This window comes from Mytilus edulis, unplaced genomic scaffold (assembly GCF_963676685.1).
Source record: "Mytilus edulis unplaced genomic scaffold, xbMytEdul2.2 SCAFFOLD_236, whole genome shotgun sequence".
NCBI lineage: Eukaryota > Metazoa > Mollusca > Bivalvia > Mytilida > Mytilidae > Mytilus > Mytilus edulis.
Genome location: NW_027268693.1, coordinates 1 through 55,860, shown reverse-complemented (window position 1 = coordinate 55,860; position 55,860 = coordinate 1). Strand labels below are relative to the sequence as shown.

Below are 55,860 nucleotides of genomic sequence, written 5' to 3'. Positions count from 1 at the left end.
TGTCTCGTTGGCTTCCCACATCTCCTTACAATTTTGATTAGGGCTAATTTCATAATGCTTGTAAAGTAAAGCTTTGTTCGGCTCGCTTGCTTTGTTTGTATAAACTTCTAGCCAAGCTTTGTAAAAAGATTATCTTAATACAATATACATCTATTATATAAAATGACTGAATAAATAGTCAACGATCAATCTTACAGGGCGATGGATCATGTAATATGATTCTGTACACTACAAAATATAATATATAACAAGTCAAAAAGGGTACAACATCACCATTAAATAACTATAAAATGAACAAATATTAGATATTTCGGATAACAGATATCTTCTTCAATAATAGCACGATGTCAAATGAATCATGTCAATATATTCAAACTGAGAAACTTGATCTGAATCTTGAAATTTATACAATTTAAGCGAACACCACAGACGCTGATACACAATTCTAAAATTTCCAAACACGGCGCAAAGATTACAAAGATATGCCAAATGAAAATAGTTATTTTCGATGTGAACTGGCACAACTCTAAATTGCCAAAGGTTGTGACAGTTTAGATGTTATAACTGCATTGAGGGCAGTCCTCAAACAAAAAAATCAAAAATGTCCTAACCGATCAAAGTTGGTATAATGTTTCAAATTTGACAACGGTAGGGCAATTGCAACACAAACTACATATTTAAGCCTCCCAAACGAATAGCAGTCTAATAATGGTTAGAAAAATAAGTATTATCTAATGAGGTAAAATAATTGAACGTGGCTACGTACTTATACATCCATCCCGAATGAATGGAGCCCTGTAATTTAAACTGGTATTTTAAAAAAAATTCGAACTGTCAAGCCAGTACTAAAGCCGGAGTTACTGGAAACAAGTGATGACAGGAAAATGAGGGACTCATTCTATGTTTTTTTTCATTTATGCCCTCTGGGAAAACTGTCCGTAACTTTCTTATCCAAAATCTTTCCCGAGCGACTTTTATATAATATATAGTTAAACAGTTAATGCATAGCTCACCGGTCATATGCAGAGTCTGGGGTTAAATGTAAATCAATAAACGGTAAAATGTGATTCTATAAGTATTGTGTAATTAAAAAGTAATTCAAATGTTATGAATTATACACGAATTACGCAAACCAATATAAATTGCATTTATGCATTACAATGTTTTTCATGTGTCTTGTGCTGTTAAGCTGGCGGCCGCTTTTCCCTTTCTTTTTCTTATTTAAACGACTTTATATACTATTTAAAAAAAAAATTATTTTCTTCAAACAATATTAATATGTTAAGTCCTTCAATGAGAAATCTCATAACGCACAACAAAACAATGGTAAAATTGCGAGAACAACATATGTATGAAAAGTTTAATAATTAAATGTCAAAAATCAGTATTGTCCTATTGGCAAGGAACTGAAAAATGTACTAGGGATGACACAGATGGATTCAGTTTTATCTTACTATGATAGCTTTACTTTGTCGCTCAAAACCACCGGCAAATGTATACGCGATATCATAAAAAGCACCAGCACTTGTATCAGACGTCAAATTGTAAATTCATTGACCGTAGACAACTTCAAAGAAGATATATCAGATACAAAGAAATGCGAAGAGATGCGATTTGCAGCACTGTCGTTGTCTTTCCTGTAAATATTGTGCAGAGTGTTAAAAAAATCCGTGTTCTTGTCAAGAAAGGAGCAAATTTAGTGTTGAAGAGTTTCTACAAACACCGAGAGATTAAAATTACATTCTTTCTTGAACTGTCTTCTCTAACAACTTGCTATTATTCTTTGTAACAACTAGAATTTTGCAATACAAATATTGCCTCGCCAGGTATTATTTATTTCTATCTATACATACAAGAAAACGTTTGGTGAATGAGAATTGGCTCGCTCACCCCCGTTGTATGAACTCGTATTTTGAAAGATATGTATCCACTCATCCACTCTCACAACTAGAACTTCATTACTGCTGATGCTTAAAAATTTGGACAAGAGAACTTTTGGTGAATGAGAATTGGCTCGCTCACTTTTGTATGAACTCGTATTTTGAAGGATCATCGCCTCGCCCGCTCTCACAACTCGCAATTGATTTATGTTCATTCTTAAAAGCTTGGACAAGATAACTGACTTGCTCACTCCGTTGTATGAACTCATATTTTGAAGGACATGTATCGCCCGCTCACAACTGGAAATTAATATCTTGTTATGCTGTAACAACTTACAAAAGAACATTTGGTGAATGAGAATAGCTCACCTCTGTTTTATAAACCTGTACTTGGAAATCATGAATTGCCACGCTCGCTCTCACATTGATGCACTCTCATGGAACATTACAACTTTATTACCCTTTCATGAATGTGACCTACCGAAATAGACTATTTACCGGATTTGTAATAACATAAGCAAAACGACGGGTGCCACATGTGGAGCAGGAGACTATTTACCGGATTTGTTATAACATAAGCAACACGACGGGTGCCACATGTGGAGCAGGATCTGCTTACCCTTCCGGAGCACCTGAGATCACCACTAGTTTTTGGTGGGGTTCGTGTTGCTTATTCTTTAGTTTTCTATGTTGTGCCATATGTTCTATGGTTTGTCTGTTTGTCTTCTTTCATTTTTAGCCAGGCGTTGTCAGTTTTATTTTCGATTTATGAGTTAAATCAGTTTGACTGTTCCTCTGGTATATTTGGTCCCTCTTTCATACCTTTAGCAGCTAGCAGATTTCATGAACGTTCGAACTGACTAGTGAACATTCATTTGGTGAATTTGGCTCGCACGCCCCCGTTACATGAACTCATATTTCCAAAAACATTTATAACTTCGCCTGCTCTTAGAACTCGCTCATGATTTCTGTTGATGCTCAATTAACACTTTGGAGTAGAGAACTTTTTGTGAAGGATAATTAGTTTGTCCCCCGCCCCGCCCGTTATGTGAACTCGCGAAATCGCATTTGAAAATCAAAATTTGACAGTACTGTTATGGAAGTGTAACGACATGCTAGATTTCACCGAATATCGATTGACTAGCCCACAAGAATTATTGGGTAGGAACTGACTCGCTTAATGAATAAGTTATACTTATAATTTATGTTTAACATATTTTTATATTTTTAATAATCTGTTGATACATTATAACTGTATTTTGGACATTGTTCTTTTCAACCGTAAACAATATACACATACCGTTTGTTTTCTGGGAGGTGGGGGGGGGGGGGGGGGGGGGGTGCATATCATCAAATTAAAAAAAAAATAGAACCCATATTTTTCTATTCTTTATGTTTTTTGCCTATTGTTCTCTATTCTGCAAACATGTAAACCCCATTCGTATTTTTCGTATAATACTGATTATAAATATTATCGTCAAATTCGTTTCGTTCACTCAATCCTTAAAATAAAGAATCGGCACATATATTTGAAATAAAATGGCGTGAAAAAATTGTTTGTCAACTGACGATAAAAGTGATGGATTAGGAACATTATTTTAAACTATTAATGCAGTAAGAAGTTACTTTCATTCATATTTAGGTTGTTCCTAATTGTTTTATTTGTTTTGGCAGTGGAGTATTAATTTAATTTTTTGCTACGAGAAAATGGATGGTTGTTATACGACGTTGCGGTTCAACATTGATAGGGAAAAAAATATCCGATAAAAAACTTTGAATGTAAATGCTATGAACCTGCAGCGTCTTATATTATAGGAATAGTATTATGATTATATATTATATCTTGAAAAAAATCAGAACTTCTAAGTTGTAATGTTCACTCATGATATTTCACATAATTTTATAGTCCGAGATTACTCTTACGTCCAACGGCTGTTTTGCCAGACAAGCTGGGGCCGTGGGACGTCAGAGCTCGTCCCATATCAAAAAGTGGATATTTGCCCACCCAAAATAGATGCGCTGCTTCGTCGCTTCTAGTGCCGATTGAGGGCCTTGGGATTATATAAATCGGGCATCAATCTGTTCATTTTTCATTTATCTGGAAAACAGCCGTTGGACGTCAGAGTAATCTCGGACTAATAATTTTATAATCCATTATCACCAAGTAAACTGAACCTTTAATTTGAATGTGAAAAAGCTTAACAATTTTTCGTTTCTTGTATCATTTTTTTGGTAAATTTCAAACATGCCTCATGTCAAAAGTGTGCTCAACTTTCGCAATCTTTGAATGAACACATGTTTGAGTTGAATGTTGTCTATTTAGACTCAATACATAGTCGTGTTTAACAAAATATTAATTTCTCATTTGACGTTGTATACTTAAAATAGTGTATTCCATAAAAGTTTCCGGAAAACACATCAGACACTATACAAATTGCTGAAAAATACATAAAGAACACATTATATCCGCTTGATTAGCACGACAAATAAAATGGAACATTCCTGTGAAGCTTCAAACGTATCAAACAGCCAATGAAAAAACCGCTTCAGAAATGGAATGCTCCTCCAACGTATCCGATGTATCAATAAAGTTAACTGTTTACCACAACCAATCAAATTGTGTGCATAGCACACGGAGTAAAATTGGAATATTCCAAGAACGTATTTGACGTATAATTAAATCTTTAAATTGTGTGTAGCAGTTTGATAGTATCAATACATTTTATACCGCTTTGAATAGGACGCTGAATTTATTTTTGTTACATGAAAAAAACAATCACAAATCTATCACGTGTCATAAAAAACAATGATTGAATATACATGTATTGGTTGATCCAGAAATTTTCGTAAAGGGGTTTGGGGGGGGGGGGGGGGGGGGGGTGGCACCGACTGCCAAAGATTGGCGCGCCCCACTCATTTTTCAGTGATTCCCTATATAATCAATAAGATGTTTCCCACAAAAGAGGGCCGGGCACCCTGAGATACCACTGAACCGCCTCTGTACATATGAATCAGATAGAGTACATCGAAGCCGATCAAGGTCCGCTTGATTAGCATGACAAATAAAATGGAACCTTCTTGTGAATATTCTGTACGTATCGTACAGCCAATGAAATAACAGCATCATGAATGGAATGTTCCCCCAACGTATCTGATGTATCAAAAAGGTTTACTTTTGAGCTCAACCAATCAAACTTTGCAATTAGCACGTTAGGTAAATTAAAATACTGCCAGAACCTTTTTGACGTGTGATAAAATCTTCGAAGTTTTTGTAGAAGGGGAGCTGTTTAAATTAATATGAACCACTTTGATGGGAGTGCGATATTCAAATAGACATGTATACATATAAAAAAAAACAATACAATAGCTAGATCTTGAAAGGTAAGGGGATGGGATAAAAATATTGTTTTACTTTTGAATTGTAGAGTTCAAAATAAAATCTCTTGACGCCTTGAAATAAAACGATTGGCAATATTCGGTTTTGCCTTGTAAAATACATGCAAAAATGTCATGGGAAAAGTATGTTACATTGGGATGGTGGCTTGCGTATTTCATCTACATTTCTAAAATACTAGTAAATGAAACAACAGTAGAGACTCTCAGATCAGTACTTTGTTTCTTTTTTTAATTTCTAAGTACCTAGCCACCTCTACTCTGTGCCATGGAGGATACAAAAATGTTCATTAGAGGGGGCCGTTTCAGTCATGCTTTAGTGAATCCCCATATAATCAATCAAATTTTTCCCTCAAAAAGGGGAGTGGGGCCTCTCCCTTAATCTACCTCTGCCCTGTTTTGTTAACTCGAGGGTTTGTATATAACTATACTATACAAATCCTTGGAAAGGGAGCTACCATTTGATTTTAACGGAAAAGGGGGGGGGTCTAGGATGAAAAGATTTTGTCCTGCATTTTTTTAGTTGTAATCTCTGTCCTATATGTTTTATTTTTCACTCTAATCGGATCTGCCTTTTTTATAAGTTTATCCTGACTTTGACATAAATTTTTATCCTGTCTTTGTGTTTTATGTTGGTTTTTTTGGCAAAAAGTGACTTTTTTTCAAAGTTCATCATAGCCTCCCTATTAGTATACTAGTAGTTTAAAAGAAATAAACTATCTGCATAAAAAAATAAATAATTGGTCAAAAAGATTAAATTCATAACGAGTGAGAAGTTCAACAATTTAGCCAAAGGTTATTTCTATAACCAAACACGCATATGAATACTTTGATACGTATACGTATCTAAATACTTCAGTTCTACAACACCTCGCGTTTTAAGTTTGCCTGCATAATGTTAGAAAATCATTAGAGAAACAGATTCTACCACCAAATCTCGTGTAATACGATATTTATCCACTCTCGGCAGTTAAATTTTAAATATTTAAAACGCTCGGCGAGCCTCGCGTTTTAAATTTGAAAATTTAACTGTCTCGAGTGGATAAATATCGTATCACACTCGATGCAGTGGTAGAATATATATATATATATATATATGTAAAAAAAAAGATAATAAAAAAAGATGTGGTATGATTGCCAATGAGACAACACTCCACAAGAGACCAAAATGACACAGAAATTAACAGCTGCAAGTCACCGTAAGGCATTCAACAACGAGCAAAACCCATACCGCATAGTCAGCGATAAAAGGCCCCGAAATGACAATTGCAAACAATTCAAACGAGAAAACTAACGGCCTTACCTTATTTATATACGAAAACTCGAAAAAAAAAAAAAAAAAAAAAAAAAAAAAAAAGTAACACATAAACAAACGACAACCACTGAATTACAGGCTCATGACTTGGGACAGGCACATACATATTGAATGTGGCGGGGTTAAACATGTTAGAGGTATCCCAACCCTCCCACTAACCTGGGACAGTGGTATAACAGTACAACATAAGAACGAACTATAAAAATCAGTTGAAAAAGGCTTAAATAGTAATCGAGAAAAGGGAAAAGAGAGGGGGAAAGGAAAGGGCAATTTTTTATCTATTTCATTTTTAATATATAAATTGTTCTTTTATGATATTGAATAATTGTTTAATTTATGTATTATTTGTGCTTACATACTTGCTTCTTATATTTATTGTCCTAAAAGTGATGTTTCTACTATATTTACAGTTCCTATAATACAATTATGAAAACATTGCACGGACGACATCAGAAGCGTACATTTACACACATTTAACAATCAGGTGCAGTCAGGATTCTACTTCGTCAAAATTATCTCTCCATTACGCCATTTAATTTTCACAATCGAAAAAACAGAAGCCATTGTATGGATGACGCGCTGCCAATTTGTGCTCTTGAAAACCGATAAATTTATTAGCATAGTATTATTACGATCCTTATATGTCAGTTGTATTTTAAAAGACAAATGTATCTTCTAGCTAATGAGCATCAGTTAATGATCTTGTCTGCATTGATTCAACTTAAAACTATTGTCTAATCGGTTGTCAGGTGGAATTTTTGAAAAATCATAAACATTTAAAAAAATTCTAATTAAATATTTTGTGGAAGGGCAGACTAGATTTTTTTAATGGTTGAAGACCTTTAGTTATCACACACATAACACATGTACTAAGATGTTAAACAGTTCTATTACAACTGAGGAGGTGGTTATTGCAGCAAAATCTTTAAAGAATAATAAAGCAAGTGGTTCAGATTGTATTACAAATGAAATGTTACAAATATCTTGTTATATGAATATTGATGTTTATGTAAAATTGTTTAATCTTATACTTAAGTCTGGTATCTACCCAACTTTATGGAGAAAAAAATTTATTAAGCCCATTTTCAAGGGTGGGTGTTTTAATGATCCATCTAATTACCGAGGTATAGCCCTTTCAAGTTGTTTATGAAAATTTTTTCTAAAAGTTTTATATAACAGATTAGAAAAGTATCTTGAAGGAAATGAACTTATTTGTCGTGAGCAAATTGGATTCAGAAAGGGAAGTCGAACAAGTGATCATATTTTAACTCTAAAAACTATAATTGATAAAGCATTTAAATCATCAAAAAAGATACATGCCTGTTTCATTGATTTCAGGAAGGCATTTGATACTATAACAGAGATGCCCTCTTTTACAAATTGTCTTATTACAACATAGATGGTCCCTTTTTTAGTATAATGAAAGATATGCATAAAAAGGTTTTGTACTCGGTAAAGATCTCGGAAGGTATCACTGATTTTTTTAATTCCTCAGTTGGGGTAAAACAAGGGTGTATTTTAAGCCCTACATTATTTTCTTTATATATTAATGATTTACCATCTATTTTTGACTCAACATGTGAACCACCCAAGTTAAATGATAATGATATATCATGTCTGTTATACGCTGATGATTTAGTCCTTATTTCTGAATCGGCTAATGGCTTACAAAAATGCCTTGACAAGCTTAGTTTATATTGCACTAGTTGGGATTTAACAGTAAATCTTGACAAAACCAAAGTTATGATTTTTAACAAATCAGGTAAAAAACTTACAAAAGACAAGTTTGTTTTTAGTGATAATATTTTGGAACACTGTACAGAATATAAATATTTGGGTATACTGTTTAAACCATCTGGTAGTTTTACAGAAGCAGTGAGACTTCTTTGTAAAAAAGCCTCAAAAGCTATATTTTGTATTAGAAAACTGTTATTTTCTGAAGATATCAATGTATTACCTCACTTAAAGCTTTTTGATGCTTGTGTTAAACCTATACTTCTTTACTGTAGTGAAGTTTGGTCTCTCTATATGATAAAAGATATTACAAATCTAGAGTCAAAATATTGGTCATTGGCTACCATCAAAGTCCAAATTAAATTTGCAAAAACTTTAATTGGAGTAAATAAATCAGCTGTCAATTTAGCAGTACTAGCTGAACTTGGTATGTATCCAGTTTTCATAGAAGCTTTAAAACTGTCAATTGGCTTCTGGTTGCATGTGATCAAATCTGATAACAATTGTTTACTAAAAGATGTATATTGTTCCAACCTGCAATTAACCAATGGATTTGCTAAAAAGATTGAACAGTTACTTGCTACATTAAATTTTTCACATGTTTGGAAAAATCATGATACTATTTCAAAAAGGCGTTTATTATATGCAATTCATACCAAACTTAATGATAGATATCTTAATTATTGGAAAGAAAATATATTTTGTGATAATAAAGCAGTACATGGTAATAAGCTGAGAACATATAGACAGCTTAAAGAAAATTATAAATTGGAAAACTATTTATTGTTAAATATAGACAGAAAAGTAATAGGGCATTTTGCTAAAATTCGTATTAGTAATAGTGTTCTTAGAATTGAACAAGGGCGTCACACTAAAACCCCTGTAGAAGAAAGAATTTGTCCTTTGTGCCTCTTAGAAGTTGAAGATGAATTTCATTTCACTTTAAAATGTACAAAACTAAATATAATTAGAGACCAACTGTTTTCCAAAATTAGTGAAATAGTTCCCTCTTTTTTAAATATGACTAATGAAGCAAGATTTAAATTTTTATATACGTGTGTTGAGACTGATATAATTCTTTATTGTTAAATTTATAAGCGACATGTACATTTCTAGAAATGCTTTATTAAGCACTAAATAACTCTGTGGTACCACCTTTTCATATAATGTTTATGAAATTGGTATGATATATATATGTTTGTATGTTTGTGTATAACAAATTTGTATTGTCTTGGTATCAATCCTGTAAATTTGGATTTTAAACCAATAAAAATTACTTACTTACTTACTTACTCACACACAAAAATCTTTTTTGTTCGAAGATATGCATTTTCATCATCCAACTTGAAAGACTGTCGTCAAGTACTTTTAGTGAAAAATAGATATTCTAACACACCTACTCTGTTTTTATGATTCATTGGATAGGTATTTCACTTGACCCATATATTTCGTCTTTTAGTACTGTGATTTTTTTATGTTATAAAGTCAACCTGTAGGTTTAATATATAAAAATGATAGAATCTGAAGCGATTTGATGTATCAAATATTCTTGCTTTGTACGTTTTCAAGACAAAATATTCAACTCAAACACGCCCTAACATAAAAAGGTGCACTCGATTTTCTCTTTTCGGTACAATTGTTACCAATTTTTTAGAATGTTTTCTTGAGTCACATAATCACTGTGTCTAAACCACACCGGCAAAATTTGTTCGGACTCAATGGTATCTAACATCCGTTACAATGACGGAACATTAATAGACAGAAGAAAGCTAGGTTTCTCCTTATTTTCTTATTTTTTTATGATATCGAAGAATATATATACATATACAACTATTTTCTATTGTGATATGCAATATTTTCTACAACCGTTCTATATTAACGGAGAAATAAGTAAAAATGCATGTCAAAATGACGAATTGAGTGAACCTTGCCTCGAAATTGCTTAATTTCTCGTTAACTTGTTCACATTGTACGGAAAGAATGGTACGAGAAGATAGATACTGACACGGAGATTGCAAAACTTGTCTTTATGAACATCTCACTACTAGTATTTCTGAGTATGGAACGAAAGAAATGGGTCATGTCAAAATGGAACTGGCCGGTTTCGTCAATGTGTACCACCCGGTTTGGTCTTAGATTTCACAATGCATAACCCGGTTTGGTCAAATAAAAAAAAAATCATAATCGCATTGCATTATAATTGATAATTTAACTTCAGTGATAAAAAGGAGTTTTGTGACCGGGTAGTTGGAAAACAAGTTCTTTCACAGGACAACGGCTTATTATATATATGATTAGTCTCAGATTCAAATAAAAAATAAGCAAACACTAGAATTCCTACTCTTATAGAATACAAATAATTTTAATTTTATTTTGCATTCAAAAATTTTTAACAGCAGAATATATATAAATGAAGGTTATAACGCAAATTGAGGTTAAAACTCTCAAATATGCGTTTTCTATATGAATTATGGAAAATATGATAAGACAAATGTATATATGCATGCATAATCGACATGGAAAATGAATGTTTATAGGAAGAAAAGGATTACAACTACCATGCATCAAAGGTGGGATCGAGGGGAGGGGGTGCAATATATACGTCTTCTAGATTCGCCACTTATATTATAAAGTGTATACCGAATTAAAATATTGTAAGAAATAAGAAAACAGGGACACCCGCGAAATCGGATTATGTGAGTCTGATTATGTTTATTATAAACATTCTCATTGATATTTTTAAACAAGCGACACTAATTGATTCGAATTCATAACGTTTTGAACTACATGTATTTGTATAAAGCTGCATATGTCAAAAGTAAGAAGGTTTGACTGTAACATATACAAGTACGAAACACAGATCTAACGATTTTTTCCCTATTTGTCGTATGTCCATTGCACTTGCCCTTGACCTCATTTTTATATTATTTTTCCTTCGGCCACAGACCTTCACCATAAATTGAATTGCGACCATTTAAGCATTTGTGACATGTCAGTGCGTACACTTAAAAATAAATAATATGTCTTATTTGTTTTATTGAAAAAAATGCCAGTGAAGCTATGTCCGATCCGGTTCGAGAAATTTGAAATTTTCAGTTGTTACACATTTTTTTAAAATTCAAGAACGGTGTAATTTGGTTTGGAATTCTTTAATTTAATTTTTTTCAATAATAAAATAATAGATAGAAATTATTATTTTCAAAAGTCATTTAGCAAAAACGACTTAGGAAGTCAAGAAGATATACAAATAAATCGACTTGGTCGATATCCTAATAAAACTTTTGACCTTTAATTAAGAGGTTTTTTTTTCATTTCATTGCGTTTTTACACGCCCGTCAAAATTTTGACAGGGCGTATTATTGTATACATCCGTCCGTCCGTCTGTTCTTCCTTCCATCCGTCAGTTCCTCCATCTATCAGTTAATTGTCCGTCCGTCCGTCCGTCTATCTTTCCGTCCAGCGTAAACATGTCGCACCGTAACTTGAGAACAGCTTATCTAGTTTTCATGAAACTTAACAAAGTTATTTCTTGAAATGGTCAAACGATCTATAAACCTTTTAGTGAAATGAAATCTTATTGAGTTACAGAACTTTGTAAGTAAAACAGGAGTGTGTTTTTTTTAACATGTCGCGCCATATCTCAAAACTATTTATCATTATTGCATCAAACTTTACACACTTCTTAGTAATATAAATCTTAACTTCTGCATACTTTTTGGTGATGTTTTAAATTTTGTTTATTAAGCGTTATTTAGGGGGGGGGGGTTGTAAAAAAAAGGGGGGGGTCACATATTGCGATGTATCTCAAAATCTATATAATAAATATCATAATGTTAATGTTAAAAAAATAATTAGATATCAGCTGAGACTAGACTACTATAACACATGTTATAGTAGTCTCAGATATCAGTGTTTGCTAATGAATATTTATATTCCATTTAAAATTAGTTTGAAGATCAGTGAAATAACGGATACGTCTTTCATTAGGAAAATGTGTAGTACTATAATTACCTATGTAAATAAATGTAAACACGCCAAGTTTACTTTATAATAAATATATATATAAATTCTTTCGTAAGACAATGTTCAGATCCGTGTTAACGTTGCTTTTCATAAATATTTGGTTTTAAAAAAATATAAAAAACCGGGTGATATATATAGACGAAACCGGGTGATTGTAAGTAAACAACAATGACGAAACCGGTGTATTTTGATTTGACATGACCCATTTCTTTCGTTCCATACACAGAAATACAAGTATTGAGATGGTCATAATGACTAGTTTTGCAATCTCCGTGTCAGTATCTATCTTCCCGTATCTTTCTTTCCGTACAATGTGAACAATTTAACGAGAAATTAAACAATTTCGAGGCAAGGTTCACTCAATTCGTCATTTTGACATGCATTTTTACTTATTTCTTTCGTTAATATAGAACGGTTGTAGAAAATATTGCATATCACAATAGAAAATAGTCCACTGTCTATTGATGTTCCGTCATTGTGCCGGATGTTAGATACCATCGAGTCCGATCAAATTTTGCCGGTGTGGTTTAGACACAGTGATAACACGGCTGGTAATCTACACACGCAGAACATTTGGTTCTGCAATGAAAACCGTGAGAGAATTTTCCGGTTGTGCTTGAGTGGAGTAATTGTCACCGCTTCAAAAGGTATGTACATTTCTAAATCTCAATTTTCTTATTCAACTGATCGAAATATTGAAAATCAGAGAATGCTATGCTGTGGTGAATACTTTAACGAAGATATACATGTATCATTCACTGTTGTACGTAGAGTTGAACTCTTACAAAATCAGTTGCCCCACGAGAAATTGCCAAAAAAGTGACATTTCAATTTTGAAACGGTTCTATTTACAGACCTACAAGTTCACATTTAGTTTTTTTTCTCGGGCAATGGGTATGAATGTTGTTTTTGGCGGCGTGTACGCTGTCCGGTGTTGATAGACGTCTTAATAATTCCAAAAACTACATTTTTTCATTAAGTCATGGGTGAGGGGATCGGTTCTGATTGAGGACATCGTGAATGCGTGAGGGGAAGGACACACATTTTTTTAATCTTTGGCTTTGTGACTTTTGTTGACCCAATAAATGTGATCAATGCTGATTAAAAAGCACAGATTTATCCTTATACTTTAATAGATGTAAACTGACCACTGATTCAATGAAATCAAACTATTAATTGTTTGTTCAATTTCAGAAAATGCCATTGTTCAAAGGAAAAAGGAAAAGAGGACTAAAAATGACTCTCTACAAATAGCCATGGAGATACAAGTTATCCCCACCCTCGAAGCGAACTAAACCCTCTGGGAGTAGTCCTGTCGTCAAATATACGTCACAGAGATCACCAAATATATTTAAGAAAAGTATATCGCCGATCAAAACTTCAACACCTATATATATTAGACGTAATCTGTTCACCCAAAATCACGAAATTTTCGAGAAAAAAAAGGCAGATATACAGAATTAATTAATCTCGAACATCGATGAAAGCCAAGATAATCTCAAGGAAGACCATAATGAAGAGCATGTATTAGACAACGAAGAAGTCATAGAAGAAGACCACGTAGTAGACCACGAGATAGACCACATGGAAGACCTTGAGGAAGAATATAAAGTTTTTTAAAGAGCTTTAGATAAACTCTCAGACGTAGGGAAAAGGGAAAGATTTTTGATTTTTTTTTTCATTAGTACAGAGTGCATGGACGTTTTTCTTTAAACAACATTGCATTCGACCTGTTTTTGGACATTGTTGAGTGGTTTGAAAAGGACGAATCAAGACGAATGAGATACTCCCCAACATCTCTGCAGTATTTTTGGTTATCGTTGACAACATTTTTTGTTTTTATTCTTCGGGAAACATATTATTAAATCTAGGTTCCCACAATTTATTTCATAATTCAATCTCATAAATTTTTCTAAGCACACATAATAATTACACATAATAATTATTATGTTTACACATAATAGTTTTTAATGAACAATGTAGCCTAATTTAGTTAAGTTTCAACGGCTCATGTCTTGAATATAAAGATATAATTTGAACTTCCCCTCACGCATTCACGATGTCCTCAATCAGAACCGATCCCCTCTCGCATGACTTAATGAAAAAATGTAGTTTTTGGAATTATTAAGACGTCTATCAACACCGGACAGCGTTCACGTCGCCAAAAACAACATTCATACCCATTGCCCTAAAAAAAACTAAATTTGAACTTGTAGGTCTGTAAATAGAACCGTTTCAAAATGGAAATGTCACTTTTTTAGGCAATTTCTCGTGGGGCAACTGATTTCGTAGGAGTTCAACTCTACGTACAACAATAAATGATACATGTATCTCTTCGTTTAAGTATTCACCACAGCATAGCATTCTCTGATTTTCAATGTTTTGATCAGATGAATAAGAAAATTGAGATTTAGAAATGTACATACCTTTTGAAGCGGTGACAATTACTCCACTCAAGCACAACCGGAAAATCCTCTCACGGTTTTCATTGCAGAACCAAATGTTCTGCGTGTGTAGATTACCAGCCGTGGATAATGGAAGGGCAGACACGAAAATTTCTGAACTAATAGATTGATATGTTCTCCGTCCGTGGTAATTTTTTCAAAAAAATCGGAAGTTATGCATTTTCTACATCCAACTTGATAGATACCCATGTCGTCGACTTGATATCTAATTGTTCTGCTTAACTATGTAATAGATAAATTGAAACCTTATGCAAATGATGTTTTTATAATAGAACACTTCGTAATTGAGAAGAAAATCGTCATTTTATTTGTTTCTATCAGTTGCGGATCCAGAAATTTACATAAGTGGGGGCCCACTGACTGACCTAAGAGGGGGCCCGCTCCAGTCACGCTTCAATGATTCCCTATATAAGCAACCAAATTTTTTTCCCAAAAAGGGGGGGGCCCGGACCCCATGCCCCCCCCTAAATCCGCCTCTGTCTATTAACTTTTAATTTTTTTGTTACTATAGTAAACATTGATCAACATTACAGTAAGCATTTATCGCCTTCTCTAACAAAGAGCTTCGATTCTTTTGTTCTATTTCAACCGGGTTCCGCCTGGGTGATGTTCTGTTCAATTGAAAATAGACAGAGGTAATTTGTCCCTTTAATTTTCTTTACGTCCATAAGCTTCATTATGCACCAAAGTAGAGTCCTACACAATTATTTAAACACACATTTCCTACTCTATTATCTATACAGGTAAACTATGTGCTATTAAAGGAGTGTAATAATATATATCCATATACATTGATATTTCAAAATTGGTATGGAATAAGTTTGTATGGAGCAAAAACAAGGTTAGTAAATAATCATAGTATTTGACCCTTTCAAAAGATCTATATTCACTGATTAAAAAACCTTTTAAGTTATCTTATAATGTTTAGAATAATTTTGAATTCTCACTAAAGGTGAATGTATTAACGTTTTCTTACATACAAAACAGTTTGCTCGTGTAAACATTATTTGATATACAATGATGAAAACATGCAAGTTTTCGATCGTTCAATTGATATTTTCATCACTAGATACTATACGTATTGAACTGTATATAATAGATATTTTCATTCATTCAGTGTGCAATATCTACAACATTTCGTTTATTTTCATTTATTTTGGAACTTCTAAAGCAATACTTTAATGGCCTCAATATATTATTGAAATTCTAATCTAATGTGTTAGATGAATTTTCCACCCTAATTGTATACACTCAACATTTATGTGACATTTTTGGCAGTGAATAAACAATTTGATCATTGGGTTTCTTAAATAAATATGTGTAACAGGAGGGTCGGGTGGCTATGCGTCACCGTTCCCTCTTGTCTGTTAATGGTTCGTTTCGCTGCGACTGAGCTCTGGCAAATGAGACCAAATACAGATGTTCAGATACTTTATTTAAATACACATCTTTAACATGTGAACAATGAAATCAAAACATAAATCTGAATGAGTAAAAGCATATATTCAATGGTCGGATTAATTATAAATCCATGTTGTAAATTATGTTAAGCGGATTAAAGATAAATTTAAGTGGTCAATTTGAGACCCAGTACAAAATATTTCTTTAACAAGTCTATACTTTTCACAGGTCCATATAAGAAGGTATAATTCCTCCATGAGAATGGCAAAATCTTCTCTTAAATATCCAGTAAGTTGGATGAAACGTCTACCAAATCATTACCATATAATTTATCTAAATATACACTTTGTTATTCCTTTCTCTGACAGTGACAAAGTTCATTTTGCGTCATCCCGTGTTTAGCAAGGGGAGATTATAACACAGCTGCGCAACTCCGTTACATATGTAATGGACAAGCCTATCCATTCATAGAGAGGAAAGTACAGTTAATGACCCCACCATCCATTCAACTGACGCAGTAGCATCCCGGCTTGACCAATATAATATCCATCTTAAAATAAAAGAATATCGTCACGGTAGATTATCATTCCGACCTATTAGTATGACCTATTATGGACAACTCTTTAATTACATAAGCAAAAATCAATTGCCGGTTTGTGTACTACATAGGTAAATATACACAGCAAAATAAGAAATATAATTAAAATGTCCGATTCTTTGTTTAGTACATGCTGTTTTTAAAGTGTATAAAACTCAGTCAAACCGATATATAGAAATGGCGAGGTGCATGATTTAAAACGTGGTGTGTGGGGTTTGTGTGCGGGGGACAAACAATACCTATATTATGAATCACTGTACATATGGTCAAACTCAGTAAAGGTCCGTCTAAATTACATTTCATTAATAAAAGTAAAAACACTTACCGTTACCTAGATATGTATTTGCTTTATGTAATTAAGATTTGAAAGAACCATACATTTATATAATACAGACAGCAGTTAATTTTTCTAAATAAGGATATTTCAGTTTCACACAGGAAACTTTTTTTTTTATTATTTTTGTGATCGTTTTTTATATATATTATTTTTAGTTTTATGACCATTTGTAATTAACGTATTTTAAATTTCACTAAACGTTTCTAAATCTCTATCAATATATTAGAATTGTTATGTCCTATTTTCGGTCTTTTTTTTTTTTTTTTAAGAAATGCAATATTATTAAACCTCTCTCATGTGGTCATTGGTTTCAAATATTTAACCTGCATTATTATACTAGACGTGCTACGCAATGGTACAAAAGCGACGCTGAGGTTGACAAATTAGACTTAAAAAGCGTGTATCGTATCAAAACACTAGATTTAAAACACCTGTGTATCAGATGAATTTTTGGTTTAAACTGCATAACATCATAACGATATCTACGTATATTTGTTTTTCTTATAACAAACGTCCCTTTGAATCATATAAAATTTCATTATAAATATTCCTTATATTTGGTCAGAAATTTCGGATGGGTTATTATACACCATTCAGAACCGACTTATCATACAATATTATGAAATTCAGCTGTTAGGCTGATGAACTTACATGTTTAACACCGCCACATTATTTATGTATGTGCCTGTCCCAAGTCATGCAGGAGCCTGTAATTCAGTGGTTTTCGTTTGTTTATGTGTTACATATTTGTTTTTCGTTCATTTTTTTACACAAATAAGGCCGTTAGTTTTCTCGTTTGAATTGTTTTACGTTGTCTTATCGGGACCTATTATAGCTGACTATGCGGTATGGGCTTTGCTCATTGTTGAAGGCCGTACGGTGACCTATAGTTGTTAATCTCTGTGTCATTTTGGTCTTTTGTGGATAGTTGTCTCATTGGCAATCATACCACATCTTCTTTTTTATATTACAGGCGAGCGGGAGAAGAGTGTACCCATTTTGAGTAATAAACTCCCAACCTAGTCGCCTTTTATCTTTTGCACGATGTATGTATATACTTAGGAAATGTGCAACTCTTTATGGATTCATTCTAGATACAGTTTGCCGTTGTTTGTTGGTTTTTTGGAGATTGTAATTTCGTAATTTTTTGGCAGTTGAACATATGACCAACATGAAATTTCTAAAAGTGCCTCACTAGTCCTTATTAGATGTTGGGAATTATTTTACATAGAACAATCTGTTAATACATACTCCGGAAAAAAATAATTTCCCTTATATTATTTTCATTTACATGATTTAATTTGGTTGAGCAAATTTGTTTAATTCGTATGGCCTGGATATAGGGAATGCTCTTTGTGCATTGTTTAGGATTAAAAATTAAAGGAGGAGGAGACTGATGGTTGCCTGTAAGCTTGCATAACATTAATTACAGATCTGTAAATATGATTCCACACTTCACTTGCGTAGCAGTGTTAAGAAATGGGATCTTATAGTCAGAGATTTCATAAGAGAATTACATTGCGGGGTGGACATCGTCGAAATGTTGAATCAACACATTGAGTTCTTGTTCAGAGAGAGAACAAAAAGAGAGGTTTATTAAGATAATAATTGAGAATTTGAAGTTTTAATTTACTCGCATAACTATTGGCAGAAGACGGGGCCATCTTTGGTCCCATTTCTGTTCCATTAATCTAAAGAAAGTGTTCACCATTGAATGTGAACATCCCCAAGACGATAAAATTGAAGCCTGTAGGAAAGTCTGAAACTGTCGCAACACCTTACGCCCACCAACTGAATGTCTAGTCCAGCTTCTAACTTTGGAATTGAAATACAATAACTGCACATTCAATGGTGAACACTTTCTACAGATTAATTGATGAATTCGTCAATTCTTACCGTTATCTTGATGATTGTGTTCGTTAAATAATCATTCCTAAATATACTGCCTAAAAATTTGCATAAAGGAATCTTCATCAACTTTCCATAAAAAAAAATACGAAAAAGGAACCTTTTAAAGCTTTTAGGACCTACAACTTAGACTGTGAGTACAAAGATATACGGACATTGGTTAATGTCATATTTTCATGAAAGGATCTATTCGAGTTGTCATACAAATAACGTAGCGACAAATTACAGAATAACTATATCAATTATTTATAAATCGTAATTTTCCCAACAACGACTATTTCAAACTAAATACACGTGACCACGATAAGGTATTATATACATATAACTTTATACTTCAAAATAAATTCATTGCAAAATACTTCTAACAATGTCAAGACTTTTAAACGTTCATTGGGATCATTTATACGAAACAGTTCAACTGTTAAATTATCGTTCATTGGGATGATTTATACGAAACAGTTCAACTGTTTAAATTATCGTTCATTGAGATCATATATACGAAGCACTTCAACTGTTTAAATTATCCTTCATTGGGATCATTTATACGAAGCAGTTCAACTGTTTAAATTGTCGTTCATTGGGATCATTTATACGAAGCAGTTCAACTGTTTAAATTATCCTTCATTGGGATCATTTATACGAAGCAGTTCAACTGTTTAAATTATCGTTCATTGGGATCATTTATACGAAGCAGTTCAACTGTTTAAATTATCGTTCATTGGGATCATTTATACGAAGCAGTTCAACTGTTTAAATTATCGTTCATTGGGATCATTTATACGAAGCAGTTCAACTGTTTAAATTATCCTTCATTGGGATCATTTATACGAAGCAGTTCAACTGTTTAAATTATCGTTCATTGAGATCATTTATACGAAACAGTTCAACTGTTTAAATTATCGTTCATTGAGATTATTTATACGAAACAGTTGAACTGTTTAAATTATCGTTCATTGGGATCATTTATACGAAGCAGTTCAACTGTTTAAATTATCGTTCATTGAGATCATTTATACGAAGCAGTTCAACTGTTTAAATTATCGTTCATTGGGATCATTTATAATACGAAGCAGTTCAACTGTTTAAATTATCGTTCATTGAGATCATTTATACGAAGCAGTTCAACTGTTTAAATTATCGTTCATTGGGATCATTTATACGAAACAGTTCAACTGTTTAAATTATCGTTCATTGGGATAATTTATACGAAGCAGTTCAACTGTTTAAATTATCCTTCATTGGGATCATTTATACGAAGCAGTTCAACTGTTTAAATTATCGTTCATTGAGATCATTTATACGAAACAGTTCAACTGTTTAAAAAGTGTCGTTATTCTGCTCAAACAATTATTATTCATTAAATTAATTGATGTTTATATGTTTCAGATAAATAATTTACGATGTCTTTGGAATTCCTTTCACCTCTCGAGTCAGTATACAATGGCTTTCAAGATAGCAACTCATCACAAAGCGAGTATGTATATTACCATCATTATAAAATGAACAAATATTTAAGACTCTCCTTTGTGAGACATCTTGTTTTTTTAAATTTATATATTATAGTTTGCCGGTTGAATTCCCGAGAGAATCACCTGCTCATTCCTGGCATGAAAATATTGTTAGATTGGAGTTTGATATTATACAGTTTTTGAATTAATTTTAAATTTAGGAGATAACTGTATTGTATTTTAAGCTACGTCATCATCAATTGGCGAATTGATGGTCGCAAATTAATTTAACTGGCGACGCATTACCGGAGCCGGTAAAAGGGTAATTGCCACCATCAATTAATGTACCAAAAATTGAACGAAAAGCAAACATGTAACACAGCAACAAACTACACTGAATTACATGCTCCTGACTTAGGGCAGGCACACACATACAGAATGTGGCGATGCTAAAGTTTTGTTTTCTGTTGTATTATCTTCTTCTGGTTGCTTTATTTAAAGCTGTGAATTTTTGTCAGAATTTTAATTTAAGTGTTATATGATAAAAGTTTAACTATTTTGTTTTCAGTGCCGTTTGTACAGAAGTAATACCGTTTAAACAACTATACCAGTTTCTTCTGATACCAGCGGTAAGAAATTTAATTTAAAACTGAAGCAAGACACAAATATTCTACAAAAATACTAAAAGAGGCTTTGGAAAAACCTACTCCCTCGCACCAAACCTACAAAATGTATCCTCTCCTGTATTATTATCCATTGACACTGCAGTTTTATATATGCTCTCTATATCTGTCGAACTTTAAACGGGTAGTGATGGAAGTAATATTTCTGTTCTTATTTGGCTTTGAAGGATTGTTTATGCACGCCCATATAAATTGTCTAGTGTATTGAAAGACACCAGGAACGACATAGCAAATATCTAGAGAGCAATCCATTTGTTTCCATTTTTTAGGCATTCTCTCTAATGTAGAGGAATTTTCATGATGTAATGTTTATTAGTCGTTAAGGTTACTAATAAGTATGATCTTATTGTATCAATGCCTGGTTTACGCTAGATAAAGGGTTGGGCAAATTTAGACGTTTGGCGGGAAAGTCAGTGGTCGGGTCCAAGGGTATGGGGTGTTTGAGAGGCATTGTTGTGTTCGGTATCGGGAACATTTAGAGAACACCCCTATTCAAAAAATAGTATATTCGCCCTGGGGTATATAAGAGGATGAGGAACAGACTTCGGGTTCTGTCGATATTCTTACAGAGGAAGACCAGTGTACAAGAGTAGGCACGTTACATAGCTGTAAGTGATACTGTCAAGGACAACTTGTACTGAGGACAACTTCTACTGGGTACAAGTTGGTCTTACATAGGAAGTTGACAGATCAGACTGTCCCTTTCGGAGGACAGGCTGTACCAATACGAACTGTCTGGTAGTGACCGACTGTCCCACTCGGAGGACAGGCTGTACCAATACGAACTGTCTGGTAGTGACCGACTGTCCCATCTGGAGGACAGGTTGTATCAGCATACACTGTCTGATTAAGACAGACTGTACCAGCCATACTGTCTTTTAGTGACAGACCTTCCAATCTTGAGGACAGACTGTTTTATTGTATTATAGTTGTATATATAGTTGTCTGTTGTTACTTTATATCGGCAAAGAGCCCGTGCATATTTTAGTTCATTGTGTATAAAAAAGATAGTTGTAGTGTTTAGCATTACCGTATTGTTTGTGGATAACTGGATCCAAGTATTTACTGGAACGGACGTTTGTGATCTATAAACGCCTGGTTACACGTTACAGTGATTTATCACTGTGTTACCAAGTATAACATACGCGCGACCAGACTCCTCTTCACAGAAGGCATTTGAACATTGTTCTTGTTTTTATTTCTAGAACGATAAAAACAAATTACCATCAAGACGAACAGTAAATTAAAATTTTAGGATGTATTTTTTGTTACAAAACACCAGCTTAACATACATTATATGTATGAAGGTCAAAATCCAATATGCCAGACTTGGGACAGGCACATGCATACAGAATATGGCCGCGTTAAACATGATAGCGGTATCCCAACCCTCCCCTAACCTGGGACAGTGGTGTAACAGTACAACAAAAGAACGAACTACAAAAATCAGTTGAAAAAGGCTTTACTCATCAAATGGATACAAGTATACACCACTTTTAACGCGCGCAAAAGTCAACCAGTAGAAAAATGTACACTCCATACAATGTAGTCGATCAAAGTATCATGATCTTGGACAGAAAATAAGCAAAGGGAGTCGTATTTACAAGGACACATTTTAAAAGCAAGGTATATAACGATCATTGGTCACTGATAATGTAATTTTAGTAAGAATAAGACAAGCTATTTGACAAGCTATTAGTTCCTTGGAGATACGCGAATCTTTCCTTTATTCATTTACCATTAAATGATGACTTAGTCTTAGGTAGATTGATTCCCAAAGATATAACTCCTCACTAGATATCAAATGACGTAACACAAATACTAAGTAACCGTACAGCCTTCAATAATGAGCAAAGGCCATAGCGCATAGTAATATTTAAACTGCTAATGAATGACAAATTTAGAACAATGCAAACTTGAAAATTAACGGCCTGATTTATGCACCAAACAATAAACGAAATACAAATATAATAAACGGTAACATATACAACCACTTACCAGTTCCTGAAACATTACTCACAACGCCATTTTAGAAATTAAACTGTCATCCATGATTGTAAGAAATGTCTCTTTTCTCACTACACGACATGGTAAACGGTTAAAAGCTGTTTGTTGACCCCTCTGTGCCTTTTCCAGTTAACAAATAAACGAATGACTGCATAGTTAACGTTTACAACATATAAGTATGGACATAAGATAAATGAAATCTGTAATAGATTCTTCTAATTCTTTAGGTTGTGTTTACATTACTCCTGGCTTTTGCTGATAAGCGTGTACATAAGTGTCTGCAATGTCTGTCTGGGAGACCTGGTGTTGTATAGTAAGTAAGATTTATGTTATAACCCGTTATATATGAATTAAAAGTAATTTAGACGAGATGAATTAAATTTATTGAAATAAAAAAAAAAGGAATGCGGATTTATTGTAAAATCACAAAAAGCGAAAACCGATGAAGATTCAAAAAGGAAAGTCCCTAATAATCAAATTTGAAAACCAAAAGCTCAAACATCTAAAACAAATGGATAACAACTGTCACATTCCTGACTTTGTACAGGCTTTTCTTATGTAGATGATAGTGTGGTTTTATAGCTAGCTAAACCTCTCACTTGTATTACAGTCGCATACCATTCCATAATATTGACAACGATGTGGGAACAAAACAAACAGACATATCCCATTGTCTCATTATCACTCATACCACATGTTCTTATATCTACATGTATATAATAGGTAAAAATGTCTTTCAAAAGATAATTAGTACTCATACCACATGTTCTTATATCTATAAAATAGGTAAAATGTCTTTCAAAGGATATTAGTACTCATACAACATGTTCTTATATCTATATAATAGGTAAAAATGTCTTTCAAAAGATAATTAGTACTCATACCACATGTTCTTATATCTATATAATAGGTAAAAATGTCTTTCAAAAGATAATTAGAACTCATACCACATGTTCTTATATCTATATAATAGGTAAAAATATCTTTCAAGATATAATTAGAACTCATACCACATGTTCTTATATCTACATAATAGGTAAAAATATCTTTCAAAAGATAATTAGAACTCATACCACATGTTCTTATATCTATATAATAGGTAAAAATGTCTTTCAAAAGATAATTAGAACTCATACCACATGTTCTTATATCTACATAATAGATAAAATGTCTTTCAAAAGATAATTAGAACTCATACCACATGTTCTTATATATTTATAATAGGTAAAATGTCTTTCAAAAGATAATTAATACTCATACCACCTGTTCTTATATCTATATAATAAGTAAAATGTCTTTCAAAAGATAATTAGTACTCATACCACATGTTCTTATATCTATATAATAGTTAAAATGTCTTTCAAACGATAATTAGTACTCATACCACCTGTTTTTATATCTATATAACAGGTAAAATGTCTTTCAAACGATAATTAGTACTCATACCACCTGTTTTTATATCTATATAACAGGTAAAATGTCTTTCAAACGATAATTAGTACGCATACCACATGCTCTTATATCTATATTTCAAAAGATAATTAGCACTCATACCTCATGTTCTTATATCTATATAATAGGTAAAAATGTCTTTCAAAAGATGTTAGTAAGGACAGGTCATTGAAAACACGTTGCTGAGAAAAATGTATGATGGCCTCATGGTGTTTTTCAGATTTATTTAACTTGTTAGAATGTCTAACCCATATGTTTTTTTAGACTATCCTTGGTAAGGTCCAGTACATGTTTGTTTTTATGATATATTGATGTTTTACCCTGTTTTCAGTCCAATGGATATCATGGGTAGATCTAGTAGAGTGTCGTATGCAGCAGCGTTTGGGGCCACAGCGACTTTGTGTTCAAGTGTTATTTTCGAACAAAAATATGCAGTGGAGTTGGGTGGTGCTGCATATATTAAAGGTACTCAAAGAAAATGATTTAGACTTAATACTATTAGTCACATCTATAACTGACAACTTATATCAAAGAAATCATTGAATATACAGTAAAAGGTACATATACATAAAAATGTTACGTGGACAGTCGATGCACCAAATTAAAAAAAATCTTTAATACCCATTCAAAGCACCTTTGTACTTTAAATACATGCAACATTAGTATTCTGCTGTTCAAAAGACAGAAATCGATTAGGAGAAAACAAATCCAGGTTACAAAAACAAAAAACAAACGCACACATACATAGAAACGAACTATTGATAAAATCTGGCATACTCCTTGGTAGATGTCATTTTAAGTAAAAAATGGTGGGTTGAACTTAGTTTTATGGCTAGCCAAACCTCCCGTTTATATGGCAATGTTGCAAATACCACTAAACAATACGTGACAGGAATACAATACAATCGAAAGCAATCACGGTCAGATGGATCCCTACAGATATAGCAAATTTTTTTTCACCATTGAATTTTTCTTAAAATTTGCATACATATACTATGCAATGGCCTCTATGAAAATTTGAGTTAAAAATAGTATGTCACCAGACTCGTTTCCATGGTAACGGTCACCAAAGTTGGTACATCACGTGTATGCATAAATACATACCTGATGTAGAAACTCTGGATTTTTTTTAAGCCTTTGAAAGTATTTTGAAAGGTTTGTTCTTCATTTATTACAAAATTATTATTTAAAATGTAAATAAAACACAAATAATGGCAGTTTTATTCATTTTCATTGATTTCGGCTCTAATTTCATCAACACTGCTCCACAAAAAAAACACAGATTTTGTTAAAAATTTCTATTTTTCTTCAATTTCCAAAAAAATGGTCCAATGAATATTTTTTTAAATTTGACATAAGATGGTCATAACAATGAGCTTTAAAAAGAAATAATAAAAAATATGGGTCACCAGACTATTTTTTGCCCGAAAAACGTTTTTGTGACCCCTAACGAAACAGTGATCAACAGCAGTTTTTTGTATATCTTTCATCATCGGTGATCAAAGTGTGACATATGTTGTCATATCCTTTGTTAAACTAACACAGAATAATACAGTTTCACAAGGCAATCAAATGAGAACAATTTTTTGGTTTCTATGAACAACGGTTACCATGGCAACAGGACATGAAGTTGGAAAATTCAAGTTTTTGCATTGTTCTGATGTGCAAGATTAACAACCTAACAGACAATGGCAGATCAAATACCATGATTTCAGACCAACAACACATGGCTTCTGTGTAAATGTAAACAAATATTATGATACATTGTAATGCAGCTTATATTAGCATTACTGTGGTCTTAAATCAGCAAAATAAATTACTCAGAAGTTAGCGAAAATCACCAAATATATTTTTTTTTAAATTATCGATTCATAGGTAACAGTCATGCAAGTAAATGGATTAAAAATGACTTTGTCACCTTTTCCACAATTAATGATTTAAGTTTGATGAAGCATAATGATAATACATTATATATTTCAGTTGTCATAGTAACATAACCAAAAAATGATGAAATTATAACTTTTTCAAAGGTTTTTCAACTTTCTTTATTTTGAATGCCTCAATAATCAAGCAAACATATAACTGTTATATTTACAAATGTGTAAATAGTTTACTCCTCTGATTCAGTCAAGTACTTATTGATAGTCATAGCATTATTAGAGTTCACTGTGTTCTCAGTCAAAATTATCAATCCTTCCATATTGAATAGTACATGTTGCTCCCAGTCAGATATAGCATATTACTATTAGTGGCTATTCTTTTCTTTCAAAATCTTTGTTTTCTGGTTATCTGTTTGCCTCTCTAATTTCTTATTCATACTTTCCCAAATTTTCTACGTAAATTTTCCAGGGGAACATTCTGTTGCTGCATTTACCTGAAAGTTTAATTTATTTATTTGTAATGAAAAGGTGTAATATATACTAATAAACTACTAAATCTATATAATATTTTAGTGAGTGCAAAATTAATCCAATCATGCATTACAACATCAATTTAAAAAGATTATATTATATGTATACCTGACTAACAAAGGTACTCATTAAGAGTTTTATAATATGATATATGGCCAGGTTTTTGAAGTGATTGCAATAATTAGGTCAGCTGATGGGTATGCATTTTATATTGCTTTTGCATATGATGGCCATCCTTTTTAGTGGTTTTTGTTTTGTGAACAATGGCAATTAGGAATGCAATAATTGACAATATAAATGATATAGGGAGCATTATAGGGTCCAATGAAAATAAATTCAAGGTATACATGTATATTTAATAGGTGTGACCTTTACCATATATGTGTACCTTAAATCAAAACAGTTGAACTGTTCTTTTTGGTAAAAATTTACATATATACAGCATGTGACCAAGTTTGAAATAAACATAAGTTATCTACATCACATAGTTATCTTCATTGTCAGAATTGTGGCACATAAGAACCAGTGGCAGTCTTGATAATATACTTTGTATTTAAATTATAAAATAAAGTACAAATCAATAGTGTAAAATGTGGATCACTGTGACCTTCTTTTGCCTGGAAGCTGAGTTACTTACTGAGACTCTGAGAGTGTATATATAAGTTTGCATGATCTGACACCTTTTAGTTGCTGAGATATACATTTGTTGTATATGAAATTGGATGTTTAATGTAACCAAAGTCAGTGAAGTGGAAAATGTAGGTCAGTGACATCTGTGTACAAGTTTACATGATCCTACATTTTATAGTTGAGTCTACTAAATATATTGTCCAAAAAGAAATGTTATAAATGCCTGCAAAACACCATTATCAGATTAAAAAGTCTCAAATGGAACCTAAGTTTTTTTTCAAAGGTAACTACATGTAATTATCCTAAAATGTATGTATTTACCATTGACAGTCATCCTTCATTTTTCTACAAAACTGCTGCTAATAACCTGCTGTTAAATGATGACCATGAGACCTACAATTGATAACAAATATAACAAAAATTAAATAAGTAAATTATTATAATCAGATAATATAGGATTCATAAAAAGTGAGAGTTTTATATTACTTTTTATCAATGTTGGTTGTTCAATATCAAAATAGTGAAAATAATGATAAAAAAAGCCATATTCAATATAATAACAAGATCATTGCTAAGTATGGCATCCTCTCACCATAGAAGACTGTTGCTTTCACATGGGTGTTTAGAATCTACAATGTCCACTTTCACCTTGACATTTGGGAATATCTTTTCTATTAATAAAGTTAAAGTCTAAATTCTTTAAATTTACCTGTATTACTTTCATAGTTTCAACCAGTACCAAACATTTGCAATTCTGCAACATAACTAGCTTCAACCTAATGAAAAAAAGTGATAACAAACATATATAAATGAAAGTGCATGCAGTGTTCAAATACTATAGCTAAAACATATTACATTTAAAATTAACTGGAAACTCAGGCTGTTAACAATGAAATTTGTAATAATAATATGTATAAAGGCTTTCAAAACCAAATAGGTTTCATTAAATTTGTTGAAATTATACATTAATATAGATTTCATTTAATAAATTATACATATGTAACTAATTCTAGTTCAATATTTTTGTTGAAACAAATTCTGTCATGTTCTATACATGAAAGTCTTCAAGTATATATAACAATGCTTTACCACAAAATTGATTTGAAATATTGACCCTAAACTTGAAATTATTACCAAGATCTGTTAATTCATTTTTATGACTGCTTAAGTGCAAATATGAGTATAATTATGGTCCTCATTATACTTTATATCTACTTAGGAAAATTTATGAATTATATGACTAAAGGTTTAATTACCTTCCAATTATTCATTAAATTAACCATGTTTAAAACTGTTTCTTCTTTTGAATTTATTTACAGGATTCTTTTGCAACTGCAAATATTTTCTTTCCAGTTTAATTCTCCTTTTTCTTTAAGTATGGCTGATGAATTCACAGACAGTACATTCAATCCATTAAGGAAATTGTTGAAATGTGTGGCACAAATTCCTGCATGTATCATTCCTGAAAAATATGATATGAAATGTCAGTCTGCACATGTATTGGTTAATTAAATGTAGATAAACTATAAACTATTAAGACTTGAGTTCATAATTTTATTTGGAATATACAATTGATTTTTTCAATTTATATTTATATAATATGATTGTGAATTCATGTTTACCTTTATTCTTATAGATCACAGACTCACATTTATTTCTAATAATGTGGAATGAGGGTGGGTGCCCCCCTTCTTAATTTTCTTTTTTGCCTTCATGCATTATCCTGCATTCTACACATCATTCTAAATGACTAAATATGTAAGGTTTCCGACCACTTGGTCTCTGATCACATGCAAAAGATGACTTAATATGAAAATTCTGATTATAAAATAAAGAAAACTAATATTTTGAGTTTGTAAAACATTATTTTTGTGAATGAATCATTGTGACTGCAATTGTTTACTTTTTCAATTCTAATTTTATTTATGGTTATATAATTGCTACCAAATAAGTATTTACAAAATAATCCTCTCCTTTTGGATGCAAAACTAAAAAGCCCCTTATGTATAGATGTCTTTGTGTACATTGCAAAAATGATAAATAACTTCCAGGGGCAAAATTCCAGAAAAATTACTAAGTCCAGCTTCATAAAAAATTTGGGCAGCACTTCCCCTCAAAATAAAGCTTTTTACCCTCAAACCACATAAACCCAGACCATAATAGAGGGGAATTAAAGAAAGAAAAAGAGAGGTGTGGGGCAGGTTCATTTATTCAAGACATGAAACCATACACCTTCTCCAACCAGTAAAATGTGTAAAGTCTAAAGAGAATATATAATAAAGAGAAAATTGAACTCTCTTACCATGTCCAGCTTTTGAATTGATAACAAATCCACCAGTCCCATTTCCCCCCTCGTTTCTACACTGTCACACATGATATGCAGGTTGCATGCACTGCAGCTACAACGATATGGTATGGACAAAATGCTCCACGGCCTCCACCTCTTGGTCCAAGCTTTGAAGGTCGTATTTCCGTTCACAGACAGTATCCGCAGGGGACAGTTTTGCATCTTAACGACCATATTCTGCGCTAGGTGATCATCAGAGCTAGCCGTCGACCTTCTTTCCAGGTTCCGTCAAACGAAACATCACTGTCTGTGATCGGACGCCGAATTTCTCCAACTCTCAAAAACTTATATCATATGATATTATAAGTTGAGAATCATTTAAGACAGTGTGAACTTTCAGGCTGAAGCTATTCATATTCTTTATTTTTAAAGAACGCATGCATTTATCCTTTATGATAAACCTTCCTTTCTTCTGAGCGATGAGCTGTAACTTGGAAGTTGTTTACACACGTTGACAACAGACGACATCGGAACTGTTACCGTGACCTAGATATACAGGCGATATATCCAAAATTTTTAAACGGGAACCAGTTTTACATCAGTAAAATGTTGTTATCTCCCTTAGTATCGGAAGTCACCTTAAAACCATGTATCTTGCAAACAGCTTTTTACCATAAAAATACTGGATTGTACAACAGGTGTTATAGAAACGCCATTTCAAGTCAAAGTATCCAATATTGTTTTTTAATTAACGTGTAATCGAGTAATTTGTACTGCTTTATTTACATGATGCTCAATTTGCTTCAGCTTAAAAATTCAATAAAATTACATACATGTAAATCAGTTTTTTTTTTAAATTCGTATACAGTACTGTCATGCACATTTTCGCCAAATCACGATGCTTTCACTGTAAAGGCCAATTTCTTGTTTTGAATTGTAACAAATTTCGTTTTGCAAATTTATTGATTTTTGATGAAACTAACCTAGGTACATTGGTTACTTTCCCCATCATATTTTTCCCTGAAAATTGAGAAACGTGTCACGACAATTTTGAACTCTTTAATTTTGAATTATATAGAAATATCAGAGTCAACAAATAAGGTATGTTGATTTTTACTTTTATTCTATGCATTTTGTGATAATATGAAAGTAAATTTAACTATTTCAATGCCGTTAATGTGAACTTGAGACAATGATAAATATTGCCAATCTGATAATTGTTTATTTTCGAAAATACGAATTTTATTCATTACTTGTGTAATTCCTAGATGTTACAATGACTGTTTACTATATTTTCACACCTATGTTTATATTTTGTGAATGTTTTGAACATTGTTTTTGGTACAAAATCTTATGATGATTGCATTTTCTTTGTAGTCAATCTCATCTTACTGTTTATACTTTGGATCCAGTCACTTCACTGTAACTTGGAATATTTTGGAATAAACTTGAGGTGTGAATTGTGTTTAAATTCATTACGACTGATATTAGTGGGAAATATTCATTGACTTATTTGACGAATATGAGCACGTCACAGAAGGAAGAACCCAGTCTATTAATAGAATTTGAAAGTGTGGACACAGATAAGGTTGGCAGCAAAATAGATCAAAATATAATTTTGAAAAGTGTGGACACAGAGTTAGGAGATTTTGTACAAACAGAATCAAATATGGATAAGAACTTTGAAACAAATAAAACGGATGAACAGGAAGCACAGAAGACCTCAGAGGCGACAGGCGGAGCTAGGCCAAGAAAGTATACCGATAAAGGTAAAGAATTTAGTGAAGAACAAATAACCAAATCCTATGATGGATTGAAAAGATTAAGTGAAAAAATAATAAGACTGATTTCTGATAACGAAACATTCGAGACAATAAGATTGCGCTATGGTAATTGGATGCAGGAATATGAGCAATTTCATATCCAACATAGAATTCATTTTGATAAACTTAATGCCCTTGAGCAGGAAGATTATATGAAAATTCATACTACAAGAGATACTTTTCTAATGAACAGTCAATTCAAGATACAAGAATATCTCAAAGCTAATCCAGTGAAAGTGCAGGCAAGTGTTCATGGGAGGTCAGTAAGAAGCGCGGGCAGCTCGTCAGTATCTTCAAAACGACTAGAAGTTGAAGAAAAGAGGATTGAGCTTGAGGCTAAAAGACAAGCAATGAAACGTAAGCGAGAACTTGAAATGGCAAAAACGGCATTACAGTTAGATGAGGATGAACTTCAAATGCAAACTGAAATAGCTGTAGCTAATGCAAAAGCTAAGATATACGACAAGTTTGAAAAGGGTGAAATTGACCATGTGGAAACTCCGAAAGTAAAACTTGAAAATGTTGAATTGAAATCAAAACCCTTGCAAAGTACAGTACAGCCAGCTATCGAAACAGCAATTTTAGATCCGATGGCAAAAGTATTTCAACCAGTTAAAAAGAAATCAGATATTTTGAAGGACACAAGTAAGTTAGATTTCGTGAATCTACCGTCCGTCAACATGATCAAAAACAATATTAAACTTCCGAAAGAGAATGTTCATGAATCATACGGACCAACTCAAAGTGACGATATAACATCTGCGCCAATTCAAAATTCGGCTATAAATACTAACAATAGTGTAGAAACAGCCTTTCAAAGTATGGTGCAGCATTTGAGAAAACCGACACCGGAAATAAGGAAATTTAGTGGAAACCCATTGGAATATAGGAAGTTTTTAAGACAATTTGAATCAAAGGTTGTTTTAAACTGTGAACAAGATGACGAGAAGATGAATTACCTCGAGCAGCTGACATTTGGAGAAGCGCATAAGGTAGTATCTAGTTACAGTCATCTGCCAGGCGATAGAGCATATAAGGCATCAATGCGTCATCTTGAAGAGCGATATGGTGATACAGACGTGATGGCCTCAGCCTTTATTAAAAAAGCATTGGATTGGCCAAATATTAAATCAGGAGATATTCAATCTTTGGACGAATTTGCATTGTTTTTGGTTGAATGTCAGTATGGCACTGAGAGTATGGAAGCCGGAAGTGTTTTAGAGTATTCTGAAAATATCAAACGTCTGATGTCAAAATTGCCCTTCCATATGCATGATCGCTGGAGAAATGTTGTTTTTCGTGTAAAGGATTCACATAGAACAGTTAAGTTTAATGACTTTGTGAACTTTGTAAAAGCAGAAGCCAAGAAAGCTACAGATCCGACATATGGCAACATTGCCATGAATTATTCAAATTCTAGAAATACGAATCAACAGCGACAACATGGACAAAAGGTTTCAAATGTATGTGATGTGGCAAAAAAGGCACCTAGTACTGAGATGCGCTGTTCCTATTGTGAAGGTACACATGCTTTAGACAAATGTAAACGACTTACAGCTCGTCCACGCGAAGACCGAATCGCTTACTTGAAATCTAAGGGATATTGTTTTGGTTGTCTTAAGAAAGGCCATATGAGTAATAAATGCAATAGGAGACTCAAATGCTCAATATGTGCGCGGCTTCATCCAACTATACTTCATATTGACAATCAAATTAACAAACAATCATCGTCACAGCAAGAGCCATCTGTTAAAAAGGATGATCTTCAAATACCCACAAATCATGAAGGCACACAGCCAGTTGTAGTTAGCTCCATTAGTAGTGATAAAGGGGCTGGTGATGTGAATTGTGCTATGGCAATAATCCCTGTGCGAGTTAAATTGAACAATAGATCCCAGAGTGTCGAGACTTATGCTTTCTTCGACTCAGGCAGTAGCATAACATTTTGTAGCCAGAAGTTAATGCAACAACTTGGAGCTAATGGAAAGAAAACTCAGATAACTATAAGTACAATGGGAAACACACAAACTATTAATACATGTGCAATTAATGGCCTTCAAGTGTCTAGTCTGTCAATGGAACACATGGTGGATTTGCCTAAAGTATATACTAAGGAAAACCTGCCCGTATCAAAGGAGCATATTCCTACTCAAAGAGAAATCAAGAAATGGACTCATTTGGAATCAGTGGATATCCCAGAGATTGATGCGGACATAGGAATTATGATCGGTAACAACGTACCTGATGCTTATACACCGTTTAACGTATGCACGGGACCGAGCGGCTCCCCACATGCCACAAAAACGAGACTTGGGTGGATACTATGGAACGTTATTAGAGACAGTTCAAGCTTTGAAGTGAATAGAGTTCATATGCAAAATGAAGGATGTGATGAAACACAGTTGAACTTATTAATGCAGAGCATTAATTTAGACTTCCCAGAACGAATGAACGAAGACAAAAGAGAGAATTCTATTGATGATAAAACATTCATGCAGCAAGTTGAGAGCTCTATACATTTAGAAAATCAGCACTACTGCATAGCACTTCCGTTTCGAGACCAGCATGTTGTTTTTCCGAATAATTCAGTACAAGGCATAAAAAGGCTAAATGGACTCCGACACAAGTTTGCCAAGAACGATAACTTCAAACAACAATACTGTGATTTCATGTCAAAGATAATTGAGAAAGGCTATGCAGAACCTGTACCTACTGAAGATGTAGATAGAAATGATGGCAAAGTTTGGTACCTACCGCACCATGGAGTTTACCATGCGAAAAAACAGGACAAAATACGAGTTGTTTTCGATTGTTCTGTCAAATACATGGGCATTTCTTTGAACAGTCAGCTATTACAGGGTCCAAACCTTGCTAACAATCTTTTAGGCGTACTGATCAGATTCCGACAGGATAAAATAGCAGTCTTAGGTGACATCGAATCAATGTTTTACCAGGTGAAGGTTCCAGTTGAGGACAGAGACTTTTTACGTTTCTACTGGTGGGAAAACGGAAATGTTGATACTGAACCTAAAGAATACAGGATGACAGTACATTTGTTTGGGGCTACTTCTTCACCGAGTTGTAGTAATTACGCTCTACAAAATACGGCAAAAGAAAACAAGGATAAATTTGATTCTTTAGTGATTGATACACTGACGAAGAACATGTATGTAGATGATTGTTTGAGTTCTACCGATACAGAAGAAAGTGCTATATCGCTTATTAAGAATGTAACTGAATTGTGCAAAGAAGGCGGATTCAATATGACTAAATGGACAAGTAACAGTCAAAATGTTGTGCAATCCATACCTGAAAAAGATTGCGCAAGAAATATAGAGGAATGGAATTGTGGAGATGATAGTCTCACCGACCGTGCACTTGGAGTGTATTGGTATATAAAAGATGACAAACTTGGATTTCACATAAACATTAAAGAAAAACCGTCAACAAGACGCGGAATTCTCAGCATAGTCAGCTCAATCTATGACCCTATTGGTATTGTTTCTCCGTTTGTATTGACAGCCAAATCAATACTACAAGGATTATGCAAGAAAGAAATTGGATGGGATGAAGAAATTCCCAACACAGAACTTTCGTCATGGAACAAATGGCTCAGTCAGCTTAAAGGATTGGAAAACATTAAAATAGACAGATGCTACAAGCCTCAACACTTCAAGGCTATTGTTTCATACCAACTACATTGTTTTGCAGACGCAAGTGACAAAGGTTATGGTTGTGTATTTTACATACGGTTAGTCGATGAAGAAGGTAGTATACAGTGTTCCTTTTTGTTAGGAAAATCGAGAGTAGCACCGCTTAAATCGATGACTATTCCGAGGATGGAACTGACAGCTGCTACTAGTGCCGTTAGGCTTGGAAACATGATTATAAGAGAGATAGAATACTCATTTGATGACATTTATTACTATTCAGACAGTATGTCAGTACTTCGATATATAGCAAACTCAAAGACACGTTTTCACACTTTTGTAGCCAATCGTTTGGCTGTTATTCATGAATCAACTAAAGTAAATCAATGGCACTACATAGGCACAAAAGAGAACCCGGCTGATTTAGCTTCCAGAGGAGCGACTATTGAACAATATAACAGAAATCCACAATGGCTTCGTGGGCCAGATTTCTTATGGGATAAAGACATTAAATTCCCACAGTGTACCGAGGACACTAGTTTTATCGGCAATGATCCAGAAGTTAAGAAACCAGTGGCTGTTTGCACTGTACAATCATTTGAAGGAATGGAACGTCTTATTTCTTACTTTTCGAATTGGGAACGCTTAGTCACCATAGCAGCACGGTTCGTTATTGCAGCCAATCACTTTAGAAATGCTAAAGACAGTATTAAAATCGACGGAAACGGAAAAATGAGTATGAAGATGTCAGATACACTTACAACAAGTATAGTTGAGTGTGCAGAGAGGTCATTGATTAGTTATGTGCAACATAAACACTTAAATGAGGATATACAGACTCTTGAAAAGAAGTGTCCTCTCAAGATTTCTTCAAAACTAAGCAAACTGGATCCATTCGTCGACAAAGATGGATTGCTTAGAGTTGGTGGACGATTGGAGCGATCGGATATTTCGTACGAATCAAAACACCCTATCATCTTGCCTAAGGACTCACCGATATCAAGACTTATTATTGAGAACATTCATCGTTCAATTGGACATTTAGGAAAGAATTCAATCTTAGCCGTTCTTAGACAAAAATACTGGATATTAGGAGCTAATTCTATTATTAAAGGCTTAGTGTCTAGATGCGTCAGATGTAAGAAATATCAAGGAACATGCGCAAAACAGAAAATGGCAAATCTTCCGAAAGAAAGACTTCAGGCTGATGATCCGCCTTTCACAAGAATTGGAATAGATTTCTTTGGACCCTTTGAGGTAAAGCAAGGAAGGGGTGTAGTTAAAAGATATGGTGTGATTTTCACATGCCTGACTATTAGGGCAATACACCTCGAATTGGCATATTCATTAGACACTGACTCTTGCATAAATGCTATAAGGAGATTTATTTCGAGAAGAGGAGTGCCAGTCTTTATAAGGACAGACAATGGAACAAACTTTGTTGGTTCAGAAAGGGAATTAGGAGAAGAAATAAAAAGATGGAACTTTAATCAAATACAGGAATTCATGATTCAGAAACGCATTCAGTGGGAGTTTAATCCGCCGTCTGCGTCACACTTTGGAGGAGTATGGGAACGCCTTATTAGATCAGTGCGTAAGGTATTCTATTCAGTCATGCATGAACAGAACATTCGCCTAACTGATGAAGGACTTATGACTCTATTCTGTGAAGTAGAAAGTATTCTTAATGGACGTCCGATCACAGAAGCGTCAGATAGTATTACAGACTTAAATGTATTGACTCCGAATCACTTGATACTTCAACGTCCGGGTGAAAGCTTTCCACCTGGTGTGTTCTCTAAGACCGACAGCTATGTTAGAAGGCGATGGAGACAAATTCAGTATCTCGCTGATCTATTTTGGACTAGATGGCGAAAGGAATACTTACCTCTATTGCAGCGCAGAACAAAATGGACAAAACCGACAAGAAATATGCAAGTAGGAGACATAGTTCTCATTTCCGACAATGCACCGAGAAATTCGTGGAACATGGCTCGTGTGATTGAACTAATCAAAGACAAGGACAATGTTGTTAGAATTGTCAAAGTGAAAACCGCAAATTCTGTGTTAATGAGACCAATTGCGAAATTGTGTCTTCTTGTAGAAAGTGACTAAAAACCCACAGCTGCCACCAAACTCGTGTTGATATGATAGACATTTATTGAACATTATGATATAATTGTCCTTTTGATTTATTTTTGATAATTGCGTTCTAGTTAAGAACCCAATTTAGGGGCTGGTATGTAAAGGCCAATTTCTTGTTTTGAATTGTAACAAATTTCGTTTTGCAAATTTATTGATTTTTGATGAAACTAACCTAGGTACATTGGTTACTTTCCCCATCATATTTTTCCCTGAAAATTGAGAAACGTGTCACGACAATTTTGAACTCTTTAATTTTGAATTATATAGAAATATCAGAGTCAACAAATAAGGTATGTTGATTTTTACTTTTATTCTATGCATTTTGTGATAATATGAAAGTAAATTTAACTATTTCAATGCCGTTAATGTGAACTTGAGACAATGATAAATATTGCCAATCTGATAATTGTTTATTTTCGAAAATACGAATTTTATTCATTACTTGTGTAATTCCTAGATGTTACAATGACTGTTTACTATATTTTCACACCTATGTTTATATTTTGTGAATGTTTTGAACATTGTTTTTGGTACAAAATCTTATGATGATTGCATTTTCTTTGTAGTCAATCTCATCTTACTGTTTATACTTTGGATCCAGTCACTTCACTGTAACTTGGAATATTTTGGAATAAACTTGAGGTGTGAATTGTGTTTAAATTCATTACGACTGATATTAGTGGGAAATATTCACTATATAATATATATATATAAAGCTTTGTATTTATTCCATGATTGTTTTATTTACGAGGTATTTGTAAATAAACATAAACCGAATTAAGGAATGAAGAGAGAGCATGCAAAACCACATTTTCTATTTAAGTGTGTGGGTTTTTTTGTTGTTTTTCTTTTTTCTTTTCTTGATCATTTGATTTTTCAATTTAGTTTTATTCTTAAGATGTAGGGCATACCCTAATTTTGTTCACTTACAAGAACAAAATCGAAAAGTGTTAAGACCTACCCATGGCAGAGGTGGATTTCTTTCTTCTTTCATAAGGGGGAGCATGAACCTAAATAAGGTAAAGATTGTAGGACTTTTGATTTTGTATATGGATTTCTCGAGAAAAAAATCTACCCTCCCCCTTTTTTGTTGTAAAAGGGAAGTGATAAAAATGATAATTTCACAATAAAATAGATTTTTTTTAAACCATAAGCAAAAGTAAGCAAGGGGTCTGGAAAGGGAGATGGCAGCGCCCAATAAGCTTAACGACTATTAAACATTTTATTGAAAAAAAATGTTTTGTAAAATTATTTGTTAGCACATTCTTGAAATGCTTCACTCAGTATTGTGCTACGCAACTGCAATCTTGATCATGTTTTGTAAGAGTTTAAAACATAGTGTTGTCTCCAGAAAATATTACGTCAATGAAAGATAATTCAAGATCAAGTAGAGGAAAGTTTTGGATTACCGAAATATTTTTCTTCCAATGCTCATCCGTCAAAACATCAACCTTTAAAAAGCGTTGTCTTATATGCGCCAATTGTTCATCGTTTTTCTTTGTTACGTTCTATTGAATTGTTGTACATACCAATGTCAATTTAACCCCAGCTCTTTAAAATAAAAGCATACATTGATCAATAAATTTAAATAATCATAACACACTTTCACACGAATAAGTACATGTGATGAGCTAATATGTCATACGGTAGCTATCTAGAGAAAGGTTCCAATTTAAGTATTCCTTAGTTAAGTGAAGACAAAGCTAAGTTTATGCATACCACTTAAGAATTTTAATTAAACTAAGGAAATTCTTAGTGAAATCTAAGTTTAAGGAATACTTAAGTTAAGATGTTTTATGCATACGGCCCCTGTATGTATCGAGCAGCCAATGAAATAATAGCAGAACTTGAGAATGGAATGTTCCTCCGACGTATCGTCCTATTATGTGTGACAAGCATGTATTATAATTAGTCCTATAATATAAGACGCTGCAGGTTCATATCATTTACATTCAACGTTTTTTATCGGATATTTTCTTTTTTTACTATCAATGTTGAACCGCAACGTCTTATAACAACCATCCATTTTCTCGTAGCGGATTCCCAACGAATTTTTGTGGGAACTTTGAACGACAATTTGACAATGTTTTCGACAGTTTTAAGTTTACTTATGTCATTATCCTTACAAATGAACATCTCAAATAATAAATAAAATGTCTTACCTTATCATATGATGGATTTATTTCATTTTTTGAACCACTTTTCAAACTGTCCCCCCTCATTTCAAATTGTCAAGCGAGTCAATTACGAGAAGTTCCGCAGGTCTTTCCGAATGTTTAATCAGTTGTACATATTTCAGAATATTCCTTGGAGAACGAATTTTGTTTGACTTTCAGATGATAATAAATGATGAAATGATGTAAATTAATTATAATTTCCTCATCAATAGAAAAGGAAGCGTATCATCAAATGTTTCTTAACTCTTAAGAGGCGACCATTTAGTATTCCTAAAAAGGTAAATGATGATTGTATAAATGAATATTATGTCCCAATAATAACAGGAATTATACACGGTGACAATTTCTCCAAAGAGTTATTAAAAATAACTTTGATGTGTCATGAAAATAATGGTGAAAGCTGGAAATGGTGACAATCATTACATACATGAACAAGGTAGTTGGCTTTCTCGATTTATTTGCTTTACAGATTTTTTTTTCCATGTTAGTGCTTTGCCATTACAGCGGGGTTTGTCATGATGGCAATAACGGCGGTTGTTTTTCCTCTCGCGGAAGGCCATGTGGTATAAACTGCTTACATCAACTTCATTTAAACTCTTGTTAATGTAACATTATTTTGTCTCGTTGGCTTCCCACATCTCCTTACAATTTTGATTAGGGCTAATTTCATAATGCTTGTAAAGTAAAGCTTTGTTCGGCTCGCTTGCTTTGTTTGTATAAACTTCTAGCCAAGCTTTGTAAAAAGATTATCTTAATACAATATACATCTATTATATAAAATGACTGAATAAATAGTCAACGATCAATCTTACAGGGCGATGGATCATGTAATATGATTCTGTACACTACAAAATATAATATATAACAAGTCAAAAAGGGTACAACATCACCATTAAATAACTATAAAATGAACAAATATTAGATATTTCGGATAACAGATATCTTCTTCAATAATAGCACGATGTCAAATGAATCATGTCAATATATTCAAACTGAGAAACTTGATCTGAATCTTGAAATTTATACAATTTAAGCGAACACCACAGACGCTGATACACAATTCTAAAATTTCCAAACACGGCGCAAAGATTACAAAGATATGCCAAATGAAAATAGTTATTTTCGATGTGAACTGGCACAACTCTAAATTGCCAAAGGTTGTGACAGTTTAGATGTTATAACTGCATTGAGGGCAGTCCTCAAACAAAAAAATCAAAAATGTCCTAACCGATCAAAGTTGGTATAATGTTTCAAATTTGACAACGGTAGGGCAATTGCAACACAAACTACATATTTAAGCCTCCCAAACGAATAGCAGTCTAATAATGGTTAGAAAAATAAGTATTATCTAATGAGGTAAAATAATTGAACGTGGCTACGTACTTATACATCCATCCCGAATGAATGGAGCCCTGTAATTTAAACTGGTATTTTAAAAAAAATTCGAACTGTCAAGCCAGTACTAAAGCCGGAGTTACTGGAAACAAGTGATGACAGGAAAATGAGGGACTCATTCTATGTTTTTTTTCATTTATGCCCTCTGGGAAAACTGTCCGTAACTTTCTTATCCAAAATCTTTCCCGAGCGACTTTTATATAATATATAGTTAAACAGTTAATGCATAGCTCACCGGTCATATGCAGAGTCTGGGGTTAAATGTAAATCAATAAACGGTAAAATGTGATTCTATAAGTATTGTGTAATTAAAAAGTAATTCAAATGTTATGAATTATACACGAATTACGCAAACCAATATAAATTGCATTTATGCATTACAATGTTTTTCATGTGTCTTGTGCTGTTAAGCTGGCGGCCGCTTTTCCCTTTCTTTTTCTTATTTAAACGACTTTATATACTATTTAAAAAAAAAATTATTTTCTTCAAACAATATTAATATGTTAAGTCCTTCAATGAGAAATCTCATAACGCACAACAAAACAATGGTAAAATTGCGAGAACAACATATGTATGAAAAGTTTAATAATTAAATGTCAAAAATCAGTATTGTCCTATTGGCAAGGAACTGAAAAATGTACTAGGGATGACACAGATGGATTCAGTTTTATCTTACTATGATAGCTTTACTTTGTCGCTCAAAACCACCGGCAAATGTATACGCGATATCATAAAAAGCACCAGCACTTGTATCAGACGTCAAATTGTAAATTCATTGACCGTAGACAACTTCAAAGAAGATATATCAGATACAAAGAAATGCGAAGAGATGCGATTTGCAGCACTGTCGTTGTCTTTCCTGTAAATATTGTGCAGAGTGTTAAAAAAATCCGTGTTCTTGTCAAGAAAGGAGCAAATTTAGTGTTGAAGAGTTTCTACAAACACCGAGAGATTAAAATTACATTCTTTCTTGAACTGTCTTCTCTAACAACTTGCTATTATTCTTTGTAACAACTAGAATTTTGCAATACAAATATTGCCTCGCCAGGTATTATTTATTTCTATCTATACATACAAGAAAACGTTTGGTGAATGAGAATTGGCTCGCTCACCCCCGTTGTATGAACTCGTATTTTGAAAGATATGTATCCACTCATCCACTCTCACAACTAGAACTTCATTACTGCTGATGCTTAAAAATTTGGACAAGAGAACTTTTGGTGAATGAGAATTGGCTCGCTCACTTTTGTATGAACTCGTATTTTGAAGGATCATCGCCTCGCCCGCTCTCACAACTCGCAATTGATTTATGTTCATTCTTAAAAGCTTGGACAAGATAACTGACTTGCTCACTCCGTTGTATGAACTCATATTTTGAAGGACATGTATCGCCCGCTCACAACTGGAAATTAATATCTTGTTATGCTGTAACAACTTACAAAAGAACATTTGGTGAATGAGAATAGCTCACCTCTGTTTTATAAACCTGTACTTGGAAATCATGAATTGCCACGCTCGCTCTCACATTGATGCACTCTCATGGAACATTACAACTTTATTACCCTTTCATGAATGTGACCTACCGAAATAGACTATTTACCGGATTTGTAATAACATAAGCAAAACGACGGGTGCCACATGTGGAGCAGGAGACTATTTACCGGATTTGTTATAACATAAGCAACACGACGGGTGCCACATGTGGAGCAGGATCTGCTTACCCTTCCGGAGCACCTGAGATCACCACTAGTTTTTGGTGGGGTTCGTGTTGCTTATTCTTTAGTTTTCTATGTTGTGCCATATGTTCTATGGTTTGTCTGTTTGTCTTCTTTCATTTTTAGCCAGGCGTTGTCAGTTTTATTTTCGATTTATGAGTTAAATCAGTTTGACTGTTCCTCTGGTATATTTGGTCCCTCTTTCATACCTTTAGCAGCTAGCAGATTTCATGAACGTTCGAACTGACTAGTGAACATTCATTTGGTGAATTTGGCTCGCACGCCCCCGTTACATGAACTCATATTTCCAAAAACATTTATAACTTCGCCTGCTCTTAGAACTCGCTCATGATTTCTGTTGATGCTCAATTAACACTTTGGAGTAGAGAACTTTTTGTGAAGGATAATTAGTTTGTCCCCCGCCCCGCCCGTTATGTGAACTCGCGAAATCGCATTTGAAAATCAAAATTTGACAGTACTGTTATGGAAGTGTAACGACATGCTAGATTTCACCGAATATCGATTGACTAGCCCACAAGAATTATTGGGTAGGAACTGACTCGCTTAATGAATAAGTTATACTTATAATTTATGTTTAACATATTTTTATATTTTTAATAATCTGTTGATACATTATAACTGTATTTTGGACATTGTTCTTTTCAACCGTAAACAATATACACATACCGTTTGTTTTCTGGGAGGTGGGGGGGGGGGGGGGGGGTGCATATCATCAAATTAAAAAAAAAATAGAACCCATATTTTTCTATTCTTTATGTTTTTTGCCTATTGTTCTCTATTCTGCAAACATGTAAACCCCATTCGTATTTTTCGTATAATACTGATTATAAATATTATCGTCAAATTCGTTTCGTTCACTCAATCCTTAAAATAAAGAATCGGCACATATATTTGAAATAAAATGGCGTGAAAAAATTGTTTGTCAACTGACGATAAAAGTGATGGATTAGGAACATTATTTTAAACTATTAATGCAGTAAGAAGTTACTTTCATTCATATTTAGGTTGTTCCTAATTGTTTTATTTGTTTTGGCAGTGGAGTATTAATTTAATTTTTTGCTACGAGAAAATGGATGGTTGTTATACGACGTTGCGGTTCAACATTGATAGGGAAAAAAATATCCGATAAAAAACTTTGAATGTAAATGCTATGAACCTGCAGCGTCTTATATTATAGGAATAGTATTATGATTATATATTATATCTTGAAAAAAATCAGAACTTCTAAGTTGTAATGTTCACTCATGATATTTCACATAATTTTATAGTCCGAGATTACTCTTACGTCCAACGGCTGTTTTGCCAGACAAGCTGGGGCCGTGGGACGTCAGAGCTCGTCCCATATCAAAAAGTGGATATTTGCCCACCCAAAATAGATGCGCTGCTTCGTCGCTTCTAGTGCCGATTGAGGGCCTTGGGATTATATAAATCGGGCATCAATCTGTTCATTTTTCATTTATCTGGAAAACAGCCGTTGGACGTCAGAGTAATCTCGGACTAATAATTTTATAATCCATTATCACCAAGTAAACTGAACCTTTAATTTGAATGTGAAAAAGCTTAACAATTTTTCGTTTCTTGTATCATTTTTTTGGTAAATTTCAAACATGCCTCATGTCAAAAGTGTGCTCAACTTTCGCAATCTTTGAATGAACACATGTTTGAGTTGAATGTTGTCTATTTAGACTCAATACATAGTCGTGTTTAACAAAATATTAATTTCTCATTTGACGTTGTATACTTAAAATAGTGTATTCCATAAAAGTTTCCGGAAAACACATCAGACACTATACAAATTGCTGAAAAATACATAAAGAACACATTATATCCGCTTGATTAGCACGACAAATAAAATGGAACATTCCTGTGAAGCTTCAAACGTATCAAACAGCCAATGAAAAAACCGCTTCAGAAATGGAATGCTCCTCCAACGTATCCGATGTATCAATAAAGTTAACTGTTTACCACAACCAATCAAATTGTGTGCATAGCACACGGAGTAAAATTGGAATATTCCAAGAACGTATTTGACGTATAATTAAATCTTTAAATTGTGTGTAGCAGTTTGATAGTATCAATACATTTTATACCGCTTTGAATAGGACGCTGAATTTATTTTTGTTACATGAAAAAAACAATCACAAATCTATCACGTGTCATAAAAAACAATGATTGAATATACATGTATTGGTTGATCCAGAAATTTTCGTAAAGGGGTTTGGGGGGGGGGGGGGGGGGGGTGGCACCGACTGCCAAAGATTGGCGCGCCCCACTCATTTTTCAGTGATTCCCTATATAATCAATAAGATGTTTCCCACAAAAGAGGGCCGGGCACCCTGAGATACCACTGAACCGCCTCTGTACATATGAATCAGATAGAGTACATCGAAGCCGATCAAGGTCCGCTTGATTAGCATGACAAATAAAATGGAACCTTCTTGTGAATATTCTGTACGTATCGTACAGCCAATGAAATAACAGCATCATGAATGGAATGTTCCCCCAACGTATCTGATGTATCAAAAAGGTTTACTTTTGAGCTCAACCAATCAAACTTTGCAATTAGCACGTTAGGTAAATTAAAATACTGCCAGAACCTTTTTGACGTGTGATAAAATCTTCGAAGTTTTTGTAGAAGGGGAGCTGTTTAAATTAATATGAACCACTTTGATGGGAGTGCGATATTCAAATAGACATGTATACATATAAAAAAAAACAATACAATAGCTAGATCTTGAAAGGTAAGGGGATGGGATAAAAATATTGTTTTACTTTTGAATTGTAGAGTTCAAAATAAAATCTCTTGACGCCTTGAAATAAAACGATTGGCAATATTCGGTTTTGCCTTGTAAAATACATGCAAAAATGTCATGGGAAAAGTATGTTACATTGGGATGGTGGCTTGCGTATTTCATCTACATTTCTAAAATACTAGTAAATGAAACAACAGTAGAGACTCTCAGATCAGTACTTTGTTTCTTTTTTTAATTTCTAAGTACCTAGCCACCTCTACTCTGTGCCATGGAGGATACAAAAATGTTCATTAGAGGGGGCCGTTTCAGTCATGCTTTAGTGAATCCCCATATAATCAATCAAATTTTTCCCTCAAAAAGGGGAGTGGGGCCTCTCCCTTAATCTACCTCTGCCCTGTTTTGTTAACTCGAGGGTTTGTATATAACTATACTATACAAATCCTTGGAAAGGGAGCTACCATTTGATTTTAACGGAAAAGGGGGGGGGTCTAGGATGAAAAGATTTTGTCCTGCATTTTTTTAGTTGTAATCTCTGTCCTATATGTTTTATTTTTCACTCTAATCGGATCTGCCTTTTTTATAAGTTTATCCTGACTTTGACATAAATTTTTATCCTGTCTTTGTGTTTTATGTTGGTTTTTTTGGCAAAAAGTGACTTTTTTTCAAAGTTCATCATAGCCTCCCTATTAGTATACTAGTAGTTTAAAAGAAATAAACTATCTGCATAAAAAAATAAATAATTGGTCAAAAAGATTAAATTCATAACGAGTGAGAAGTTCAACAATTTAGCCAAAGGTTATTTCTATAACCAAACACGCATATGAATACTTTGATACGTATACGTATCTAAATACTTCAGTTCTACAACACCTCGCGTTTTAAGTTTGCCTGCATAATGTTAGAAAATCATTAGAGAAACAGATTCTACCACCAAATCTCGTGTAATACGATATTTATCCACTCTCGGCAGTTAAATTTTAAATATTTAAAACGCTCGGCGAGCCTCGCGTTTTAAATTTGAAAATTTAACTGTCTCGAGTGGATAAATATCGTATCACACTCGATGCAGTGGTAGAATATATATATATATATATATATGTAAAAAAAAAGATAATAAAAAAAGATGTGGTATGATTGCCAATGAGACAACACTCCACAAGAGACCAAAATGACACAGAAATTAACAGCTGCAAGTCACCGTAAGGCATTCAACAACGAGCAAAACCCATACCGCATAGTCAGCGATAAAAGGCCCCGAAATGACAATTGCAAACAATTCAAACGAGAAAACTAACGGCCTTACCTTATTTATATACGAAAACTCGAAAAAAAAAAAAAAAAAAAAAAAAAAAAAAAAGTAACACATAAACAAACGACAACCACTGAATTACAGGCTCATGACTTGGGACAGGCACATACATATTGAATGTGGCGGGGTTAAACATGTTAGAGGTATCCCAACCCTCCCACTAACCTGGGACAGTGGTATAACAGTACAACATAAGAACGAACTATAAAAATCAGTTGAAAAAGGCTTAAATAGTAATCGAGAAAAGGGAAAAGAGAGGGGGAAAGGAAAGGGCAATTTTTTATCTATTTCATTTTTAATATATAAATTGTTCTTTTATGATATTGAATAATTGTTTAATTTATGTATTATTTGTGCTTACATACTTGCTTCTTATATTTATTGTCCTAAAAGTGATGTTTCTACTATATTTACAGTTCCTATAATACAATTATGAAAACATTGCACGGACGACATCAGAAGCGTACATTTACACACATTTAACAATCAGGTGCAGTCAGGATTCTACTTCGTCAAAATTATCTCTCCATTACGCCATTTAATTTTCACAATCGAAAAAACAGAAGCCATTGTATGGATGACGCGCTGCCAATTTGTGCTCTTGAAAACCGATAAATTTATTAGCATAGTATTATTACGATCCTTATATGTCAGTTGTATTTTAAAAGACAAATGTATCTTCTAGCTAATGAGCATCAGTTAATGATCTTGTCTGCATTGATTCAACTTAAAACTATTGTCTAATCGGTTGTCAGGTGGAATTTTTGAAAAATCATAAACATTTAAAAAAATTCTAATTAAATATTTTGTGGAAGGGCAGACTAGATTTTTTTAATGGTTGAAGACCTTTAGTTATCACACACATAACACATGTACTAAGATGTTAAACAGTTCTATTACAACTGAGGAGGTGGTTATTGCAGCAAAATCTTTAAAGAATAATAAAGCAAGTGGTTCAGATTGTATTACAAATGAAATGTTACAAATATCTTGTTATATGAATATTGATGTTTATGTAAAATTGTTTAATCTTATACTTAAGTCTGGTATCTACCCAACTTTATGGAGAAAAAAATTTATTAAGCCCATTTTCAAGGGTGGGTGTTTTAATGATCCATCTAATTACCGAGGTATAGCCCTTTCAAGTTGTTTATGAAAATTTTTTCTAAAAGTTTTATATAACAGATTAGAAAAGTATCTTGAAGGAAATGAACTTATTTGTCGTGAGCAAATTGGATTCAGAAAGGGAAGTCGAACAAGTGATCATATTTTAACTCTAAAAACTATAATTGATAAAGCATTTAAATCATCAAAAAAGATACATGCCTGTTTCATTGATTTCAGGAAGGCATTTGATACTATAACAGAGATGCCCTCTTTTACAAATTGTCTTATTACAACATAGATGGTCCCTTTTTTAGTATAATGAAAGATATGCATAAAAAGGTTTTGTACTCGGTAAAGATCTCGGAAGGTATCACTGATTTTTTTAATTCCTCAGTTGGGGTAAAACAAGGGTGTATTTTAAGCCCTACATTATTTTCTTTATATATTAATGATTTACCATCTATTTTTGACTCAACATGTGAACCACCCAAGTTAAATGATAATGATATATCATGTCTGTTATACGCTGATGATTTAGTCCTTATTTCTGAATCGGCTAATGGCTTACAAAAATGCCTTGACAAGCTTAGTTTATATTGCACTAGTTGGGATTTAACAGTAAATCTTGACAAAACCAAAGTTATGATTTTTAACAAATCAGGTAAAAAACTTACAAAAGACAAGTTTGTTTTTAGTGATAATATTTTGGAACACTGTACAGAATATAAATATTTGGGTATACTGTTTAAACCATCTGGTAGTTTTACAGAAGCAGTGAGACTTCTTTGTAAAAAAGCCTCAAAAGCTATATTTTGTATTAGAAAACTGTTATTTTCTGAAGATATCAATGTATTACCTCACTTAAAGCTTTTTGATGCTTGTGTTAAACCTATACTTCTTTACTGTAGTGAAGTTTGGTCTCTCTATATGATAAAAGATATTACAAATCTAGAGTCAAAATATTGGTCATTGGCTACCATCAAAGTCCAAATTAAATTTGCAAAAACTTTAATTGGAGTAAATAAATCAGCTGTCAATTTAGCAGTACTAGCTGAACTTGGTATGTATCCAGTTTTCATAGAAGCTTTAAAACTGTCAATTGGCTTCTGGTTGCATGTGATCAAATCTGATAACAATTGTTTACTAAAAGATGTATATTGTTCCAACCTGCAATTAACCAATGGATTTGCTAAAAAGATTGAACAGTTACTTGCTACATTAAATTTTTCACATGTTTGGAAAAATCATGATACTATTTCAAAAAGGCGTTTATTATATGCAATTCATACCAAACTTAATGATAGATATCTTAATTATTGGAAAGAAAATATATTTTGTGATAATAAAGCAGTACATGGTAATAAGCTGAGAACATATAGACAGCTTAAAGAAAATTATAAATTGGAAAACTATTTATTGTTAAATATAGACAGAAAAGTAATAGGGCATTTTGCTAAAATTCGTATTAGTAATAGTGTTCTTAGAATTGAACAAGGGCGTCACACTAAAACCCCTGTAGAAGAAAGAATTTGTCCTTTGTGCCTCTTAGAAGTTGAAGATGAATTTCATTTCACTTTAAAATGTACAAAACTAAATATAATTAGAGACCAACTGTTTTCCAAAATTAGTGAAATAGTTCCCTCTTTTTTAAATATGACTAATGAAGCAAGATTTAAATTTTTATATACGTGTGTTGAGACTGATATAATTCTTTATTGTTAAATTTATAAGCGACATGTACATTTCTAGAAATGCTTTATTAAGCACTAAATAACTCTGTGGTACCACCTTTTCATATAATGTTTATGAAATTGGTATGATATATATATGTTTGTATGTTTGTGTATAACAAATTTGTATTGTCTTGGTATCAATCCTGTAAATTTGGATTTTAAACCAATAAAAATTACTTACTTACTTACTTACTCACACACAAAAATCTTTTTTGTTCGAAGATATGCATTTTCATCATCCAACTTGAAAGACTGTCGTCAAGTACTTTTAGTGAAAAATAGATATTCTAACACACCTACTCTGTTTTTATGATTCATTGGATAGGTATTTCACTTGACCCATATATTTCGTCTTTTAGTACTGTGATTTTTTTATGTTATAAAGTCAACCTGTAGGTTTAATATATAAAAATGATAGAATCTGAAGCGATTTGATGTATCAAATATTCTTGCTTTGTACGTTTTCAAGACAAAATATTCAACTCAAACACGCCCTAACATAAAAAGGTGCACTCGATTTTCTCTTTTCGGTACAATTGTTACCAATTTTTTAGAATGTTTTCTTGAGTCACATAATCACTGTGTCTAAACCACACCGGCAAAATTTGTTCGGACTCAATGGTATCTAACATCCGTTACAATGACGGAACATTAATAGACAGAAGAAAGCTAGGTTTCTCCTTATTTTCTTATTTTTTTATGATATCGAAGAATATATATACATATACAACTATTTTCTATTGTGATATGCAATATTTTCTACAACCGTTCTATATTAACGGAGAAATAAGTAAAAATGCATGTCAAAATGACGAATTGAGTGAACCTTGCCTCGAAATTGCTTAATTTCTCGTTAACTTGTTCACATTGTACGGAAAGAATGGTACGAGAAGATAGATACTGACACGGAGATTGCAAAACTTGTCTTTATGAACATCTCACTACTAGTATTTCTGAGTATGGAACGAAAGAAATGGGTCATGTCAAAATGGAACTGGCCGGTTTCGTCAATGTGTACCACCCGGTTTGGTCTTAGATTTCACAATGCATAACCCGGTTTGGTCAAATAAAAAAAAAATCATAATCGCATTGCATTATAATTGATAATTTAACTTCAGTGATAAAAAGGAGTTTTGTGACCGGGTAGTTGGAAAACAAGTTCTTTCACAGGACAACGGCTTATTATATATATGATTAGTCTCAGATTCAAATAAAAAATAAGCAAACACTAGAATTCCTACTCTTATAGAATACAAATAATTTTAATTTTATTTTGCATTCAAAAATTTTTAACAGCAGAATATATATAAATGAAGGTTATAACGCAAATTGAGGTTAAAACTCTCAAATATGCGTTTTCTATATGAATTATGGAAAATATGATAAGACAAATGTATATATGCATGCATAATCGACATGGAAAATGAATGTTTATAGGAAGAAAAGGATTACAACTACCATGCATCAAAGGTGGGATCGAGGGGAGGGGGGTGCAATATATACGTCTTCTAGATTCGCCACTTATATTATAAAGTGTATACCGAATTAAAATATTGTAAGAAATAAGAAAACAGGGACACCCGCGAAATCGGATTATGTGAGTCTGATTATGTTTATTATAAACATTCTCATTGATATTTTTAAACAAGCGACACTAATTGATTCGAATTCATAACGTTTTGAACTACATGTATTTGTATAAAGCTGCATATGTCAAAAGTAAGAAGGTTTGACTGTAACATATACAAGTACGAAACACAGATCTAACGATTTTTTCCCTATTTGTCGTATGTCCATTGCACTTGCCCTTGACCTCATTTTTATATTATTTTTCCTTCGGCCACAGACCTTCACCATAAATTGAATTGCGACCATTTAAGCATTTGTGACATGTCAGTGCGTACACTTAAAAATAAATAATATGTCTTATTTGTTTTATTGAAAAAAATGCCAGTGAAGCTATGTCCGATCCGGTTCGAGAAATTTGAAATTTTCAGTTGTTACACATTTTTTTAAAATTCAAGAACGGTGTAATTTGGTTTGGAATTCTTTAATTTAATTTTTTTCAATAATAAAATAATAGATAGAAATTATTATTTTCAAAAGTCATTTAGCAAAAACGACTTAGGAAGTCAAGAAGATATACAAATAAATCGACTTGGTCGATATCCTAATAAAACTTTTGACCTTTAATTAAGAGGTTTTTTTTTCATTTCATTGCGTTTTTACACGCCCGTCAAAATTTTGACAGGGCGTATTATTGTATACATCCGTCCGTCCGTCTGTTCTTCCTTCCATCCGTCAGTTCCTCCATCTATCAGTTAATTGTCCGTCCGTCCGTCCGTCTATCTTTCCGTCCAGCGTAAACATGTCGCACCGTAACTTGAGAACAGCTTATCTAGTTTTCATGAAACTTAACAAAGTTATTTCTTGAAATGGTCAAACGATCTATAAACCTTTTAGTGAAATGAAATCTTATTGAGTTACAGAACTTTGTAAGTAAAACAGGAGTGTGTTTTTTTTAACATGTCGCGCCATATCTCAAAACTATTTATCATTATTGCATCAAACTTTACACACTTCTTAGTAATATAAATCTTAACTTCTGCATACTTTTTGGTGATGTTTTAAATTTTGTTTATTAAGCGTTATTTAGGGGGGGGGGGGGGTTGTAAAAAAAAGGGGGGGGTCACATATTGCGATGTATCTCAAAATCTATATAATAAATATCATAATGTTAATGTTAAAAAAATAATTAGATATCAGCTGAGACTAGACTACTATAACACATGTTATAGTAGTCTCAGATATCAGTGTTTGCTAATGAATATTTATATTCCATTTAAAATTAGTTTGAAGATCAGTGAAATAACGGATACGTCTTTCATTAGGAAAATGTGTAGTACTATAATTACCTATGTAAATAAATGTAAACACGCCAAGTTTACTTTATAATAAATATATATATAAATTCTTTCGTAAGACAATGTTCAGATCCGTGTTAACGTTGCTTTTCATAAATATTTGGTTTTAAAAAAATATAAAAAACCGGGTGATATATATAGACGAAACCGGGTGATTGTAAGTAAACAACAATGACGAAACCGGTGTATTTTGATTTGACATGACCCATTTCTTTCGTTCCATACACAGAAATACAAGTATTGAGATGGTCATAATGACTAGTTTTGCAATCTCCGTGTCAGTATCTATCTTCCCGTATCTTTCTTTCCGTACAATGTGAACAATTTAACGAGAAATTAAACAATTTCGAGGCAAGGTTCACTCAATTCGTCATTTTGACATGCATTTTTACTTATTTCTTTCGTTAATATAGAACGGTTGTAGAAAATATTGCATATCACAATAGAAAATAGTCCACTGTCTATTGATGTTCCGTCATTGTGCCGGATGTTAGATACCATCGAGTCCGATCAAATTTTGCCGGTGTGGTTTAGACACAGTGATAACACGGCTGGTAATCTACACACGCAGAACATTTGGTTCTGCAATGAAAACCGTGAGAGAATTTTCCGGTTGTGCTTGAGTGGAGTAATTGTCACCGCTTCAAAAGGTATGTACATTTCTAAATCTCAATTTTCTTATTCAACTGATCGAAATATTGAAAATCAGAGAATGCTATGCTGTGGTGAATACTTTAACGAAGATATACATGTATCATTCACTGTTGTACGTAGAGTTGAACTCTTACAAAATCAGTTGCCCCACGAGAAATTGCCAAAAAAGTGACATTTCAATTTTGAAACGGTTCTATTTACAGACCTACAAGTTCACATTTAGTTTTTTTTCTCGGGCAATGGGTATGAATGTTGTTTTTGGCGGCGTGTACGCTGTCCGGTGTTGATAGACGTCTTAATAATTCCAAAAACTACATTTTTTCATTAAGTCATGGGTGAGGGGATCGGTTCTGATTGAGGACATCGTGAATGCGTGAGGGGAAGGACACACATTTTTTTAATCTTTGGCTTTGTGACTTTTGTTGACCCAATAAATGTGATCAATGCTGATTAAAAAGCACAGATTTATCCTTATACTTTAATAGATGTAAACTGACCACTGATTCAATGAAATCAAACTATTAATTGTTTGTTCAATTTCAGAAAATGCCATTGTTCAAAGGAAAAAGGAAAAGAGGACTAAAAATGACTCTCTACAAATAGCCATGGAGATACAAGTTATCCCCCACCCTCGAAGCGAACTAAACCCTCTGGGAGTAGTCCTGTCGTCAAATATACGTCACAGAGATCACCAAATATATTTAAGAAAAGTATATCGCCGATCAAAACTTCAACACCTATATATATTAGACGTAATCTGTTCACCCAAAATCACGAAATTTTCGAGAAAAAAAAGGCAGATATACAGAATTAATTAATCTCGAACATCGATGAAAGCCAAGATAATCTCAAGGAAGACCATAATGAAGAGCATGTATTAGACAACGAAGAAGTCATAGAAGAAGACCACGTAGTAGACCACGAGATAGACCACATGGAAGACCTTGAGGAAGAATATAAAGTTTTTTAAAGAGCTTTAGATAAACTCTCAGACGTAGGGAAAAGGGAAAGATTTTTGATTTTTTTTTTCATTAGTACAGAGTGCATGGACGTTTTTCTTTAAACAACATTGCATTCGACCTGTTTTTGGACATTGTTGAGTGGTTTGAAAAGGACGAATCAAGACGAATGAGATACTCCCCAACATCTCTGCAGTATTTTTGGTTATCGTTGACAACATTTTTTGTTTTTATTCTTCGGGAAACATATTATTAAATCTAGGTTCCCACAATTTATTTCATAATTCAATCTCATAAATTTTTCTAAGCACACATAATAATTACACATAATAATTATTATGTTTACACATAATAGTTTTTAATGAACAATGTAGCCTAATTTAGTTAAGTTTCAACGGCTCATGTCTTGAATATAAAGATATAATTTGAACTTCCCTCACGCATTCACGATGTCCTCAATCAGAACCGATCCCCTCTCGCATGACTTAATGAAAAAATGTAGTTTTTGGAATTATTAAGACGTCTATCAACACCGGACAGCGTTCACGTCGCCAAAAACAACATTCATACCCATTGCCCTAAAAAAAACTAAATTTGAACTTGTAGGTCTGTAAATAGAACCGTTTCAAAATGGAAATGTCACTTTTTTAGGCAATTTCTCGTGGGGCAACTGATTTCGTAGGAGTTCAACTCTACGTACAACAATAAATGATACATGTATCTCTTCGTTTAAGTATTCACCACAGCATAGCATTCTCTGATTTTCAATGTTTTGATCAGATGAATAAGAAAATTGAGATTTAGAAATGTACATACCTTTTGAAGCGGTGACAATTACTCCACTCAAGCACAACCGGAAAATCCTCTCACGGTTTTCATTGCAGAACCAAATGTTCTGCGTGTGTAGATTACCAGCCGTGGATAATGGAAGGGCAGACACGAAAATTTCTGAACTAATAGATTGATATGTTCTCCGTCCGTGGTAATTTTTTCAAAAAAAATCGGAAGTTATGCATTTTCTACATCCAACTTGATAGATACCCATGTCGTCGACTTGATATCTAATTGTTCTGCTTAACTATGTAATAGATAAATTGAAACCTTATGCAAATGATGTTTTTATAATAGAACACTTCGTAATTGAGAAGAAAATCGTCATTTTATTTGTTTCTATCAGTTGCGGATCCAGAAATTTACATAAGTGGGGGCCCACTGACTGACCTAAGAGGGGGCCCGCTCCAGTCACGCTTCAATGATTCCCTATATAAGCAACCAAATTTTTTTCCCAAAAAGGGGGGGGGCCCGGACCCCATGCCCCCCCCTAAATCCGCCTCTGTCTATTAACTTTTAATTTTTTTGTTACTATAGTAAACATTGATCAACATTACAGTAAGCATTTATCGCCTTCTCTAACAAAGAGCTTCGATTCTTTTGTTCTATTTCAACCGGGTTCCGCCTGGGTGATGTTCTGTTCAATTGAAAATAGACAGAGGTAATTTGTCCCTTTAATTTTCTTTACGTCC

The 55,860-nt window shown here is 33.2% G+C and overlaps 2 protein-coding genes and 1 long non-coding RNA gene across 4 annotated transcripts; 2 read left to right on the top strand and 1 right to left on the bottom strand.

Annotated features, from left to right (window-relative positions):
* The first annotated feature begins 15,576 nt into the window (after nt 1-15,576).
* Nucleotides 15,577-25,126, top strand: LOC139508229 (stimulated by retinoic acid gene 6 protein-like). Its single transcript, XM_071295934.1, has 5 exons — nt 15,577-15,651; nt 20,441-20,528; nt 21,071-21,131; nt 23,420-23,505; nt 24,976-25,126. The coding sequence occupies exons 2-5, from the start codon at nt 20,455-20,457 to the stop codon at nt 25,124-25,126; spliced, it is 372 nt and encodes a 123-aa protein (XP_071152035.1). The 5' UTR covers nt 15,577-15,651; nt 20,441-20,454.
* Nucleotides 25,127-26,664: 1,538 nt separating this feature from the next.
* Nucleotides 26,665-30,616, bottom strand: LOC139508228 (uncharacterized). The gene is made up of 5 exons (XR_011661132.1): nt 29,988-30,616; nt 28,942-29,147; nt 28,395-28,461; nt 28,007-28,078; nt 26,665-27,018 (listed from the first exon to the last, which is right to left on the bottom strand). It is a non-coding gene; the product is annotated as an uncharacterized lncRNA (long non-coding RNA).
* Nucleotides 30,617-30,886: 270 nt separating this feature from the next.
* Nucleotides 30,887-38,239, top strand: LOC139508230 (uncharacterized). 2 transcript variants are annotated; one of them, XR_011661134.1, is made up of 2 exons: nt 30,887-37,880; nt 38,157-38,239. XR_011661134.1 is itself a non-coding variant. In XM_071295935.1 (2 exons), exon 2 carries the CDS (start codon nt 31,495-31,497, stop codon nt 37,558-37,560), a length of 6,066 nt encoding a protein of 2,021 aa, XP_071152036.1. In that variant the 5' UTR covers nt 30,887-31,073; nt 31,350-31,494; the 3' UTR covers nt 37,561-38,239. The 2 variants fall into 2 exon arrangements, 1 of the variants encoding a protein (XP_071152036.1); XM_071295935.1 differs by having other exon boundaries at nt 30,887-31,073; nt 31,350-38,239.
* Nucleotides 38,240-55,860: the final 17,621 nt, after the last annotated feature.

Bases quoted from the DNA above. Each gene is read 5' to 3' on its own strand.
- LOC139508229 (XM_071295934.1), top strand. From the start codon at position 20,455: ATGTCTTTGGAATTCCTTTCACCTCTCGAGTCAGTATACAATGGCTTT. The intron at 20,529-21,070 runs GTATGTATATTA...TTTTGTTTTCAG, and splicing joins AGCAACTCATCACAAAGCGA to TGCCGTTTGTACAGAAGTAA. The intron at 23,506-24,975 runs GTAAGTAAGATT...CCCTGTTTTCAG, and splicing joins GGGAGACCTGGTGTTGTATA to TCCAATGGATATCATGGGTA.
- LOC139508230 (XM_071295935.1), top strand. From the start codon at position 31,495: ATGAGCACGTCACAGAAGGAAGAACCCAGTCTATTAATAGAATTTGAA.